Source organism: Equus caballus, chromosome 25, assembly GCF_041296265.1.
Source record: "Equus caballus isolate H_3958 breed thoroughbred chromosome 25, TB-T2T, whole genome shotgun sequence".
In the NCBI taxonomy this organism is placed as follows: Eukaryota; Metazoa; Chordata; class Mammalia; order Perissodactyla; family Equidae; genus Equus; species Equus caballus.
The window spans coordinates 46055816-46124228 of NC_091708.1; the positions used below are offsets into that span (position 1 = coordinate 46055816).

At 58.5% G+C, this 68413-nt stretch overlaps 2 protein-coding genes across 6 annotated transcripts; both read left to right on the top strand.

Annotated features, from left to right (window-relative positions):
• The first annotated feature begins 2489 nt into the window (after positions 1 to 2489).
• Positions 2490 to 37896, top strand: QSOX2 (quiescin sulfhydryl oxidase 2). Its single transcript, XM_023629348.2, has 12 exons — positions 2490 to 2846; positions 16558 to 16658; positions 18784 to 18832; positions 19521 to 19626; positions 19777 to 19867; positions 21401 to 21546; positions 23052 to 23186; positions 23445 to 23574; positions 26348 to 26470; positions 27902 to 28052; positions 32034 to 32222; positions 35018 to 37896. Exons 1-12 carry the CDS (start codon positions 2513 to 2515, stop codon positions 35563 to 35565), a joined length of 2103 nt encoding a protein of 700 aa, XP_023485116.1. The 5' UTR covers positions 2490 to 2512; the 3' UTR covers positions 35566 to 37896.
• A 1121-nt stretch (positions 37897 to 39017) lies between these two features.
• Positions 39018 to 47600, top strand: LHX3 (LIM homeobox 3). 5 transcript variants are annotated; one of them, XM_001917984.5, is made up of 6 exons: positions 39018 to 39475; positions 43773 to 43944; positions 44588 to 44790; positions 45469 to 45620; positions 45696 to 45867; positions 46701 to 47600. In XM_001917984.5, exons 1-6 carry the CDS (start codon positions 39388 to 39390, stop codon positions 47117 to 47119), a joined length of 1206 nt encoding a protein of 401 aa, XP_001918019.1. In that variant the 5' UTR covers positions 39018 to 39387; the 3' UTR covers positions 47120 to 47600. The 5 variants fall into 5 exon arrangements, with proteins under 5 accessions (XP_001918019.1, XP_070108125.1, XP_023485121.1 ...); XM_070252024.1 differs by having other exon boundaries at positions 39161 to 39475; positions 45267 to 45620; XM_023629353.2 differs by lacking the exon at positions 39018 to 39475 and adding an exon at positions 41322 to 41561.
• Positions 47601 to 68413: the final 20813 nt, after the last annotated feature.

The following is a 68413-nucleotide window of genomic DNA, read 5'->3' on the forward strand; positions in this document are numbered from 1 at the left end:
ACATTCTCCCTGGACTCCCCTCTCCACACTCTGTTCCCCTCTCACCTCACTACTGCTCCTTCTGGTCCTCTCGTCTGCCTCAGCCCTGTGGCTGCAGGCCCGGGGCTCAGTGTATGGCTGGCCTTCTCCTGTCCTCGCTGCCTCCCATGGGGAGCTCGACCAGCCCCAACTTACCCTCTGAGCCCCAGACTCACACAGCCAACCAGTGGCCTGACACGTCCCGCAGATGTTGAAAAGCTCTCCGGACATCATCAGGTCCAAAACATACTCTCAGTTTCCACCCTCAGCCCTAAAATTGCTCTCTTGCCCTCCCTGCAGCCTTGCGTCTCCGCCCAGGGCAGCTTCAGTGTCCAGCGGATCTGGCCACAACCCGCAGGCAGCTCTGACCCCTTTGTCTCACATCCTGGATTTGATCCACCACATGTCCTACCTTCAAAACGTACCTGGAGTCTGATCCTCCTCACCTGCACTGCCATCCGCCCCTCACCTGAGTCCCACCATCTCTTGGAGGGTCTCCTGCTTCCCCTCTGCCCCTTCTACACGGCAGCCAGCTGGGCATAACCATATCCCTGCTCAGAATCCTCCCGTGGCCACCATCCCATTCAGAGTCAAGGCCCTAGTCTGCAGCCTGGCTGGTGAGGCCCTCCATGGGCTGAGCTTGCTCTTGGCTGCTTCTCTACCTTGTTCTCTTGCCTTGGCTCGTTCTGTTCCAGCTGTTCTTCCAATGTGCTCACCCCTTTCTACCTCAGGACCTTTGCACCTGCAGTTCCTCAGCCTGGTCTGCTTGCCTTTTTTCTCACCTCCTTCTCCACCCATGGTCACCTTCTCAGAGAGGCCTCCCTACCCGCCCGGGGTACAACAGCCCCTCCCCCTGCCCTGCTTTACTGCTTTTTCTAGCATTTATCTCCGTCTCACTTATTTACTTATTTTGGGGTCTCTCTCCTGGAATGCAGACCCAGTGGCACCAGGACTTGGTTTTGCTCCTGCTTAGTCTCCAGGGCTTGGCACGGAGCAGAGGTCCAGTGAATGTTAGTGAAGGAAGGCAGGAACAGTGAATGGGGGGAGGCGGGACACAGGGAGGGCACAAGGCCTCAGCCAGGGGCGCTTCGGTTTGGATCCTCTGATCCAGGGTTTTCTAACTTTTATCAGCAACAAAACCCTCTTCTCAAACAATCTTAGCAGATCTAAGATTTCGAGAGAAGAGTGCATTGGTATACAGCAGGCCCCCTTATCCTCACCTTCACTTTCCGCCGTTTCTGTTATCTGTGTTCAACCTCAGTTAGAAAACGAGAGTCATTCTCTCACTTCATCTCCTCGCACGAGCACTGTGTCTTCTCACATCATCACAGGAAGAAGAAAGGTGAGCACAGCACAGTAAGCTACTTAGAGAGACCACATTTACAGAACTTTTATGACAGTACATTGTTATAATTGCTATTTTACTATTATTGCTGTTAATCTCTACCCGTGCCTAGTTATAAGTTAAACTTTATCGTAGGTATATATGTACAGGAAAAAACAGTATACATGGAGTTAGGTACTATCCGCGGTTTCACGTATCCACTGGGGGTCTTGGAAGGCGTCCTCTGCGGATATGGGGGAACTACTGTAAATTAGTTTAAGTTTAAATCATATCATCTACTTATTTAAAAGTTAATCCTCCACAGGAGCGAGGGGGCTCCCCATGCCCTGGAATGTAAGAATTTGAACTTCCAGAACTTCCAGGGTGACCCTTGCTGACTCATATCGCTCTGGAATCCACTTCCTTCCTTTTTTGTTTTGGCCACACAGTTCAGAGAAAATCTTGATATGCCTAACGATTAGGAAGAGTAATTTAAGAACCAAGTTTCCTGTTGACTTAGCAAAAAAGTCCTGTGAACCTTTATTTCCTAGGTTTGCAGAGAAATCAGCTCTGGTCAACTTAAAAGTCCTAAAATTTAGCACCTAACACATCTGAGTTTGCACGCATGTTTTGCTACATTTTCCAAGAGTTAAAATCTCCAATTAAAAAGTCAAGGTCAGGTGGCAGATCCTCTGAAGCTCCAGGTGGGGTTGCCAGATGAAACACAGGACGCCCAGTTCAATGTGAATTTCCCAGAAGCGGCGAATTGTCTCTAAATCTAAGTGTGTCCCGTATCTGAAATGCAAATTTAGCAGGATACACTTAGACTTAAAAAGGATTGGCTGCTTATCTGAAATTCATATTTAACTGGGCGTCCTATATTTTCATTTGCTGAATCTGGCGACTCTACCCCGGGGTCGGGCAGGGGGTCTGCCGAGAGGGTGGAGCGGGGGCGGGGTTTGGGGTGGGCGGGTCCGGGGGCGGGGCCTGGAGGGGCTCCTGCGCACCAGGCTGGAGGCGTGAGCAGGTTTTCGCAGGCGGGGGCGGAGCTCGGCGCTCGGGGGCGGGGAAGGAGGCGTGGCCAGGCGCTCGGGGCGGGGCCGGGCGCGCGCGGCGCAAGTGACGGCGGTTGCCAGGGTGAAAGGTCAGGCGCGCCGCGGCACTCCCAACATGGCGGCTGCCGGGGCGGCGGCGGAGGTGGCGGCGCGCAGCCCGGGAGCCCCGGCGGGGACGGCGGCCCGAGCGCGGCGCCCGCCGCCGGCGCGGCCCGCACGGCTGCCCCCTCTACTCGTGCTGCTGGCGGCGGCGGCGGGGCCGGGCGCGGGCGGCGCGGCGCGGCTGTACCGCGCGGGCGAGGACGCCGTGTGGGTGCTGGACAGCGGCAGCGTGCGCGGGGCCACGGCCAACAGCTCGACCGCGTGGCTCGTGCAGTTCTATTCCTCGTGGTGCGGCCACTGCATCGGCTACGCGCCCACCTGGCGGGCCCTGGCCGGGGACGTGCGAGGTGAGGCGCGCCCCTGCGCGGGACCCCGACCCTCGCCGGCCGGGCCTGGTCCTGCGGCTCCCGGACTCGCCCCTCCGGCTCCGCCTCCCGGGCCCCTTTCCCCCTGCCCTACAGAACCACCCCGCTTCGGCCCCCGCTGGCCGGCGCCCCGGATGACCCCCATATGAACCCCGTGAGATCCCGGGAATCTGTCTTAAGTCAGAATGACAAGAACCCTTCTCCCCCAGCTCTCACTCCGCGCGGGGGACAGAGTAGCCCTCCCAATATCGCTCAGCTCTCCAGACGCCTAGTTTTGAGCCCCCAAGAGCTTCGTCTAACCCCCGGGACTTTATCCCAGCTGTTCCCTGCGTACACCCCATCCTCAGTATTCCGTTTCAGTGCCTGGAGGATCTCCATTTTTATCCCAGGCCCCTTTCCCTTTAAATCCTTCTTCCTCATCCTCTTCTGTTTTGTATGGCTGACCATATGGTGGATACTCCAAGTGAGCCCCCAACTTAGACAAGCCCACACTCTGCGGACTTCTCCATAGAAGCTGAAAAAGAACCCTCAGAGCGTCCATTGGGAGGTTCCTTGTTCATAGACGGACAGCCTTTGATAAGTCTGTCGTCCACCAAACTGCTGGTCGTTTTCCCACGCTTCGTCGTTGTTTGGCACTTCATTCATGCTGCAGACTCTTGAGCAGTCACTAAGTCATTCAGCTGCTCTGGGCAGAGTTGTAGTGGGAGTGGGCATTTGCAGCATCTTCCTGCAAGCTGGCCGTGCTGTAAATGGGAGGTCAGTTGTTCTGAAGTAGGAGCCAGTCCCCAGCGAGAGCAAGGTTTGGCAGGACTCTTGCCTATGTTGAGCAAACCTCTAATTATATGTTTCAGTTGGTGACAGGGTAACAGATTCCCGCGCACTCTTCCTCCCCCTTGGTTTTTAAGTCTCATATCCAACTGTGTTGTGATTGTCTCACATCTAAACAGGTTCGTGAACTTGTTAAAAGTCTAAATAGGGTTTGGTGGGTAGTTGTAAGTGATTGTCTTTAAGATGCCTTCTCATCTTACCTCGGAGTGTTGGGAACTTTTGATTCCTAAAGGGTTTGTTCTTTCATCTGATGTTTCCTTGAGTGCCCAGTGTTGGGCCCTGCTCAGACCTGAGATCAGAGTCTAAGACATGGACAGACCCCACCTTAGTAGGTTTTTATTTTTAAGCCGTTGCTTTGAGAACAAGCAAGCACTTTAATAATACAGAGAACGTTTCAGTTCTTGTTTGTTACTTGGTGGCAGAAACACAGATATGTAAATTAAAATACAGGTAGCTCTGGCAAGACACTTGTCACCTGTTTTGTGTGCATTTTGATTCTTTTCTGAAGTCTAAAAATCGTAAACCAGATTCAAATATTGCAAACTATTCCCTCGTTGGACCAGCACGTAAAGCGCCTTGGCAGTTGGCCCTGGAACTTGGAAGGAGGTTACTTCTGAAAGGGAAGCTAGTGAAATCCTTGCCTAATGGTGTGATTAGCTTAACTATTAGCTAAATAAGGTTATCTTAAAAGGGTTGGACGTAATCCAAGTCAAGGCAGGAAGAACAGGCCTGAGACTGAGGGAGATATGGCAGAAAGTGAAAGACAGGTGTGGCCCGGAAGACAGTGGGGCCAGGAGCAGGGGAGAGAGGAGGAGGGGCTGTGGGCGCCCAGGCAGAGGGCCCCCAGAGCCAAACTGCCAGCGGGGCTGTCCGAGCACCGGCTGTGCCTGGAGGCAGAGCCCTCTGCACTGGGGGGAGTGTCCCGCTTGGGGCCCCCAAAGTGAAGTCACCTGGGGACTTGTTATACATGTATGTTGTCGGCCCCAGCCTAGCCTGCTGGGTCCAAAACCCCGGGCATGAGGCCCTGGGTCCTGTCAGCACAAGGCCCAAAGTTGGAGCTTGGTTGTTCTCAGGGACAGTAAGTCTGCAAGACACCTGCAAGAAGGGGAAGTGTGGCGGGTGACCCCCCTTGCACTTGTCTACCACACACAGGGCTCCTTGGTTAACCCTTTGCCCCCCACCTGGTGACCACAGGACCCTTTCTGTGCCTAATTTCAGCAAACTCCCCGTGGAATATGTTGGAAAGAACTGCCCTCGCCCTCGCCATGGAAGTCGGTGGCAGCTCCCGCCATGCTCCCCACCATGGGCCGTCCCACAGGGGAAAGGGTGCCGCTCGCCCATGGGAGTTAGTCTAAGTGCAGTCGTTGCTCACATGGTCACCACTTTGGTCTCCATCAGTCACCTGTGAATTGGGCTGTCCTGTCAGTCCCCCAGGGCACGCAGACCTCGGACTGGGATGGGACCGCTTAGGTGCTTCTCCCCACCCGTCTCAGAATGGAGAGTGTCCCACCAGCTTTCCCCTTTTCCCGCCCCATCCCAGTCCCTGCACCACTGTGGCTTCTAGAAGGTGCGTGGTTGTGGTATGGACTCTGCTCCCTGACTTGAGATTGCCTCAGGCGGGGGAGCACTGAGCTAGCTGAGCAGCTGCTTCCTTGCTCGCCCCCCACCATCACCTCCTAACTGGCGTCTTCCATCTGCTTGGAATGAGCAGAAAGCTGGAGGGGGTGGTCTGCAGAGGCTGGGGCTCCTGGTCCCCAGCTCGGCAAGGCCTCTGTGTTCCAGCTTAGGGGGACCTTTGTTTCCTAAAAGATTTGCATGGAACTCTAGCTCTTCGTTGACATTTTCAAGATTTTGAAAATGAATGCTTTTCCTTATAAGAAGCTGGCTTAACAAACAAAAGGTCTGCGGTTGGGTGTGGCCAGATGTCGTTCCAGTGTGTATGTAGACCTGGCTTAGGCCTGTCGCTTCTACGTCCTGGACAAAGCAGAGCCTGCTGTGTTCCTGAAATCGAAGCCTGGGCTGGGTGTTAGCTCAGTTTGTGGTGCCGCCGCCTCCTGCGGTGGGAGCTGGGATGCCTGTGGCCCAGGGCAACCCCGCACCACTGAGGCCTCCGTGCGGAGACTGTCCTCAACGCAAGGAGGGTCCCTCTCAGCGCCACCGGGGCCTTGGTATCTGTCCTTGCTTGGCTCTCGGAAGCAGAGCACCAGGGGAAGCAGGAGCAGACTTTCTGTAATTGGCCCCACAATTCTAGATGAGAGACTCAAAGGGGAACTCGAGACTTGGCGGCTGTTACGTACAACACGTGCCTTATTTCCCCACCCTGCCGTCCTGCAGCCTGAAAGGGGGCATTGGCGCATTTGGGTCACAGTGGTAACACCTGAGGCTGAGTGAGACTGAGTCATCCACTCATGGTCACACAGCTGAGTGACAGGCTGGATGACTCCAGAGCCCCAGTGGCTCACTCCGTGTGTCTCTGGAGGCCATGGCTGGGGGCACGGCCTGCAGGCAAAGATGGCCGCTCCGTGCCTGCCACTGCATCCTGTCGGCTCCGTCTTGCCTCCCACTGAGCTCTTCATTCACCACCTGGTCGGCCTTCCGTCCATGTGGCTACACCGCGGCTTCCTGGAGATGCACTAGACCACTTGGTATTCCCCGCAAGAAGAAGGAAGAGGGCACTGAGGGGGAGGGGGTGCTGCTGGCAGCAGGGGTGACTGCTGAGCATGCCTGCAGGTGTGTGGCAGAACAGAGAGCCACAGGAGGGCTGCTGGGAGCTCACCAGGGCTCGGAGAGGGCGAAAAGAGAAGGCAAGAGGCAGGCTGCTGGTGTCCTCCCAGTGCGGGCGCAGGAAGCCTGTGGTGCCCCCTCCCAGGTGGCCGTGGTCAGCCCCACTGAGATGCCCTGTGAGACGCAGGCTTCCTGACGACCGAGTCCGGAGGGAGGAGCACCACCGCTGCCTGAAGCTTGGGACCCTGAGCGACGAAGCCCCGAACCCCCGTCGGTAATGTGGCCGGCGCCCCCTCTGCTCTCGAGCCGAGCTGGGACTGAGGTTCTCACAAGCACCTCCTTTCTCGTGCCACACCGCTGCGACGCTCCGGTGTTTATCTCCAAGAGATGATGCGCGCCCAGGAGTTGCTGTTTACCGTCAGCACTCTGGAATGCCTGCCGGCCGAATCCAGCGTTACTTTAACAACCCCCTGGCCAACACCCAGGATGAAAGGACCCTTGAGACTCTGGCCCGGCCCTTGACTCCCATATGCAGCTGAGACAGAGCAGTGGACTCTCAGGCCAACTCTGGGTCACTTCTGAGTCACTGGTGCCAGCTCTACTTGTTAGCATGTGGCTTAATCTCTGCCCAGGCCTATACATCCTACACTGCGGCTTGAACTTGGAGCTTATCTAAAAAGACCTCTGCTCGGCCAGGAAGGGGCCTGCCCCAGGGGAGGGAATGTGGGGCCGGAAAACCGGCATGGCCCTGAGTTCTCATGAGGGTGGAGAAGCCACGATGGAGCTCTGGGCCTTAAACACTGCACTCCAGCTGCGTTCTTTAAAACCTAGGAGGTTAACTAATCTGTACTGTAATCATTTTTTAGTGCTAATTGATGCTTGACCATAAATCAGACTTTGATAGACTTTTTCATTAGAACCTGACCACTAAGGGTAAAAGGTTTAATCCTGTTAGGTTAAGTAATATAGTTACTTAACAGGGAAACTTGAAATGATTTTTACTTTACTGCATTATGAAAGCTGAATTATTTCACAAGTGTTTTTAAGCCTGTGGTACTAAAAATAGGCAGGCTCGGGAGCGCGTGGCCTGACTTCCCCGTGGGTGCCCTGGTGGGCGCAGGCTTGCGCGCCTCCCAGCTGGCACTCTGCACCCTGGCTGGGGCGGATGGCGGGAAAGCAGGCGGTCTGCATTCAGTTTTGAGCGTTTCTCTCCTTTGTCTGGTGGGATCCAGACAGGTGGGCAAGGCGGGTGGAGGGGAGGGGACAAGCTGAATGAGGCACATACCCTCAAGCTAGACTTTGAATTGGTGCACATTTTACTTGATAAAATAGACTGTCTCTCTATTGTATTGCTGTGAATGCCGTCCATCTGCCAGATACTTACAGTGACTTCTGGCGCCGAAATTCTCCTTCTTCTGCTTCCCTCGGGAGCCCCCCGCCCCGCACAGGCACGCCTTCTGCCAGAGAGACAGAGGCCCTGTGAAGTGTCGGCATGCCCTCCACCAGGATGGCCAACAGGCTTCAAGTGAGCTGCGTCGTGTCTGGAGCAGGTCTGCAGACTGACTTGCTGCTTCTCAGGGATCCTGGGAAGCCAGGGCGGGTCGCGGCCTCTGCGCCCTGGCACACGGCACTGTCCGTCAGTGCTCCCTGTGGAAGCGGCTCTGATGTCTGCTGTGCGTCCGTACCCGCACGCTGTGGACCGCGCACTGAGTGCTCCCCTGCCCAAGTGCTGTGCTCAGTGCCCTCCTGAGTGGAGCCTGGACTTCACGGGGAGGAACAGATGGTGAGCAGAAAGAGAAACCAAACGGATAGGTAGACTGCAGGTGACAGGTCCCAGGAAGATAAACAGGATGACTGGGCTGGCTGGCACAGGGCCGTGGAGGAAGACCTCAGAGGGGCGGCGTTTGAGACTCGGAAGACTAGGCAGGCGGGGCAGCCGAGGGAGGGGCACGCCACATGGAGGTGACAACCGGTGCAAAGGCCTGAGACAGGCGGGGCTGTGCCAAATCCAGAGCACTGTGAAGGGTCATTGTGTCCTAGGGTGGCGAACCGAGGTGGTTCCGATGGCCTGGGCAGCAGGAGAAGCAGGCGGGCGCAGGCTTGTGGGCTGGGTGCACACACGCCTCCTGGACAGCGGGAAGGAGGAGTGGTTCCAGCAGGGAGCCCTGTGACCTAGTTCCCGTGTGGAAAACGTCTGTGCTCCCTGGAGAACTGAGGGCCAGACACCAACTGCGGCGGGGATCGGGATGCTGTGCCGGAGGTGAGGCGGCTCCCCCACTCCACCAGGTCAGGGCCAGCGGCCTGTGAGGGGAAGAGGAGGATCGTGGGGGTAGAAGACTTGTCTTTCTAAAGCCAGTTCAGGTGTTTTGGGGTTGATCTGCAGGTTTGTGCAGAGAAGGAAAGACTGCTTTCCAGGTAGAATTGTGTTTTTGGATAGATGGTCTTTGGCCAAAGCTTGCCGAGTGAAGCATCTCGCGCCCCGGGAGCCGAGCGCGGGGTTGCAGCGTTGCCGTCGTGTCTGTATCCAGGGCACAGCTGACATTCCTGCCCTGAGCCAGTCACTGCCTGGTGCTGGCTAGTTTTCTTCTACATCCTGCTGTAAGAAACCTTATTGGAAAAAGGACCAAAAGGGGGTCGCATGTCCTCTCAGTGTCATGTTGGGGTGTCATTTCACAGGCTCCCCCAGGGCCGATTTTCCAGGGGAAGTGCCTGTGTTGGACTGTACTTAGCCGTTAACTCAGGACGCAGAGTCTGACACTGCGCGTGAACCCCCAGACCTTGTCTGGTGGACAGCTTCTGTCCGGGAAAACGGGGAGCCCCAAAAGTGAGGGTCTTCCTGCCCTGTGGGTGCTGGCCAGCATTGTCTCCTGGTCGGGCTGTTCCTGCTGGCCGTGGGCTCAATCCCTGCGCACCTGCCACATCCTTTGGTCGGCAGTCCAGTGATGCCTGTGCATTCTGTGTTTGTCCGAGTTGCCTTTAGCTTTTTGGAAATTATGCCCTGAGGCTGGCTTAGGATGGACTCAGTGTGGAGCCCTCACACTGGTAAATTTGCCGAGAGTTTTCTTTATCAGAGATGTCGAAGTGCACACGAGCTGGGATCGGTTTTCCTGAAACGCCCCGCCGTCAGACTTGCGGAGGCCTGCTGCTTTTTCAGGTCACATGGCAACTGTGGCTCTTTTCACCACTGTGATGGGAATAGGCAGTTGGTTAAAACCTGGGGAAAACCAAGGTTTTTCTTTTCCTTTTTCATTTTTAAGCTGCCAGCAGTCATGCCCTATTTCAGAGGGCAGGGTCCACCCGCCGGACACCTGGGAGGTCAAAGGAGCTTCGAAAAACCGGAGTTGGTGACAACAGTTTGCACTGTCTTCACTTCCTCTGCTTAGGGGCACCTGAGCTAAAACCGTGCACTTCCCTGGAGCCCAGGCTGCACCTCCTCTCCCTGCCCCCAGGCTGGGGCCTCAGGGAGGAGAGCTGGCTCCCTGCTTCTGGGGGGCAGGAGTGGGCACAGGGCAGGAGGCGGAGGATCAAGAGGGCTCTTTCCGTTGAGTTTCGAGAAGGATGCCTGGGACAGCCAAGTGGACATGGCAAGTAGCTGAGTGATGCATACAGTGTGGGCTAGAGTGTGGGGAGAGAGGTCAGGGGGTTGACATGTGATGGGTCAGCCGCCCTCCACCCTGCCCTGACCCCCAGGGACTTGGGACAAGGGAGAAGGTTCCTGCTCTGCTGGTGATCTGTGCCCATTTCCTGCAAAATATCCATGGTCAGAGAGTGGTGGTTGAAATGTTAGTTTCAGGGAAGGACTGTGGGGCGCGGGTGTGTGAGGGCCTTCCTGTCCGCCCAGGATCTGCGTGTTGGGCAGGGGACTGACCTGGAGAGAAGCTGTCTCGGCCGTCCTCTCTGTAGCTGCCAGAGCCCCGCAGGAGGCTGCCTGGGTGTCACTGGGCACTGAGATGAGAAGGAGGGTGGCAGCCACTCTGCACTTGCTCTGGCTGCCATGACCCTGCGCTGTTTGTCAGAGCAGTGCTGTCGTTCACTCATCACCCCGTGATGTTTCTGAGTTCTCCGTGCAGATCAGTGGCTGCTGTGGCTCTCAGGACAAAGCTCAGAATCCCTCCTGAGGTCTGCAGCCTCGAGGGGACTGGCACAGCCCACAAACTCTGGAGGTGCTCACACGGCCGCCCTCCCTCCCACCTTGCTGGGCTCCACCTGGACTTGTCTTCCCTTTCTCGTTCCTCTGGGCTCTGGTAGTAGTCACTGTCCAGTAGGACAGCAGTTCCCAGGGTCACATGAGTTTGCCGTTGGTCTGCATGAGCATGTTCCCACTGCTCTGCCAGCCAGAGCTGGCTGTGGTGAGCGCTCAGGACATGTTCTAGCAGCACATGCTTGCCCACCTTGCCACGAGCCCCTCTGTGCTCACAGCACCCTTAGGAGAAAGACATTATCTGGCATCTCTGTTTTACAGGTGGGGCAACCGAGGTGCAGAGAGACTGATAAGTTGCCCAGCTTCTCAAAACCTGTAAGCGGCAGAGCAGGGTGTGGGATGGACACTGCCTGCAGATAGATGTCCTCGCGTTGTCTGGCGCTGCCTGCTGTCCATCTACAAGGATGGGCCTGCCGGTGCTGGGCCAGGTCAGCTTGCTCGGTGGGGACCAAGCTAGACTAGTGCTTGGGAAAGATGCGCAGAGGAGGTGGCGTTTAGACAGAGACCCTGGGGGGCAAATGGGAACGAGTTCAGTAAAGAGGTCGGGATGGGGTCCAGGCAGAAGCCAGAAGATGTCAGGCTGTGACCTAATAAGAGTCTGGAAGGACGCGCAGTGGCCATCAGGGGCGGGCGCGGGCGGGACACAGTGAGGCTGCAGGACCACGGGGCGGGGGCTCGTCCACACTGTGTTGAGACTGGCCTTGCTTCTGAGACTGTGGAGAGCCATCAGGGTCCATTCAGGATGGTGGCCTGGTCCCAGCTTGCTGCTGCCTGTCCACACAAAGGAATGGCGGTTGCTCACTGACTCCCTCCCAGAAGGGCTCCCAAGGTGCTGGTGTGTGCTGGTGACCACCCGTAGCAAAGCCCCTCCTCGCCTGACTCAGCCTGCCTCTTTTTTTTTTCCTTTTTTTTTTTTGAGGACAATTAGCCCTGAGCTAACATCTGCTGCCAATCCTTCTCTTTTTGCTGAGGAAGACTGTCTCCGAGCTAGCATCCTTGCCCATCTTCCTCCACTTTATATATGGGACACCTGCCACAGCATGGCTTGACAGGCAGTGCATAGGTCCCTACCCAGGATCCGAACCAGCGAACCCCTCGGCCTGCCTTTACTCCTCCTGTTTCTCCACCCAACCATCTCCTTTGTCAGACTGAAAAGAATTTCCCACCATTCCACTGGGTGTCGGTGAATTAGTGTATTGTCAACAGTGAGCTGGAAGAGAGTGATCTGCCGGTTATACATGGGCCGCCCAGTGTGGAGATTGGTGAGGAAAGCAGTGCTCAGCCTCGTGGATCAGGAGTGTAATGAGGAGTAGAGGGCATAGAAGGAGAGGAAGGCTGCCCATCCAGCAGTTTCCTCCACCTTCCTGCTCACTGTCTGGGAGTCAAAGGAAGGCACTGCTCAAGGACAGATGGCTCGTCATGGCTGGGGGAGCCGGGCGGGCAGGGCTAGGAGGCAGAGCATTGGGTCCCTCCCCACTTGTCCTGTAGGGACCTTGAGCTCAGTTTCCTCACCTGTAAGGTAGGGATGGTGACAGCCACGTCCCAGGCTTGGATGTGAAGCTGAAGTGGGACAGCGTGGTCAGAGTACTTTTAAAACATTGAGTCCTGAACAAGATGCAAGGAGGCGAAGACAGGGTCGTGTTGGCCGGGGAGTCAGAAATGGTGCCACGAATAGGAAGTGACTGCTCTTCTGCTGTCTTGTTGCATTCTGTGCCATGAACGCTGGCTGCCTCAGGAGGGGACACATGCTGACTGCTACGTTCCTGCCCCTTGGGGCAGGGCTCCTGGTCTAGAGGAGAGAAGGTGTAGAATACGGTGGGAATACAAGGATAATTTGTTTTCCCAAAGAATTGATTTCCCATATATTTAAGAAGGCTAAATGTCGTGCAAAGGCCTTTTGAAGACGTTGTCGGGTGACATGTTGGTTTAGTCCACGCGTGGCTCTAAGGGTTTAGAGGAGTGGACATTTGGCTGCGGCCTTGGCAGCAGATGGAATTGGAGGAGGGGTGAGTCTGCATTTGAGGTAGTAGGGTGAAGGGAGGAGAATATTCTGGTGAGACATGCACAACACTGACAAAAGTGCAAGGCGGGCGTGCTGCTATTACTGATGTTTGCTCTGTGCCTGTGATGGTGGCGGCAGGCTCTGGAACCACCGAGCTGACGCGGAACCTGGGGCAGATTCCTCAGGCTCTCCGAGCTTCAGCCTCCTCATCCGTGCCATCCTGCCTCTGTCACCAGGCAGATCCCCACGGTGCCTCACTTGGTAAGAAAACTTTGTAAACTTGCTTTGTTTGGGAGGCAAGGCGGGTGGGAGCTTTTCTTGCTGTTGTAACTGTGCCTGGTAGGGCTTGAGGGAAGTCTCTCTAAGGAGGTGACATTTGTGTTGAAATTGATTTTAAAAAAAAGCAGCCAAGTACAGGTCACAGAAAGCAGTGTTCTGCCCAAGGACGAGCAGTTGCGAAGGTCTCAGGGTAGCAGTGTGTGTGGACCTGTCGGTGGCTTGAGGGTGAGGAAGGGGGAGAGTGGAGGGTATGAGGAGGGGAGTGATGTGGCTGACGACAGGGCCCGAGGACGCACTTCCAGACGTGCAGGCCTCACTGAGGGCTCGGCACCCTCCAAGGCCCCTGCCAGCTAAAGCTAGGATTTTAAGAATCGCATAGTTAAATCTTGATTTGAATGTTTACTTACTTTCTTATTGTGGAAGGACAGTAGATGGGAACAACTTGCAAATCTCTGGGCCTTGGGGAATTTGAAGTCCAGCGGGAAAGACAGAACAGCACAAAGAGTCGGTAACACGGTGAATTTGGTGGGGCTGCTGGCTGCTGCCCCAGGAGACGCAGACTTTACCCGCGTGCTGGGAGCTGGGCCCGTGTGCGTGGGGTGCTGTCCTCAAAGCCGACTATTAAGTCACCGTTGGGGTGGTGGGGTGGCTGAGCTGGGGCATAGGAGCCACGTGGCAGCATCGAGGCCTTGCTCCCATCTGGAGCTGCAGGGCCAGGCCTGGCACGGAGGTGTGGGCGAGCCCGCCAGAGCCTCCGGTTCCTCTGGGATGGGTTCACAGCGCTTGGGATGCTGCAGCCAGGGTGACGAGGCCGTTAACACAGTACTGACAGCCTTTCCTACCAGCCACGTTTGCAACTGGCGTGTCCACCTTTCTCCAGGGCTGTGTTAGACTCAGGAGGGTGATTAAAAAGTGGTTGTTCCTGCCCTGGCCAGGTCGGATTTTCATCCGGCGTCGTTGCACCTACAGCGTCGTGGACATCAGCATCTTTCGCTGGGTCCTGTGTGGAGCCTCCTTGCACCCTCACCTCAGGGAGGGTGGAGACTGAGAGCAACAGAACACGCAGGCGGCAGTGCACAATGTGTCGTACACGGTCTGCACAAGTACCCTGGGGATTAGAATGTTTTCCGTTTATTTTTATAAATAACACATACTTGTTAAGAAAAATCTGAAAAACAGAGAAGTAAGACTGAGTGAGTTCCTCCCGCAAAACCAATCGTGAGGAATGTCTCTGAGTGTTTCCTCTGTCTCGGGCTTGCTGGGTCCTTTCCCTGTGGTCGTGGTGCATGCTCAGTGTGGCGCTTGGAGCTTGGAGCGGTGTCTCACTGTCTTACTCTTTCTGGGCAGTAGGGTGCTTTTTTAAGCGTGAAATCAAAGTGTGTCCTGGAACTTCCTAGTAAACGATGAAGCTGTGTGTTTGTGAGCAGGGAAGAGCTGGAACCAATGACACACTTTGGCGAGATGAATGGAATGAGAAGCTAAGAGGACAGGCTCGGAAAGGCCACCAGCAGAGTGGCCGGCGCGGTCCGAGCGGAAGGTGCAAGTGCGAGGCACAGCGCTCGGCGTCCTGTGCCATCTGCTGCACACCTGGGTGGCGTATTAGCTGTTCTTCCTCAGTTCTGTGTCACGTGACCCCAGAAAGATGGGACCTGCGATTCAGGACGTTTCTGTGACTGTTTTTCAACCATTTACAGTGGCCTCCGGACATGAGTTGGTTTCACTGAGGCCATGTAAGCGGAACAATCTGTGGTCATTGATTGTAAAAGACATAGCTTTGGGGTTTTTTTACTTTATCTTTTGCGTTATATTAATACTGGTAAGTATTTTTTATAATTACAGAGGGAAAAGTCATGCATTTTAAAGCAAAAGTGGTATATGTATATTCAGACCTTCATATCTGTACAGTATCTAGTGATGGTCAATATTTTCTCTCTCCTTCCAGACGTGTTTTTAATATAACCTCTGAAGTTTTAGATCATAGCCAGTACTCAGAGAAAACTCGTTTTACATGATTTTTAGCCACATTCCTGGTTTAGACCAGTGTCGTATGGGGACACAAGGCATTGTCACAAGGAGACGGTGACAGACAGTTGTGAGTCCCACGCAGAGGTCACTGAGCTGCAGGAGACGGTGAGTGGGACTTGCCTGGTCCCTGGAGTGCTCCCTCCCCCAGGCTGCTTTCTCACGCTGTGTGCTCTGCTGTTCGTGTCTCTCCAAGGCCACCATGATGCTTGGCTGTCCTGCCTCCTTAGGCTGTTCCCCTGTGGGCGAGGAGCCAGGAAAAGAGAAAAGCTCAGTAGTCATCTTTGGAGGATGTTAGGGAAACACTTCCTTTGAAACCGGTGACTAAAGGGACAAGGTAAGGTTTCACTTACCTCCCGTGTGTGAACCGGCCCGCAAGGTCCCCGTGAGCGAAGGTTCCTCTGTACGGAGGCGTCCCCATCTGTTAGAGAGGTGGGAATGAGAGGAGACGCCCCCACCTGCCTGCAGCCTCCAGGAGTTAATGCGTTGGGGGGTGTCAGTAAGAACGGAGGCAGAAGCACGCCGCACCACCTGAGAAGCAATCTGCCCAGAAGAAGCGGACGCAGGTGTAGATCTAAGTATGAACATTTACAGGAAATCCAGGCAGTGAGGGCCCACAGGACACAGCATCCGAGTTCTTCACTAAGTAAGTGCGCACGTGTCCACCTGTGGCCACAAACGGGCCCTCTTTGGACCCAATTCAAACAAACCGTTTAAGCAAAAAGGAGACCATTAGGGAGATTTGAATCCTGTTAGCTGTTGGTTGCTGTTAGCGTGTTGGTCTGATAACGGTAGTGTGCCTACGCTGGGAAAGGGGCCTCGTCTTTTAGAGGCACAAGATCGTAGACGACGACGCAGTGACCGGCTGGCTGAGGGCTACTTCAGGCCAGTTCTGGAAGTGAGTGGGGATTTGGATGAAACCAGATTTGCTGTGGGCTGGTCAATGTTGATACTGAGATGAGGGACACATGGGGGTTGTTATATGATTGTCTCTTTTTTTAACATGTTGGAAATTTTCCATAATAAAAACTTTAAAGATGGGGAAAAAATATATATTTGAAACTGCTCCTTTTCTATCCCAAGAATGGCAACAGCATTCGAGGGTTTGTGGGAGGCATCTTGGGAAAGTGTTGGAAACCACTTCCTAGTGTTTTTACACACCAGTGTCTTTGACTTGAAAGACCAGTGGTCAGACGCTGCCGGTTCTTAGTCTCATGAGAGTGAGTGTGTGGGAACGTCCCAGCTAAACAGCCAGACCACGTCGGATTAATCTGCACATGCTCCCCTGGTGCCCCTGCCGAGGGGCCGGCCAGCGCTGACAGCCCTCTTGTTACCAGTGCCTTCATCCATCACCAGGTCCTTCATTAAGAGACCGCGGCTTCGGAAGCTGCGGAGCGATTTGCAAGTTCAGCAGAAATCAGTTTGCTGTGTTTTCATCAGTGTTGGAGACGCATCCATGCTGTTGGCTGAAGCTGTGTTTTCTTCCCCACCTTGACTCAGGAATGTTCTGTGCCCGGAAGGGCTCAATTGATGACCTGAAGGGAGGCATGGGCTGATGGCTCACGTGGATGCGGGCCTGGGGTGGGACCAGCCAGCCCAGTGCCCGCTGCCCTGAAGGCCGTGCTTCTGCTTTTCAGACTGGGCCGCTGCCGTCCGCGTCGCTGCCCTGGACTGTGCAGAAGAAAAGAACCACGAGGTGTGCCGAGCCTATGACATCCACTTCTACCCCACCTTCCGGGTGAGCGCCATCCTGCCCTCTCTGGGCAGGCTCCTTCCTCTGTCCCTTTTGCCATCTGTGCCCACCTTTCTTCACGAGGGGCTTCTTTTAAGTTGAAATTCACCACATAATGTAATTTCTACATTTTTAGCATTTTGCGCATGCTTCTTGAAACTTAATAGGAATTTCTGTTTGCGAAGGGTCACCTCCTTCATTCCACCTGTTGGGTGTGTCAGTCGCTATGGGACTGTCCACACACGCAGCCCCGCTCACACCCAGCGAGGTGACAGTCGGCATGGCCAGTGAGTGTGGGAGTGATGGGGAGCCGCTGCTGGAGCCCTGGTCTAAGGCCTCCCCACCCCGTGCGTCCACCACGTGTGTGGCCTGTGTGAGGCTGCCCCCTGGGTGCTCTACACGTGCACTGATCCGCCAGCGCCGCTCTGACGCCCGGCCTGCGTGCTGGGTCTGCCCCCAGACAGGTTTATACCTGTTTCTTCCGCCAGGGGGCAGAGAGTAAAGTGGGATCTGTGGCAAGTCAGAACCACATATGCGTCTGTGTGTGCACGTGTGTGCGGTCACATGCCTGCACAGAGCGCATCATGGTGACATGGACATCTCAGGAAAAATGCACCTCTCAGCCCCCATGCCCTGTCAGCCCCAGAGTCCTGTGCTCTGTGGCGCAGTGTCCCTGTTCCCCACTCTGCTTGCTGAGCTGGGGTTTTGTTTGTTTTTTTTTCTTCTTCTCTGCAAAGCTCCCCAGTACATTGTATATTGTAGTTGTATGTTGTATATTGTATATTGTAGTTGTATATTGTAGTTGTGAGTTTCTCTGGTTGTGCTATGTGGAGCACCACCTCAGCGTGGCCTGACGGGCGGTGCCATGTCCACACCCAGGGTCTGAACCAGTGAAACCCTGGGCCACCAAAGCAGAGCACGTGAACCTAACCACTGGCCACGGGGCCAGCCCCCTGAGCTGGGTATTGACTGCTGTCACGGCAGCTGTGCATCTGTCACCCACACAGACCACGTGCACTGGCCTGCCTGGTGCCCCAGTCCCACCAGAGGGACCCTTCTCCTGAGTCCGGCGTCACTTGTCCGAGAGTTTTATCACATTGAATGTGCTCCTGTCTTGCTTTTTCCACTTTGGGCACCGGATGCGGTGCTGTGTGTATGCTTGGGCCTTCACTTTCACTTACGAGGGCGTTGCTAGGGGCCACCCACATTGTTGTGTGGCTGTGGCTCATTGGTTTTAGTTGCTGAGTGATATCCCCTTATGTCATGGTAGCACAGGTTCCCATCCCCTGTCCTGACTGGGCACTTGTGCTGCTCCTGGCTTGGCTGCCGTGAGCGTTCTCGCGCGTGTCCTGTTGTCCGTGGCTGGAGTTCCATGTGGGCACGGGCCTGGAGTGCAGCTGCTGGGCCGCAGGGCACACGAACCATCCCTGCCGACCGTGATAGTGATCACATCTTCTGTGTTTGTTGCCTGTGTGTCACCCCATCTGTGAAATGTCTCTTCGTGTCGTTTGCCTGTTTTCCTCTGGGGCTGTTTGTATTTTCTTTGATTTATTGAAGACTGCGTGTTCTCGACGCTTCCCTTCTTTCAGTTGTGAGGCTTGGGAGTGTCTTCACCCCGTTTGTAGCCGTCTTTAATGTGTGTTTTGATGAAGAAGGTTTTAAGCGTAAATCAGCATAAATCCTGCTCCCGTGCTCAGAGGGCCTCGGCAGAGTCTGCGTCCCCCCTGGAGCCGTTTGTGTTCTGCGAGCTGGCTGTCGGGACACAGTTAACCCAGAGTCAGGGAGGGCGCCCTCTTTTGTGGTTTGTGTTATGCGAGCTGGCCGTCTGGACACAGTTAACGCCAGGGTCGGCGGGGGAGGGGGGCGCCCTCTTTTGTGGTTCTAACCCTCTCGGGTCAGAAAATGTAAACAGTATTCTGACGGGTATTAACCACCACTCGTAAATCTGGTAGGAAACACGAATATCCACAGAGACACATAGAAACAGCGTTCGTCATCAGTTAAGGTGACCTTTCTGGAGGAAGTGGACCAAGACTGTCTTTAAGATGATGGTCATTTGTTGCTTAAAGATTAACCACTTACACAGACACCAGGCAAGGCTGTTTCTTATTTGTTCTGTGTTTTCTCTTAGTATTTTAAGGCATTTACAAAGGACTTCACAACTGGAGAAAATTTTAAAGGTAAGGACATAAGCATTGTATTTTACGCTCTTAGATTCACCTCATAAGCCAATTAAAGTAAAATTGGTTTCAGGAGCCTAGAAGGCTCACCTGATGGGGTCTGTGCCCCCACAGCATGTTCGCGTCAGCGCCATCCTACCTGTCTTTCCTTTAAGAGTTCAAACAGTCATAGTTTCATAAAATTTTTATTTTGTCTTTGCCTTCTTTGGCAAATACGGTGGTGAGTTTTCTTTTTTTAAGTAAACCTGTTTTTATTGAAAAATGACATTTGGAGACGTGCACACATGACACGTGCACACCTGGTGAGTTTTCATGCGTGAACCCACGGGTAGCCAGTGTCCAGACGTCAGCCGCGGGTGACAGCTGTTCTACGTACATCAGAGGTCGTTTGCACGTTTCTGAACTTAGTGTAGATGGACTCGCAGCATGTCTGGCCCCTTTGTCTCCATGCTGGGTGTGAGATTCATCCTTATTGCCATGTGTCCCCAAATCCCAATTGTTCCCACCCTCGTGGCTGTCGTCTCCTGTTGTGTGAAGCCACCGCTGTCTGCCGCGCACTCCCTGGCCTTGGTGCACCCTGCTGGGGTTCCCTGAGTGACGCGTGCCCGCGCCATGCCCTCTGGGGCCCTGGGTGGGTGGGCGCTCCATGCGGCGGATGCGGCCGTGATCGTGGCGTGCTTCCCTGCAGGGCCCGACCGAGAGCTGCAGACGGTGCGGCACACCATGATCGATTTCCTGCAGAACCACACGGACAGACGCAGGCCTCCCGCCTGCCCGTCTTTGGACCCTATTCGGTGCGTAGTTCTGCAAAGACAGTGACACTTTACCAGTTGAATTTAATTTTGTAAAATATAGATTTTCATTAAGTGCTATGGGCACTGGTCTATGATGGCCAGCTCACTGTTCTTGAAAGCACTAAAAGCCTCTTTTTTTTCTGTTAAAAGGCCCAGTGACGTTCTTTCCCTCATTGATAACCATGATGGGCGTTATGTGGCGATTTTGTTTGAAAGCAACAGCTCCTACGTTGGCCGTGAGGTACCGTGTGGCTTCTTTCCCGTCTGCCCACGTGGTGGGAGTCGCGTGTTGGGTCTGCAGTTAGACCCCCACATAGCAGCTGCTTCTCCTTGCCTCGTGCGCTTGGGTTTCGTTCCTTCTCATTAATTCGCGGCATCGTGGTGCATGCTGTTCAGCGAATTTGCTGGTATAGAGGGAAGACTGAGAGTGGGGGCGTGCCTCCGAGGGGAGGCAGGAAAGGCCCCAGAGTGATGCCTCCGTCCCTGGCGTGGGGCTGGGAGGGAGGCTCTGGGTGGGCGGGGGGCCCTGGTTTTTCGTGACAAGCTGTGTCTTTCCTTGAGGGCATGCTTGCTTGCTTCTGCGTTATTAGCAAGATTTTTTCTCTGCTGTATTCTGAACTCTCAACTTTTTTGCCAAGTCCAAGATTCTGTAATACATTGTTTCTGTCATCGAACTTTGTTCTGTCATTTCACATGTGGGTCTGAAACCTTTGCCTTTGGCGAACTCTCAGTAAAATCCAGGGATGGGATCTGGGGATGGGTGAGAGGAGTTCCCTGACACGCGGCTGGCTGGCTGAGAGGAGAGGAGGCGCCTCCCTCTGGGAACTGCTTCCTCCGCGCCGAGCCCCCGGCTCCCTCCCTTTTGCCATGAGCTCAGGAGGCAGTGTGCTCCCCTGGGCGCTTTGCTGACACGCGTGAGCAAGCTTTGATGTGGATGCATGTGTGAGCACCATCCAGGTTTGCTGGTGACAACAGGCTGCTTTCTCTGGCTGACCACGCTCGAGCCTGGCTCATAAGAGTCCTGGTGGCTGCTGTGCCTGGTCTGCACTGTGAGCAAACGCCCTTCTTCAGGACACGGCTGGCTCTGTTGCTGTCTAAGAGAAGTCAGGAGGGGCAGGTTCTGTGCTTGATTTCTTGGTGGTGTGCGGGGATTGCGGGTCATCTTTCATACTGGTCCAGCTCCTGAGATGCCACTCCTATGGGCCCTCTGCTACCAAGACCTTGTCACTCTGCCTTCAGCCTAAGCAGGACCAGACAGGGGCAGGTCCCGAGGGAAGGAACGGCCAGCCCGGAGCCTGCTGGCACTTCGCTTGGCTGACCAGGGCTGTGTTGCTCTCGGGGGCTGCTGTTAGCTTCCCAAATTCAGGGTACATGCTGCCTGGTGCATGGCCATGTGTGTCAAGGGAAAGCTCAGGGCTAGGGGTGTGGCCCCACAGAGACATGGTGGTGAATGCATTCGCTTGATGAGTGTGAATTTTGTGGAGGATGTGCTGACTTAAAAGTGTAGTCAAGTTCATTGACACACGTTTTCTCTGCTAGTCTGTACGATTGCTGAGATTATAGTTTCTGCCTGCGGCATGTGTCTCAGCATTGCCTTAAAGTGCAGTAAAGATTAAGATGTAAATGATGGTCTGGCTTATAGAGGAGACGATTGCAGGTTTGTTCCAGATGACGGTGTTCTAATTTCTGTAGGCATGCTCCTTTTGTCCTTTTGTGACTGCTATTCCTGAGAACATTGCCATCCATGGAGCGGGTGATGTTACTTCTCGTCCAGGTGATTTTGGACCTGATTCCTTACGAGAACATCGTGGTGAAGAGGGCGCTGAGTGCGGATAAAGCCTTTCTCGACAAACTTGGTGTTCCTTCCGTCCCTTCCTGCTACTTGATTTACCCAAACGGGTCGCACGGATTAGCTAACGTGTAAGTGTAGTTGGGCTCACAGAGCATTTGCGACCCCTGGTGGGATCCGGGAAACCCTTCAGCGTGTAGGGCCTCACCTGGGCTGGACGCTGGCCTAGTCTGTTCTTCGGAGCAGCCTGGCGCGCTCCTTCCCTTTCTCCAGAATGAGAGGCGAGGCCGAGTGGGCTCTGGCTCTAGGCCCCTTGCGGTCTGCTCTCCTTGCTAAGGCCAGCGGACACCGTTTGCCTCTGCACTGGATGCGGACTGAAAAGTACACAGCTTGGGTAAAGGTTGGGAAAAGCGAACAGATGAGAAGGTCAGGGCCCGTCCTGAAGCCCATGGTGTCCGCCCTGGGCCCACCTGTTTGCCCGGGTGGTCCCACTGCCTGGAGGCCCCGTGTGAACTCAGACTGTTTGCTCAGCAGTTCTTGATGAGTCACCATCTGCTGGGAACACAGCAGTGAGAAGACAGACCAGTTTCCTCCCTCCCTGGGCTTCTATTTCAGCTTCTGGAAAGTTTAACTGGGGCACCAAGGGCACCCTGCCCCAAAGCCTCAAACATGTCCCCATTTCTTAGGCACTGTTCTTAAAAGACAGACAGAACTTGAGGGCAGGCCAGGAGGCCTCTGTGGAGCTGGGTCACCTGTGTCGCACTCTGCGGCAGAGTTCGTTAGGGCTCTCAAGGCACCTGGGCCAGCACACCACGCCCCCGGGCCTGCAGCAGAGGCAGCCCATGCCAGGCCCACAGCACGGATGGTCCTTGACAGGGCTTCCCTGAGCACGTTGCTGTTTTGTTTTGAAGAAAAATTCTTGTTTTATGTTAAAGGTGTCATCTGTACAACTTCTTAGCACACGATGTTGGTGTCTCCCCAACACCACTGCTGCTTCCTCTCTGGGAGTGAGAATGAGCTCTGGACACTTTCACCGACCCGCGAGCTACACTGGGAGTGTGCAGGAAGGGCCCTTACGTGTCCTCAGAGCGCGCCCCTGCCTCGTTAAGGGGCCATACGGCAGCGCTCTGGGGACCTGACCAAGGCCGTCAGGGTGCCCCCGCCTCTTCCCCCAGCCCCGACTTCCAGATGTCCCACTCAGAGCTGGCAGACTGTGGACGAAGGCTCTTAGGCATGTTCAAATCCACAGTTTGAATAAAGCTGATACTGGCAGAGGCTCAAACCAGCTTTACAAACCATCCTAATGTCCCCTGAGCAAAAATGAATCCTAGTACTTCTTACAGCTGTAACTCAGTGGTTCCTTGTGGGTTTGTCTCACCTTCTCAGGTGGAAGGCCAGCTCCCTGAGCCCTGGGCTTTGCTCCTGTCCCGTCCCCCTGCCCACGATACCTGTCATAAATGTCGCAGAATGAATGGGGGACAGTCTGGGTAACTTCCCTAAATCCTGGAGGGAGGGCTCTTCTCAGCCTGGTGACGCAGGTGCCAGGGTGACTTCGTGCCTCGTCCGGACCCCTGCAGAGGTGGCCCGGGACCCTGGAGTGGCTCTGAGCCCCCCCTTGCCCTCCCCTTTCTCGTAGCGCGAAGCCTCTCCGGTCATTTTTTTCCTCTTATTTGAAGTCGTTGCCAGATGTGAGGAAAAAATCACTTTCGTTGCCTGAAAAGCCAAGCGAGGAAGAAAATTCTGAAATTGTGGTTTGGAGAGAATTTGACAGGCAAGTATTCCTCTTGGACTGAGCTGCCCCGGGAGAGACGGGGGCCGGCATCGGGGCACGGATGCAGAGGGCTGCGGGCACGGCTCATGGGCAGGGGCAGATTCTTTTGGAAGCCACCACCCAACTCTTGGCCATTCAGGAGTCCTCGATGTTGCCTCGCTGTGGGGAGTGGGGTCCCGCGGGGGTAGAGGCAAAAAGGAGGGTATTTACACGAAGAGAAAGGGGGTTTTCAGCTGACTCCATAACGTTTCATCTTAGGTCGAAACTGTACACGGCAGACCTCGAGTCGGGGCTGCACTACCTGCTGCGAGTGGAGCTGGCCGCGCACAAGGCCCTGGCCGGGGCCGAGCTGAACACGCTCAAGGACTTCGTCACCGTCGCCGCCAAGGTGCGTGGGCTCTGAGCGGGCTGTGGTGCTCTGCTCTGCGGAGCGGCGGCCAGGGAGGTTTGCCCGCCCGCCTGCTGGGAGCTAGCCGACTCGGTCAGGGGATGCGCTCCTCCCCTTGGCTGGGTTGGCCTGTGGGCTCATTCGGCTCAGTTACAAACGCATGCTGGCCGCCTGACCCTGCTCTGAGCCCTGGGATGTGGGGGCACAAAGGTCCCTGCTCGGTGGGGGTAGAGTGGAGCAGAGGCCCGGCATCTGGCACCTGTTGGGAAGGCAGGAGGCGCTGCCGTCCTCAGGGGAGGGCAGGACTGTCCGGGGACAGCACGGGGTTGGAAGCAGTTTGACTCGGCGCGGTGTGACGGGCATGTGCCGATGGCCTGGGTGAGTGTGGGTGGAAGAGAGGCTGCACAGACAGCTCCCTCGGGGTGTGGCGGGTTAGGGAGGGAGGCAGCTGTGGCAGCTGTCGTTGTCACCTGGAGTCTGTTGTGTTGGCCAGGAGCTCGTGAGTGGGCTGGGCTGGCACTTCCACCTTTACGAGCAGAGGGAGCAGGTGGATGGCTCGTGTGCTGGCTAAAGCTTAGAGATGGGTGGCTGTTGGGGTCACATTCCCGCCACGAACTCTTAGCTCTGGGGCTAAAATCCAGGGCTTGTCTTTTTCTTGGCCCAGAATTCTTACGTTGTACAGAGCAGCAGGAAGCAGGAGGCCATCCCTCTTCCCTGGGGACAGACCTGAGCCTTTGTCCTCTTGGCCCCAGTAGGCCCTTCTGCTCTCTGACTTCTGGGATAGCCCAGCCCCTAGGCCTGCCCCGTGCCTGTCGGTCGCAGTAGCCTGGGAACTGGGCCCTTTGCTCCTGCTGCTGGCCACAGGAGAAATATTTCCTTCAGTTGCCTCGCTTATAATGCTGAGACCTGAATGACTTGTTATTTAAAAGATAGGGAAGCTTAATTAAAAGATTTCTCTTGGGGCCGACCCCATGGCTGAGTGGTTGGGTTTGCGCACTCTACTTTAGCGGCCTGGGGTTTCACCGGTTCAGATCCTGGGCGTGGACCTGGCACCACTCATCAGGCCGTGCTGAGGCGGCGTCCCACATGGCAGAACTAGCAGGACCTACATCTAGAATATACAACTGTGTACTGCGGGGCTTTGGGGAGAAGAAGGAAAAAGAAGATTGGCAACAGGTGTTAGCTCAGGCGCCAATCTTTAAAAAGAAAAAAAGAAAAAAGATTTCTCTTGCCAAAACTAAGGTGCCTGATACAGTAATTCATTTTCAGCATTTTGGATAGTCAGAGTTTACTTCTATAGTATGATTTCTGAAGAAAATGAGGGAGATAGGATTTATGTTTAAAGGAATAATGAGTCGCATAATATATTTCAAATGAAGAGATGAAAATCGTCTAGACAGGTTTTCACCCCTTGTGCCGTCGGAGTTCAGAAATCTCCAGCTGCCCTCATTCCTTTAAGAAAGTGCCCTGCTCATCTGTCCCCAGGCTGCACACGTCGCCAGCTGGGAGTAATTGGGAGCCGTGTGCTCCACGCATGCTCTCTCTGCTCTACCGTCATCTCAGCTGGGGACGCCGCGGGTTTACACATGTGCCACAGGGCTCTGTGAGTCTGGATGACTTAGTGATTTTTCCAAAGTTTACCTAAACTTTGAATTAAATGCTGGTAAAAATAAAGTGCTGGGAGGTTGATAAAGGTACTTTGTAGCCTGTGTAGGAAAGAAAAGATGTTACAGGGTTGAAAATGTGATGTTTCTGCTGTTTGTTTTAGCATTCTCATTAGTAAGGTTTTAGCTCAGGTTTTTTTGTTGTTTTTTTAAAGATTGGCGCCTGAGCTAAAATCTGTTGCCAGTCGTTGTCTCTTTTTTTTTTCTCCTTTCTTCTTATCCCCAAAGCAGCCCGGCACACTGTTGTATACTCTAGTTGTAGGCCCTTTGGGTTGTGCTGTGTGGGACGTCCCCTTAGTGTGGCTTGATGAGCGGTGCTGTGTCTGCGCCCAGCATCCGAACCAGTGAAACCCTGGGCTGCCCAAGTGGAGCGCGCAAACTGAACCTCTCAGCCATGGAGCCAGCCCCAGCTCAGGTTTTTAAGAGCTTTCAGCAGCCTTCATTTTGCACACTTAATAGGCAACACCTAATCGAAGTTCCTTCCAGAAAGTCCACGGTAGCACGGGATCATTGAGCTCGATGCTTGTCCAGGCCTCTGCGGTGCGGCCAGCTGCATGGCTAGCAGAGCATGGCATTCAGCAAGCCAGCAGATTGCACATTTGTGCATAAAGACCTCAGGGGCGTGCACATCTTTTCCAAGTAGTTTCACAGTCAGAGATGGCACAGGCAGGAGGTGGAGGGCATGAGTCTGTGCAGCCGGCGGGTTAGCATAAATGACCAGGAGGAACATGGAACAATAGGCTGTGAGTTCAGAAAGGACTATAAAGCCCTTGAGAGCATGAGAAAGAGGGCATGCTGTGGCACGTCCTGTCGTTGTGAAGTGGCTGCCTGGCGTGAGGAAGAGTGGCTGTCGGCACGGTGCTGGACGGGTGGGCAAGACGCCGAAGAAAGGCTGGAGGAAGGGGGCTCTGGCTCAGCTTCCTGGAAGGTGTCGGCCGGAAGCCTGGTTCCCCTCTGCGTTCCCCCTACCCCAGTTCTAGGTGAAGGCCCTGGACTGGTGGAGACATTTCCCCCACCAGCCCCACTTGTCGGTGTCAGGGCAGGCCTGGCCTCTACCCCGGGGACCGCCGTGCCCTGAGCGTCTTTAAGTGTGGTCCTTCCTCCCTCAGCTGTTCCCCGGCCGGCCGCCCGTCAGAAGGCTGTTGGAGACACTGCAGGAATGGCTGGCCAATCTTCCCCTGGACAGGATCCCCTACAATGCCGTCCTCGACCTGGTCAACAACAAAATGCGGGTGAGCCCAGCCCCTCCCAGAGCTCGGGGCATGTTGTTCTCCTGTAACTGACCAGCTGGGGCCCCGATGCCGTGTGTGGGGAGGGGACGCTGTGCGTGCATGTGGACCTGCCAGTGCGGCAGGTACCTTCATGCCTGCAGCCTCGAGGGCCCCCGTTTCCCTCCGTGTGACGCCCCAACGATTTTCACTGTCCCCATTTCCATGACGACTTCATATCCACTCCCTCATCCATCTGTGGTGCTGTCACCATCATGCTGAAGTCTTCAGTTTAAGGACAGGTCACCAGAAACATGCTGTGAGCGCTGTCCTATAGAGAAAATGAGAGAAAGACAAGGTTTTCTCAAGCAGTGTAGCACTAGGTCTTTTTTTATTATTTAAATTTTTAGTGAACTCATCTGAATTTTACACCTGAAGTTTTTATTTCACTAAAAAGTGAATAAAAACGACGTGCTCAATACGAAGTGTGGCAGTCCTGCTGGAGCTGCCACAAGGCCGGGTGCTGGGAGGCGAGGGCCTCAGAGCTCCCTTCCTTGGGCCGCCTTGGTGGCCTCTGCGGCCACAGGAGAGCTTAACACCCTTAAGTAAACCCAGGGTCATGCTGTCAGCATGCTGCACGGTTGGCATTCGCTGCGCAGGGGCACGTGGGGCCATTGTCCAGGCTCTCGCCAGCTTTGGTTGCTGTCTGCAGCTGAGGAACAAATGGCGGGGTTTCCTGCCTGGACCTTCCTCCACTGCTCCTCCGAGCTTGAGGTTATCGTGGCATCTTCCCACACAGGACCTGGGACGTGTGACATCTCCCACGTGCGAGCGTGTGGCCTGGGCTCCGAGCGGGGGAAGGGGGCTGGGACAGAGCACTTCAGACTCAACTGCCAATAACCCTGTGCCGGTCAGCCTGCCAGGGGCCCGGGGCGGCCGGGACAGCCTGTCACTGTGCTCGGGACCCGCTTGGTTGGGGCGTGTGTCTCCTGAGCCCTTAGGACCCTGTCAGGCCCTCAGTTTGCTGACAATACGGTGAATATCCTTGCTCGTTCTGGCCAACAACTGTTGGGGAATTGAACTTTTTACATTTTTATTTCTATTTTATTAATCTTCTCCTATGAATTTCATTATAACTGATTCTAATTTAAGAGAAAAGGTGGATGTTCTTCTGCTTCCTAGTGCTAATTTATCAAGACACAGATAAACTCTTCCTTTCTCCCCAAAGGCTGGAAAGAACAGGCCACATCCCACATTCTGAGAACGTCTATAGTGAAGTAAACCTTTTCTTCTCGTTGGTTTGGTATTGAGTTTAAATTTACATGTGGTCAGTTGTACGGTTAGGAATTTTGATAAATGTATGCCCTGTGTAACCGCCACCCAATCGAGAGAGGACCTTCACCAACTGTTTTTAATTTTAACAATTACCTCTTATTTTCTCTTCTTTTTTTTCAGATTTCTGGAATATTTCTTACCAGTCACATCAAGTGGGTTGGATGTCAGGGGAGCCGACCAGAGTTGCGGGGTTACACGTGTTCACTCTGGAAGCTGTTCCACACGCTGACTGTGGAGGCTGCGGCCCACCCGGAGGCACTGGACGACACAGGTACCGTCCTGCGCGGCCGGGCGCCGTTAGTCCGATGACCTATTCCACGCGGAGCTGCTGGGGGCTGTCGGGAGCACACGTGCAGACTTGGTTTGCTGTGTGTAAGGCAGCACGTCACAAGGGACGCCCCTGGGGTCCCATGCTGAGGAGGCTGGAGGGGAGCATCTTTTCAGGACTCGGCCTGTCCCTGCACGGGCTCTGGATGCTGGGGCGTGAGCGCCCGCCTCTTTAACTCGCAAGCCTGTGCTCAACTGGTCTGCAGGAAATGAATCATAGAGAAGAATGAGGGGACACGGCTAAGAATTTCTCTGTGGTGTAGACATCTCTTTTTTTGCTTTAAAAAATATGGGAAGGGCCAGCCCTGCTGGCCTAGTGGTTAAGTTTGGCATGCTCTGCTTCAGTGGCCCAGCTTTGGTTCCTGGGCATGGACCTAGCACCACTCATCTGTCAGTAGCAGTACTGTGGCGGCGGCTCACATACAAAAAGAGGAAGACTGGCAACAGATGTTAGCTCAGGGCAAATCTTCCTCAGCAGAAAAAAAAATAACTGAAACGTATTTGGAGAGGTGTATTAGTTATCTGTTGTTGTATAACAAATTACCCTAAAACTTAGCAGCTTAAAGCAATGCACATTTATTATCTCACAGTGTCTGTGGGTCAGGAACTCAGATGTGGCTTAACCAGGATCTTCTGCTTCAGGTCTCTGACCACCTCAGGCAAGGTGTTGGCCAGGGCTGGGGCCTCCTCTGAAGACCCGCCCATGCTCACTCTCGAGGCAGTGACTGGATTCAGGTCCTTGCTGGGGGGCAGGCACTCTCAGTGCCTCACCCTGTGGCCTCTCCGTAGGCAGCTCACACCACAGCAGCTGGCTCCACCCGAGCAAGCCAATGAGAGGGCATGCTTCTTGGGGTGATAACCAATGTCAGAAGTGAGCCAAGCCTGCTCACAGAGGGAGGGGGACCACGGGGCCATCTCAGGCTGCCTGCCACAAGAGGTGAGAAACTGTAGAACTTCAAGTTGGGTTTAATAATTTCAGGTATCAGGCCAGTCCTGTGGCCTAGTGGTTAAGTTTGGTCCACTCCGTTTCAGCAGCCCAGGTTCAGATCCCAGGTGCAGACCTATACCACTAGGTGGCCATGCTGTGGCAGTAACCCACATACAAAATCAAGGAAGATTGGCAGAGATGTTAGCTCAGGGCGAATCTTCCTCACCAAAAAAATAAACAGAGAAAAGTAATGTCAATTATCAGACCATAGCGCGGTCAGAATTATCTCATTTTATATCCTACATGAGACGTAAAACTGTGTTGGGTTTGTATCTACTTTGGCCTTGTTGGATCTGTGCTCCAGTGGGAGCAGGCCCCTGGCAGCCTCGGGAAGAACAGCTTATCTTTTACTTGTTTTTTACTCATTCGGCTTCACTAATGTTTGTATTAAATTGAAATTAGAGTCTCTTGACTCATACATTCCAATATTCTTTCCAGTACAATTGTACAATTCCAGTACAATATTCTTTCCAGTAAAATTCTCTTATACTTCTCTTTTGCGGCATAACAAACTACCCCAAATGCTGTGGCTTAGAACACCCCCTCTGACCTGCTCGTGGGCCTGAGACTCAGCGGCTGGGCCGGCTCGGCGGGGCGGATCTGCTGTCTGCCCCATGAGGCTTGCTTAGGTGGCAGCAGCTGATCAGTCTAGACTCCACGGGCCGGCCTGCTCCCCCAGGGTGACACTGTGTTCAGGAAGGACCTCTTGAGCCCCTGGCAAGGGGCACGTGGCATCACTCCCGCTGCTCCTGCTGGCCCTGTAGTCTCGTCCAGCCCACGGTCTCAGTGGGGAACTAGAGTGCCCCGTCCCTGGGAGAAGCAGCAAAGCCACACGCGAAAGAGGTGTGTGGCTGTCTTGGGACATCTTCCCCCACGCCGGCGCTGCTCAGGGTGACCTTGGCTTTCTACTCAGGGGTCCTGTAGGGGAGGGGGCCTTTGACCCAAAGGTTGTTTTTGAATCACAGAAAAAAGGGCAGCGTGTTTTTCAGGAGAAACCTCCCAAACAGAGAGCAAAACCAGGACATCGACACTGCCCGATCTGATGATCTGACAGAAACCCGACCGTTGGGACGCGCTTCTGAAACACGAGTGGGTGAGGGAACCTCAGCTCCAGGAGGAGTTCTGCTGAGGAGCGGGCCAGCGCTTGGAGGGCAGCGTGGTGGCAGCTGGGGAAGGAGGTCGTCCCCAGGGTGTTCTGTGACATGTGACAGAGCTGAGGCCAGCCCGTGAGGTCGTAGTGGCAGCAGGATGACAGAGCACGCGGTCCGATCTTCGGCCTTCTCTCCCTGTGTCGGCGGAAACTGAAGCCGTGTGCGAGGAGGCCGTCTAATGCCGAAGAACTGGGTCAGGCCGAGGCTGCGGATTATGTCTTGGAAGGGTTTTCCTCTCCTTACTGCATGTTAAACCCCATCGACTAAAAAGCTTGCCGCGTCCCCTAATCCCCCCCAGGTAGACGTTTATGGTTCTTGTCCACTTTAAAGATTAGGCGGCCCTGAGTGTGAGCGGTTTGGTGGGGAGAGAGAAAAGGAGGATTACCAGTGACGCGCGGCAGCTGTCGGCCGAAGATCTACCGGCTGGCGAGGGAGCAGACGAGCCGGGCGAGGGGCCGGGGCGGCCCGCAGCGTGTGCTTAGGCCGTGCGTGCCGGCTCACCCTGGGTGCCCCTGGCTGCCGTTGGACACACTCAGAGCCAAGGAGACGTTGGAGGGGCGCTCAGTCTGGGCCTTCCTTGCGGGAGGTGGACGAGGACGCCAAGGTTAATGACGGACGCGGGAAGTGCCCCCGGGCCCTGGCTCTGGGCCTGCGGAGGGGTGTTGCCCTCACCCGGAGAACCCCGAGATGCTGGGGGCCGCGCCGTGTGTGAGGCAAGATCACTCCAGGAGGCTCGCTGTTGGTCAAGGCGTATTCAGTCTCAAAAGCGCGTCTCCTTTTTTCCAGTTATCTTGCTGTGTTTCTTTCAATGCCAACATTTAGTTTGTTTCCATCTCACGTCTCTCATCTGCACGCTGGTCCTCATATTAGTCGTCTGAGAGGGGCACTGGGTCCTCCTGTTAGTGTGACACTGGTGCTTCCCTCTGCTGTCAGGGGTGGCTTTCCTGAAACACTGGTGCGATTCCATCAGAGCATCTTTTCTCCAGCTCCCACGGCCCCTTAGCACTTGTCTACGTGCAGGGGTGGACACTGTCTGGCTGGTGGATGCTGGAGGTTTCCTCACACAGAGAGCTTTAGCCTTTTTATAGAAGCGCACAGGCTGCACCTGGCAGCTGGCCAGTCCGTGACTGTCGCTGCCCCCCTGCCGCCCCCTCTCATAGACGACCATCCGAAGTGTGGGGCAAGCCCAGAGGCACTTCCTAAGGCCAAGTTCCCACTTAGGCTTGTGTTTTGCAAGGATTTCAGAGCAAAACAGCTACAAATTTAGAATGAGTAGCTGCCATTGCCCCACACCAGCCTTTGGGGGTTGCTTGTAAGGCCAGAGGAACTGCATACAGGAGGCAGACCCCAAGGCCAAACCATGGCTTTGGTGGTGAGGCCGAAGATGAGAGGCGGAAGGCCGGCAAGGGTGCCACGCATCCCTCCGAGGGCCCCTCGGAGTCATGGCGTCTCAGCGCCCGTGACTCGTTTCCTGGGTATCAGTGCACATCGTGGGGTGTGTCCCACAGCAAGACACAGACGACGGGCCCACATTCCAGGGTGTGCACATTCAGTGTGGCGTTGCGAGAGTGAGTGGGCGGGCACCTTCTGCCCGCAGTAGGCGCTGGGGAGGTGCTGGTTCCGTCCTGCATCCCTGTGCAGACACGCAGGGCTGTTCCGTGTCTGGCCGCTCACCCCCTTCCTGGCTCCCCATGCTTACCCAAGCCCTGTGCTTCTAGTGGAAACAGCCTCACCCCTTCTGGTGACTGTCATTCCGAGGCACCACAGCCGTCTGTTCCCTCGGCAGGTTTTGAAGGCGACCCCCAGGCAGTGCTGCAGACCATCCGGAGGTACGTCCACACCTTCTTTGGCTGTAAGGAGTGTGGTGAGCATTTTGAGGAAATGGCTAAAGAATCCATGGATTCCGTGAAAACACCCGACCAAGCAGTTCTCTGGCTTTGGAAGAAACACAACCAAGTGAACAATCGCCTGGCAGGTGAGAAGCCACGCCGCAGTGGCCTGAGCCTGGGCGAGAGGGGCCAGTGTGGGCGGGGGAGGTAGCATGGGCCCATGGCCCGCCAGCCCATCAGCGTGTCCTGGGGGCAGTGGGGACAGCGCGAATGCACGCACGGCGGTGGCGCCTGAGCTTCGGAGCCCTGCGGCCTGCCCGCCGTGTGCCAGCCTTCCCGACCATGCCCAGCACACAGCCAGATGTCTGCCCGGTCAGACTCTGTTTCATGGGGACCTTGGCCAGGGAGCTGCTGTAGATGACAGCCGTTCCTGGGCTGCAGTGTCCCTGGATTTCCAGATTGTTCCCTCACCTCAGGGCTCCTGGGCTGCGTGGAAATTTGTGTGCATCCTTTGCTCCCTCATACCCTCTGGTGGCCCCCTAGGCCTGAGTAAATTGGATACTGGAAAACTAAAATATAATTAATTTTCAGTAAGGAACTTTAGTGTCATTAAAATCTGCTCTCAGATGATAAACCAAACCCCTCAAAGTGGTTTTGTTTAAAAAACTAAATAGGGCGCATATATTTTCTCAGGGTTAAGTAATTCAAACTGTTCCTAAATCAGTGGCAGATTAAAATTAGGCTTAAAATAATTCCACTGAGAAATAAATCTTAATAGAGCTGAATAGAAAATGCCACTAAACTATTGGTTTTTATTTAATCTACTGTATTATAAAAACACATCACCGCTGTGGCACTAAAGGAGATTGGTTTTTCTTCGCATGAGAGCCGGCTGCTGCCTTGGGTCACGTGCCAGCGGCACCTTTTCTGTTTGCCTGCACTTGTCCATCACCATGGCTTGGCTTAAGGTGATTGTGTGAGCGACCCAGACGCTTCCCCACCTCCCAGCATCCGGCCTCTCCCCTCCGCCCCACCTCCCTCACTCCTGACACAGTCCATCCGGCTGTCCCCGTGGCGCTCGGCTCCAAAGCAGCCGGATGAGACTCCTGCCATGCTGGTCCCTGTCCGGTGCCCCTGGGTGCCCCTGGCCCTGGCCTGCACTGGCCCTGCCTGGTAATGCTGCAGCCCGTGGAATTGTGTCACTCCTTAGATTTTGTCTGTCCCCCAGTCCCACCCCTAGCCTCTGGATTGAGACCCAGCTCCTTAGAGGCCCCCGAGACCTGACCTGGACCCCTGTCCAGTGTTAGCTCCTGATTCTGTGCCCCTCATCCGTCCTAGTATGAGAATATCTGAATCTCCCACTGGACGCACACCCAGAGGGCAGCACCAGGCCGTGGTAGTCTGCATCGCCCTCCCGGCTCCATGCGCAGCACGTGGCCTGTACTAAGCAGAGCGGGATAGATACTCAGTCATGAACGGGCCACAGCAGAGTGTCTCCGCTGCTTTCAGGCACATCGGGAGGCCCACAGATAAAGGACTTCATTTTTGCTTACTTCCAGAAGCACTTTAAGGGTGGCAAGGTGTCCCCAATCAGATCGGGGAGCTCTGGGAGCTGAGAAGCACCATATGCTGCTCTACAGCTGGGCCTGTGTGGTCCTTGTGTCCTTGGCAGACGCACTGAGCTGGGTGGTCAAGGGGCTTGTCACTGCATCACTGGGGAAAAGCTGGAACGCAAAAACGCAAGCCGTGGGTGCAAAGTGGCATTAGGGCCCTGCCCCCTGAAGCCCTGCACATGGATGGGGGCCGGTTGCAATTGCCCCGACTGAGCTGGGCGCCCCGGGGCAGCGCTCCATCAACACGGCTGGCTCCAGGGAGTGAGCGATTGCGTGGGGCGAGGAGAGGGTGCACCATGGCCTCGTGTGGCCGAGGGCAGTGGTAAGTGAACTGCCTTTGTGAAGGGTCGCTGAGCAGCAGGTATCAAAAACCTTGAAGATGTGGAAACTTTTTGAATCAAATTCCACTTCTAGAAGTCATCAGGCTAGTGGGCAAAGGTGATGTCCATTGCAGAGCTGTGCGCCTGGCCGTCCAGGGGACTGATCGCACAGACAGCAGGAACCGTGGAGGGTGCCGTACAGTTGTCAGAAATACTGAGGCAGGTCTGTGTTATTACTGGCTGAAGAGCAAGTCCAGTTAAACCTGCATGTGGGCTGTGGTTCCGTTTTGTTAAAAGAGATGCGCTCACATTTGCACACTCAGGAGGGGTTGGGGAGGTGCCGCCTCTGGGAGAGCGTGGGAAGCCGGCTGTCCCATACTTTTTTGTCCTCTTTGCCATTCCTAAAGGGACAGGTCTCACTCCCAGAATATTCCTTAGAGATCCTTAAAGGATATTTAAGGTCTAGAAGGGGCCAACAATAGCCACGTGTACCTGAAGTGCTGTGGCAACAGCTGGACAGCGAGTGTCCAAGGGCAGGTGCTCCTGGGGTCTGTGTGTGGGCTGTGGGCCTCAGGTGCACCTTAATGGGGGGCTCACTAAGCAGGGGCCTCAGGGGAAAGGCGCAGAGGTGAGAACCTGGCTCGGCCCATTTTGGGAGCAAAGTAACTGGGCGGATTGGAGCAGGCTTTGGCCAGGTGAGTGGCGGTGTCCGAGTGTGCACACTTCCTTTGCTGTGGCACAGGAACCCGCCACAGGTGGAAGGGAAGACACGACGTTTATGTGGTGGGCTGTAGGGAAAAGGGCTGGCAGCTGTGTAGGAAAGGTGGGAGTGAGGGGAGCAGGGCGTCGTCTGGACCCCGTGAGAGGTCACATTGGGGGGTGGAGGGGACAGGTGGTAGGCAGGCAGGAAACTGGTAGGAGCCATGCGGGCGCTGCAGTGCGTCCACCCTGGGTGGGCTGTGGGGTCACTGAAAGGCCTCTTCGTGTTGCTCTCCCTCTTCCTCCCAGGCCATCTGAGTGAGGATCCCAAGTTTCCTAAGGTTCCTTGGCCCACTCCGGACCTCTGCCCGGCCTGCCACGAGGAGATTAAGGGCCTGGACAGCTGGAACGAAGGCCAGGTGCTCCTGTTCTTGAAGGGGCACTATGGCAGCAGCAACCTGGTAGACACCTACTCCGCGGACCTGGGAGACGCCAGCGAAGGAGGCGCCCCCGCCGAGGGCCAGGATGGGGAGAGGGGCCGCAATCCCCCAGAGAAGCCTCGTGGAGCCCAAGGTGCCGAGAGTCTCCGTCCGCCCAGCGTGCTGCCTCCCAGACCTCGCCGGTTAGAGGGCTCGCACCGAGCGCTCAGCCTGAAACTCGAGAGTCTGAGAGGGGCCGTGGGCCGCAGGGAGGCGGGGGCGGCCGCACCCTTTCTCGGGATGGGCTTCTCCAGCCTGGACATGAGCCTCTGCGTCGTGCTCTACGTGGCCTCGTCCCTGTTTCTGATGGTGATGTACTTTTTCTTCCGAGTGCGGTCCAAGCGGTGGAAAGTCAGGCATCGCCACCCGTCCGTGTAGAGCTGGCAAGACCACAGAAGCGCCTCCGGGAAACAGCCCCCACCCTGCCGCCCGTGGCTTTACTCCTCAAGGCCAGGGGTTCTATAAACATGGTGGACCTGGCTGGGTCACAGCATGTGGCACCTTCAGCTTCAAGTCCTCCTTTTACAAACACTCTCCCCGCACGGGGCGAGCCGGTGTGTGTGCTGGGGCTGTTGCATTCCTGGTGCACCCAGTGGACGCTTTTCACAGATCTTATAGCAGAAAGACTTCTATATTTTTATTCTTCTAGGTTTAAAAGCAGGAGTGGGGAGTCCAGGCCAAATGAACAGAATTCTTTCCCACCCGCTTTCATCTCGAGTTTACTAGACTGCACGTCTTGCGTTGCAAGGCCTTGTTCTGGGATTTGGAGAAGAACCAAGCCCTTCCCCCCGGGAGGCCACTGGGCGATTCACACGGCTGCAGACCCAGCGCAGGGCTGGAGCAGAAACCGGAGCAGACGCCACTGCCCCCGCCCCCTCCCCCCCCCCCCCCAGCTGCTCCTCCAGCCAGTCTGGTCCTCAGTGGGTCGCGTGTGCTGCTCGGCTGCTTGGTTGTTTCTGCTGAAGCTCGAGGCCGTCGGAGCTGAGCAGGGGAGGCACTCGGGGTCCCCGTGCCTTGCAGGCCTCTCTCTCCAGACGCGGAGGTAGAGTGTGAAGGGGAAGGAGGAGCCGATGCATTTGTGGCTTTGCTGCATTTCGAGAATAACTCCAGAGGCCTTGTGGAGTAGACGTGGTGCTTGGAAGGGACGGGCAGTGGCACCCTTTGTTTGTAGGTCTGGTGACAAGAGAGAGAAGTGAACAAGGGCCACCGCCATCTTCCTGTCCTCAGAGGCCTGCTGTGCACCTGAGATCGGAGCTCATCCTGCGAGGGGTGGAGGGTGGTCTCTTCTTTTGGAGGCGGAGTCCCCAGGGGGCTCTCTACAGGACCCCTTCGTCCAGCACCTGCAGGTCCTGACCTCTAGTGGAACAGAGTGAAGAACCAGGGCTCTGAGCCGGTAAAGCCTGGAGGGGTGCCCGGTGGTCTCACTGGCGCCTTTAAGGCCAAACTTCATTTGCCTAAAGCTGTTTTACGGAGGCTCCTGGCACAGGGCCCCGGACCTCCAGGCTTTGGTGATGAAGTTTTTACCATTTAATGATTTCAACACATTATTTCTAAAACCCAAAACATTCAGAGGTACGTTTGCCTCTGAAGATGTAAGCAAAACAAAACAAGGGGTGCCTGGGACCCTTTCCGTGAGCTCCTTCACGGCCGTCGTTTGTCGCACAGGCTCAGGTGTGCATGTGTCGCGTGTGTCACTGTGATGGTTGTAAGTGGTCTCTTCCGCTTTGCCCATCTTACACTTGTGTGTTTACTAACCGAGTTGATCATGTGGGGTATTTCTAAGACCACTGTGATATTATTGCAGCTGGGGAAACGCACAGCTGATCTCCTGAACAGCTGGCACCGGCACCTTCTTGGGGAGCAGGTGGGAGCCTGCTGGGCGGCGTGGTCTGCGGCCTCCAGCCAGGAAACCACCCCAGCTGCTGCCTCACTGCTCTGCCCCAAGAGGGGACGTTTCTTCCTGTTTGACACTTTTTTTAACTCCCAGGAGCCTCTGTGTTTTAAAACCCATGAGCCTGTCCTCATAGCTAGCTGCAGGCCTAGGTTATTGAAGACACGATATCGTTTCCTTTCAACTTGAAAACTGAGCAGATTTACACACAGAATCCAAAGGGAAATACGGAGAACCGTTAACTAAACTGCTGTCTGCTTTGCATCAAATGTCTTTTCTCCCCTAAAGTAAGTTTCTCTCAGTGGTGTGAACCGGACGGTGTGTCGGACGCCATTGTGAGTGGTGACCCTTCCCGGGCCCCTGGGGAAGGCAGTGTCGGCTTGCAGGGTTCCTCGCGGTGCTGCCAAGGGAGGGTCACCACTGTTTGAGGGACCAGTTTACCCCTCCGGAGGGGCAGGCTTCTCAGCAGACCACGAGCCGTCAGGGAGGGGTGTGCCAAGGTGGCCGCAGGAGGTGTGTCTCATGTGCAGGTGTGAGCAGTTTTGCACACCTCCCGTGGCCTGCTCAGGAGTGGACTCTCCCTTTAGGCGAGGTTTAAGATCTGTTTTCTAAAGTTGTAAGTAGTGAGACTAATGAATAAATAGTTCGGTAATTTAAATGTGTATTTATTTTTAACGGAAGGATTTTGATTAAAAAGAAGCTAATTGACATGGTAACGTCAGTGAAATTTCTTACCTGCAAGGAAAGTGAACATTTTGTATTTAAGTAAACTATAATGTACACATTTTAAAAATAAAGAAATCTGACATTTGAAAAAATTGTGGTGCTCTTGATGTGGGAACTAGCTCCCCAGCGGTGGTCCGGGCATCGGGGTGGGGCTGCAGACGGGGGCTTCTTTCCCTTGTAGAGTTTATGGACTGGACACCTGAAGTTTTAGAATTTCTTATATTAAACCGAGGCTTTCTGGAGATGACCCAGGGCTCAGATGGAAGGTGAAAGATGGGAAATGGATTACAGATTAGCTTCTGGGGGCTGATGTGGATGAGAGCCGGTGCCAGGACAGCACCCTTCATTTCCGAGAGCGCTTAATGGACCGAGAGTGGTGACGGGTGCACAGGAACTGCACTGGAGGTGCCCTGTGAAAGGGGACCTCTGAGGACCCCCAGGTGAAGAGAGCGCCGGCCCACCCAGTTCCGGACAGCCGCTTTCCTAGGCTGCCCGGCTGCCCCGGCCTGAGCGCCCCGGCGTCGCTGTCCGCCTTTGCCCTGACACCTGTTTGCGGCTCACATTCTGAACTCTTTGGATTTCTTCTCCTGCCGCCCCCTCCCCCACACACACCTTTTGTTCTGTGGTGGGAAGGTCTCTAGTAGTTGGGTATGTGGTTTCTGTGGATTCACCTTCGCAGCTGGGCTGTGCCAAGGCTGATAGGTTACCCCTTCCCTGGCTTTGCCCGGGCCCCTCCCTCAGGGCAGCCCCTGGTCTGCCACCCCAGCAGGGCACTGAGTGACCAATGGGTAACCCGCCCACCAGCCCGGGTCTGTGTGTAGTAGTGGTATTCGTGTAGACCCCCCATCCCGTAACCCATTACAGGCTCAGGGTCTTGGAGCTCACGGCCCTTGAGTCCTTCTGAGTAGTTTCTGTTGGGGATGCCCCAGGTGCCCTTCCTCCTGGCTGCCCTGGGGGCTGGGGGTGGGGCTGTGGCCTGAGATCTGGGGGAGGTTGAGTGTTGGGGAGGTTGAGTGCAGAAAGTTCCCCTGGCCAGCAGCAACAGTTGAATGCCTCGGAACTGCACCTGAAGCCAAGGCCTCGGTGGGGACCTGGGTTGAAGGCCAGTGGGGCCAGAGGGGCTGCCCTGGGCCCGTGGCCTGGACTCCCTTTGAGAATACTGGGAGCAGGAGCGGCAGGGTGGAGCACCCGCTTGCAGCGAATCCCCACACCTTCCAACGGCCTGGAGCTCAGGGAGGAGCTGCGCCGGACTCGCCGGCCCTGGCAAGGGGGCGGGGGTGGGGGGGAGAGGTGAGGAGGCGGGCGGAGGGACGCGGAACCTGGGGAGGTGGGCGGGCAAGCTGAGGGAACAGAGGGCGGCGGTTAGGGTCGGAGGAGGTGGGGAGCCGCGCCTCTTTCAGCACCGCGGACAGCGCCGGGCCCAGCCGCTCCGAGTCTGGCGGCGCGGTGCACAGGGACGCGGCGGCTCCAGCGCCCCCGGGCCTCGAGGAGCTGCGAGCTCTCCCCCGGGGTCGCAGAGAAGGGAGGAGCGCCCTGCGAAACTCAGTCCGAGCCCTGGCCCCGGCCCCGGCCCGACGGCCGCGATGCTGCTGGAAATGGAGCTGCAGCGCGACCGAGATGGGCCCGGGGCCCCGGCGGCAGCGGCCGTCTGCACCTTCCGGGGAACTCGGGGTAAGAGTTCTGGTACCCTGTGGCCCCCAGCCCGGGAAGGTGGGCCCTGCGGGGAGGAACGGCAAGGTGGCAGAGTGGGCAGGGGAAGGAAGGGGAACAGCGCACGCACGCCAGAGAGGGGAACAGTGCAGAGAGACTGCGGGCAGGAGGACGTAGGAGCTGGAAACAGGGGCGAGGGAAGCGAGTCCGGCAGATCCCCACGGAGGGCGGAGGGCCCTGGATGGTTCGGGAGGCCGAGTTGCTGGAGTGCCCAAGAACAGAAGGGGTCTTGCAGACACTGCTGAGGGGAATGGGATGGAGCAGAGCAAATTGCACTAAGTTCCTCCAGAGGCCCCACGCCCCTCAGCTCCCAAACACAGCCCAGCCCAGACCTGCCCCAGCAGCACAGCAGCACAGCACCGGGACCCCTGCGCCAGGTCTCCCGCCTGAACTGCCCTCCCCAAGGGCCTCTCGATCGCCACCGACGTTGGGAAATAATGGAGGCATTGTTGGCGGACCTGCCAGATGCCCAGCGCGTGGGGCCGCCACCTCCTTGACTGGCTGCCCGCCCGCCCCTTCCCCAGTCCAGCCATACATGGCCCCTCTCAGGCAGGCCTCTGCAGCAGCTGACACTCAACGGCTGACAGCCCAGCACACCCAGCACCACTCGGCTGCCTGGCTCGTGTGCCCTTCCCTGTGCTTCTGGGTAGAAGTGTGGGGCCAAGGGAAAGGGCATGGAGGCTCATGGGCCTTTGCTCACAACTATGAGACCCCAGTTCTGCTGGGAGCTGGGAGGCAGCTGTGCCCTTCCTGCTCGGGTCCTTCCAGGCAGGCCTCCATGTTAAAGCATGCTGACCAGGCCACTGGAGGCCAGGAGAAGGAGGCAGGGTGAATGGGGACACTGCTGTGGGCTCCCAGGTGGAGAGACCTGGAGGATGGCATCAACTTGCTGGACTCCCAACACTTGCTGGGGCCCCTGCCCTCGTCATACTGCTCCCTGCAAGGGGCATACTGCTGTGTCCTGATTGTGGGTGGCAGCGGGGGGTCTGGTGCCGGCCTCTGGGCAGGAGCAGCTGCCCTGGATAGGTGCATCTCTACAGGTAAGGATGAGTGCGTTCCTGCAGGCTCACCTGTTTGGATTGGGGGCAGGATGTTGGAAAATCAGGCATAGGGCCTGCGTTCTGTGCAAGGCAGGGTGCTGAGGGGTGGAGGGAAGTGAAGGTGGATCCCTGGCTTTCCCAGCTCTGGCGTCCCTCCTGACCTGGAGTCTCAGCCGCGTGTCCAGGCCCGGGACACTGGGTTTCCCTCCTGAGAATCGCCCTTCTTCCCTGCTCCCACTCGGGGCTGCAATTCCAAGAGGTGCCCAGAAGCTGGCCAGAGCCGGGAGGTCTGAGGTCTCATCCGGCGCCTGGTGGCTTCACTGTGAGCCCTTGGGCGCCACACTCACCCTCTCGGGGTTTCGGGTCGCGTTCGTGCCGACTAGACGTTGTCACCAAGCTTCCCAGCTCAGGCTCTCTCGAGTCGGAGCCTCAGCGGCGGTAGGACCCGGCTCCCTCCCGGACCCTCCTCCCAGGACCATCAGCCTCGCCGCGCGTGCACGCCCGAGCCCAGGCCTCAGCCCGCGGCCGGCGCGGGGGCAGGAAGCTGCAGGCCCCAGGCCAGCACCCACGAGCAGCCCTGGCCCGGCTCCTCCCCTGCCGGTCCCCGCCCTCGGGCCAGCACTCGGGGTGGCGTCTGGGCGCCGCAGGTCCCGGCGCAAAGGCGCGCAGAGCCGGCGGACGCCCCCGGCGCGTCTCAGCGACCCCCGGCCCCGCCCCGCGCCGCGGCCCCGCCCCCAGGCCGCTCCGCCCTCCGCGCGGCCGGAGGCTCCGGGCCCCAGGGCGGCCCGTGGGCTCAGCGCCCAGCAGCTCCGGGAGTCGCTCGGACGCCGGCCTGGGGCCACTGCGGCCGTGGCCTCGTCGGGCCCCGGGAAAATTTGGGGTCGGAGAGCGGCGGCGCCGGGCGGCGGGACCCATGGAGGCGCGCGGGGAGCTGGGCCCGGGCCGGGAGTCGGCGGGCGGCGACCTCCTGCTGGCGCTGCTGGCGCGGAGGGAGGACCTGCGCCGAGGTGGGTGCCCGCGCCGAGCGGCTGCCCTAGGGAGGGCGGACCACGGGGAGACCCCGAGGTCCTCGCTCCTTTCCGGGCCTGGCCACGGAGGCGTCAGGAGCGAGGGGACCCGGGCGGGAGTGGGTGCGGGGGCCCCAGCACGTCCCCGCCTGGGCGCCCTAGCAGCGAGTTTGCGTCGGGGCCCCTGGAGCTGAGCTGTCGGCTGTGTGGTCCTGGCGCTGCACGGCTCAGGCCGGGGAGCCCTCGGGGCCCCAGGACCAGTGTAGGAAGTCCTCTCCCTGATCGGGAGAATGTGCAGAGAGCAACCATGGGGCCCAGTGACCACTGGGCAGGAGGGACCCCCAAGAGGGCAGCCCCCACCCAGACCCACCGCACTTTCCAGAGGAAGAGAGTGTGATGCAAGGGCCAGGGTGGAGCCGGACCCTGGCTGTAGATCGCCCCCAGTTGCAGCCTTGGTGTCTGCGCCCTCACGCACCTGCTCTATTGGCCTGCTCCGGGGCGATCCTCAGCACTCTTCTACAGGAAAGCCCCCAACTTCCTGGTGGCACCAGTCTCGCCCCTAGCGCTTTGGCTCCCGGAGAACTGGGACCTTTTTCCCCGGGCTTCCGGGCTGGCAGGATGGATACAGAGGCGGCCCTGGAGGGATGGGGAGGAGTAGGGAGGGAGCAGGTGGGAAAGGGGTTACCTCCAGGCTGTGGGGTCTCATCGGTCCCCTATTTATTTATTTATTTTCCGACGGCTCCTGGGAGGAAAGGGTGGGAGGGCGGAGGGAGAGTGTGGGAGGGAGGCGGGCTCGGAGCGCCACGGCTCAGGAGAGCTGGCCCGGACGGGCGGGCGGGCGGGCGCGAGGCTCTGCGGGCCCCGCCGGCGCCGAGGGCAGGAGACCCGCCGAGGCCGGAGTCGCCATGCAGCGTAAGGCCCGCGTCGCCAGGGCTGCGCGGGGAACGCGAGGGGCGCGGCGGGAGCGGCTTTTGCCCGACGCGGGCTCCGCGGGCAGCACGGCCGGGGCGCTGTCCGGGCCTCGGTGCTGAATCCGCGCGCGGGGGCCTGTCCAGCCACCAGCTCTGTGCCCGGTGTCCTCGCCAACCTGCCGTCGCGCCCGCGATGGGGGCCCAGGGCGCGCGGCGGATCCCCACGCTCCGAACCCGGGGCCGCGGTTTTGCCTGATGCGGGACCGCGCGTCCTTCGCGGGTTTCCCGCTTCTGCGAGAGGGAAGTCAATCCCGTTCTCTCTGTCTGGGGCCGAAGGAGGTCCTTCTCCTGTCCTCCCGCCCACTGCGGGGCCGGCCTGGCGCCGGAGGGGTCCCGCGCCAGTGAGGTGCGCACGCTGGGGTGGGAGGAATGTTTGCGTAGGTTCCAGCTCCCACTGCAGGTCTCTCCTCCCCCGGAGACCTTTTCTAAATTAACAGGGAGTCCTCACCCAAGAGCACCCCACAAAGCCCATGGACCCCGTAGGCCATCCTTGTACTTCCCCCGCCTGGTCCCCAAAAGACGTGCAGTCCCAGGGGAGCAGAGCCCGCATGTTGGAGAAACTATGACATTGTGGGGAGGGCAAACACCTACTGTGTGTTTGGGCACCCACGCTTGAGTGTGAGGACAGCGGATCCATTTGTCCGGTCCCTCACAAGTGCCCCGAGGCCACCCAAAGATGGACAGGGCATCGGTTTTTACCTCGGTGGCCTGCAGACAGGGCCACGAGGCTGGGCAGCCACTCACAAGGAGTCTTTAGCCGCTGTGATGCTTAATTGTGCAAAGTAACAAAGGCGATTGGCTGGTGGGTGCCCCAGGACACCTGTGCCCGGCCTCCAGGTAATGGTAAGGACCCCGTTTTCCAGCCCAGTCTCTGAGAGAGCCCCTGGGGAGGAGTTTCCGTCTGAGCTCGATGTGCGCCTTTCATGCATGCTGGAAACATTTTGCGGTTGACGGTATCTGGCCTAATGGAATGGCCTGGGCACCTTCCTGCTCGCAGGAACATTTCTAGATCTGTTTTCAGTTTTCCTGAATTTTAGCTGCGGGCTGGGCTGCGGACTTCGGCGCCAAGCACTCCCAGCCCTGGGAGCCAGGCAGCCGCTCAAACCCGCTGGGGAAGAGGGTGTGCAGGGAAGGGGTCTCCCTCGGCAGCCCTGGGTCCTGGCGGCTGAGGTGGGAAGGTGACTTCGATGCCTCCCACTCTGCGCGGTGCCTGTGACCGCAGCGACTCCTCTGCCTACAGAGATCCCACTGTGTGCCGGCTGCGACCAGCACATCCTGGACCGCTTCATCCTCAAGGCTCTGGACCGCCACTGGCACAGCAAGTGTCTCAAATGCAGCGACTGTCACACACCGCTGGCCGAGCGCTGCTTCAGCCGCGGGGAGAGCGTCTACTGCAAGGACGACTTCTTCAAGTGAGCCGGCTGCGCCTCTCTGGGAGGGCGGGCAGGCGGGCGGGCAGCGGCACAGGCTGCCCTGTGGACAGGAGGCCGGGAGTGGGCCACCCCACAGAACTTCCCCGACCCCCCACAATAATCAAGTCCAGAGCCCTGAAGCCTGCATCTCCAGATCCCCTGCTGTCACCTGGCCGAGCACCCTAGGGCTTTTCCGTGGGCAGCTGAGCCGGGCTGGCACATCAGCAAATTTTTTTAAGTAATTAATTTTGTAAACTACGGAAGCAATCGTTAAAAAAGACAACCCTAAGTTTGTAGAACTCTATTGGACTTACTCCCTCTTAATTTCGGTCTTGTTTTTCTCCTTAAATCTGGGGAAGGGGCGCCTTCTGAGTACAGGCCTCCGGGGTCTAAAAAAATCACCTTCCAGACCGAGCACCGTGGGCGGCTGTGCTCTCCAGGGCCTCTGGGCACCCCCTCCGTAGTCTGTGCGGCTCTGCCGGGGCTGCGGGGGGGGGGGGGGGGTGGTGCCAGGGGCAGGGCCGGGGCGAGCCTCCTCCCGGAACGGCCCTGCGCCGCGCCGCGCCGTGCTGCCGCTCTCCGACCCGCTCGGGGCGAAGGAGCAGCCCGAGCCGCTCTGAGCCGCGCCCTGTGCGTCCCGCAGGCGCTTCGGGACCAAGTGCGCCGCGTGCCAGCTGGGCATCCCGCCCACGCAGGTGGTGCGGCGCGCCCAGGACTTCGTGTACCACCTGCACTGCTTCGCCTGCGTCGTGTGCAAGCGGCAGCTGGCCACGGGCGACGAGTTCTACCTCATGGAGGACAGCCGGCTAGTGTGCAAGGCGGACTACGAGACGGCCAAGCAGCGAGGTCAGCGGGAGCGGGCGACGGTCTCGGCAGGCCCCCCTCCTCCTCTGCAAGACAGGGCTGAGGCCAGGCCCAGTCGGGGCGCGGCGGGATCTCACCCCCAGCGCCCGCCTCGAAGCGCTCCCTGAGGGCCGCGAATTTAAGCGCCTTCCCTCCAGGCTGGGGCGGTGGGGGTACCGCCACCCCCAGGCCCGCACTGGAGCCGGGTGGGGTCAATTAACAGACCGGCCCTGGGTTAGCCCGGGTCTGGGGTCTTAGCGGCCGCCTCACTCAGGAGCGCACAGAGATTGGTCGAATTGTGTGGATTGTCACCCCCGGTTTGAATTATCACCCTAAATCCTTACCGTGGAGATCTGGCCCTATCTACCCCCTTAGAACAAAGAGGAACCCACCCAGGGGGAGGGGGCGGAGGGGGAGCGGCGAAGATGGGCCGCGCGCGGGTCTCTAATGAAGGCCGCAGCCGAGCCGCCCCTCCGCAGGCCCCGACGCCCGCACCCGGCTTTCTCCATTGATCCCAGCGCCCGCGCGGCCCGCGAGGCCCCCTGACCCCCGCGGCGCGGTCGGTAATTGGGCGGGGCGGTATTTGGGGCCCCCGAGGTCTCTGGGCCCAGGGCTGGGCGGGGCGGGGACCTCTGGGCGGTCAGAGGAGCAGGCCCAGCCTCACCCTCCCCCGCGGTGCAGAGGCCGAGGCCACGGCCAAGCGGCCGCGCACGACCATCACGGCCAAGCAGCTGGAGACGCTCAAGAGCGCCTACAACACGTCGCCGAAGCCGGCGCGCCACGTGCGCGAGCAGCTCTCCTCCGAGACCGGCCTGGACATGCGCGTCGTGCAGGTCAGCGCCCCGCGCCCGCGGCCACCCTGCCCGCCCCCGCGCGCCCTGCGGCCACTCACCCGCCCCCGCCCCCAGGTGTGGTTCCAGAACCGCCGCGCCAAGGAAAAGAGGCTCAAGAAGGACGCGGGCCGGCAGCGCTGGGGCCAGTATTTCCGCAGCATGAAGCGCGCCCGCGGCGGCTCCAAGTCAGACAAGGACAGCATTCAGGAGGAGGGGCAGGACAGCGACGCCGAGGTCTCCTTCACGGGTACGGCGCCTGGCACACCTCGCTGCACTCCCGCGTGGCCCCGGGGTCAGGAAGGACGTTGGACTGGTTGCTTGCAGGGAGCCTGAAATCTAAATTTCCTAGTCAGTGTCCTCTTTAGGCTTATTTTTAAAAAACTCGTTTATGGATCCTGGTCCCCCATCCCAAGCCCAGTGGGTCAGCCACTTAGGACCACTGCTCTTCCCCTGTGTGGGCTGGATTCCCCTGTGACCCAGCCTGTCCCTCGGCAGGCTTTCTCATGGTTGGGGGTCCAGACCATCTCTCTGGCTTCCCGCCCTAGCCATGATTTTTAGGAAAGTGGGCAGCACGATTTTGGACTAAGTGATTAAAAATTCCTGGCTGCTTGCAGTTGGGGGGGGGGGGTCCATCCTCCTCTGAGGATCCGTTACCTCATTCTCCATGTTGGGGAGACCTCACCCCCACCCCTTAATGCCCATCCTCAGAGAGTTTGTACGAGAGGTTCCTTCTGGCTGCATTGTGATCTTAGACTATTCACCCAGCCTCCCTGAGCCTCAGTTCACTCCTCTGCAGAATGGGGGTGGGGCATCTGCACCACCCCTCCCAGGGCAGCCTTGGAGGGGGTCCTGGAACCATCACCCTGACTGGACTACACCCATCATGCCTTAGACACCCAGCAGGACTGAGCTGAACACCAGGTGGAGGGTAGGGACAGAAGGCAGCTGTCCATTCTAAGAGCAGAAGCGACTGGGCTGACCTGTTGTGTGATGTGGGGCAGGTCACCCCTGCAGGAGGGGCCCGGGGGGCCCAGGTGGAGGGGGGCAGGCACTGAGCAGCACCCTCTGCTTCCATTGCAGAAGAACCCTCCATGGCCGAAATGGGCCCTGCCAACGGCCTCTACGGCAGCCTGGGGGAGCCCACCCCCGCCTTGGGCCGTCCCACGGGAGCCCCAGGCAGCTTCCCGCTGGAGCACGGGGGCTTGGCCGGCCCGGAGCAGTATCGGGAGCTGCGCCCCGGCAGCCCCTACGGCGTCCCCCCCTCCCCGGCTGCCCTGCAGAGCCTTCCTGGCCCCCAGCCCCTCCTCTCCAGCTTGGTGTACCCAGATGCCAGCTTGGGCCTTGTGCCCACGGGAGCCCCGAGTGGGCCCCCGCCCATGAGGGTGCTGGCAGGGAACGGACCCAGCTCTGACCTGTCCACAGGGAGCAGCGGGGGCTACCCCGACTTCCCTGCCAGCCCCGCCTCCTGGCTGGACGAGGTGGACCACGCTCAGTTCTGACCAAGGCCCCAGCTCCACCGAGCACCGGACATGAGGGGCGTAGGCAGCGATGCTGCCCCTGGCTGGGCGGCCGGGAGCTGTGCTCTCTTCCTTTCCCGAAGCCCCGGACCTCAGCGGGAAGCAGGTGCCACTGGCGGGGGACAGCATGAGGACGTCAAGGGAGGGCTCCTTTCTGTGGAGCACCCAGCCCCGCGGCCCCCTCCCTTGGGGCAGATGGACTCTCTTGGCTCCTGTCTGCGACCGCTGGTCTGGGGACACAGGCGGCCCGCTGGTGGCTGCCCAGCAAGCCTTGTTTTGTAAGCAGATTGCTCCCTTTGTCGACCGGTTAACTGAGCGCTTGCTGCTGTTTCTAGACGTGAAATGTCACCCTGCCTAGGCCAGACCTCTGCCCGGGGCCTCTCGCCAGCCCAGATCCGTACAGCCTCCAGGCTGGAAGACGCTTTAATTTCTAAAATTAAAAAATACGCTCATTGTGCTTTCATTTCCCAGGTTCCGTATGTCTGAGTTGTGTAGCCCCTTCGCCCCCTACTTTGGGTCACAGACGGGCCTTGTCTGTCCAGGAGGGAGGTGGCAGTGCGGGAGCCATGCCTGTGTCCTTCCTGGTTCCTCTGGGGCCTCCCTGCCACCACCCCAAGCTTCCCCAGGAGCCTCCTCACCCCTCTTTCCTGGGGCAGCTGGCTCTGGACCTTTCTGTTCCTCTGAACTGAACTACCTGGTGCGGGAGACCGGACTTCCTGGGGCCCTTCCTCCCCACCATCAACTCTTTCAGCCCATCGGGAGCTCCTCTCAACCCAGACTAAGTTTTCATCCCCTCCCCCCAGTCGCAGCCTCCCCCCGGCCCTCCGGCGTCCAGGCTACGCCCAGCCCACCGATTTCCCATTTCCGTTGCCAAACAGCCTTGGGCCCTCCCGCTCCGAGCTGGCTCTAACCGCCTGAGGACTGGAGGTCCCGCTGGAGGGGGCTGGGCCGGGCTCCTCTGAGCCGCCAGGCCTCCTCGCCCAGATGCTTCCCTGCTGCCTCCCCAGACGCGAAGGCCGGCCGCCCATGATTCCAGGTGGTCTCCGCAAACCTGCACCCCAAGCTACCTGTTGGTTCTGTGAACGTCCCGTGTCTTTTATTTATTCTCTGACCATCAGCTCTTTCCAAGATTTCAATAAATTTGTCAGTTACAGTCATTGGAAGGCCCATGTCTTTAGTGAGGCTGGGGGGTGCAGGCAGAGGGGGGCGTTGGGGTGGGGGACAGTTCTTTGAAAGCCGGGGTCTGTTGGAGTGGCTGCTGGCTCCTGGCCAGGGATGACACCTGTGCATTGGGGCTTCTTTGTCCCTGGGTCTCAGCCAAACTTCTGAGCACTCGAAGGAGACTTGGGAGAACAGACCGTCCATTTGTGACGGAGGGGAGGGGCAGGGCGGCCAGGGAACAGGACCACAACTGCTCACAGCTGGGAGCTGGCACCAGCAAGGGGAGGGGTGCTGACGTCAGCTGGTCAGGAGAGTCATGGCACTTGGTCATGGGGTCCCTCCAGCTTGGATTCCAGTCTCAGCCATCTGCTAACTTGTGTGACCCTGGGCAAATGACCCTTCCCCTCTGAGCCCCACTGTCCGCCTGTGGAGGAGAGACAGTGGTGATGGTCCCCTCGAAAGGGAGCTGTAGGAAGAGTCAATGCACGTGGGGCCCCCTACCCGGCAGTGCGTGCTTTTAGAGAGCAGCAGCCTGGCTGTTGGTATGCCCCCCACTGGACAGAGGGGTGCCAAGGTGGTGGGAAAGAGGCCCCAGTCCAGAGGACACAGGAGCTGGCGCCAGATCAGAGCAGGGGATAGGGGATAGGGCAGAGAAGGAGGAGGGGGCACTCCCCAGATGCCCCCTCAGCCAGGCAGCCCACGGGACTTGGTCAAGTCGCCCCCAGCATCTCCTGCCCTGCGGGGACAGCCCAGGCCCCCCACAGACCCCTCCCCAGGACGGGGCCCTCCCAGGAGGATTGTCGCCAGCAGCCCCCAGGCCCGCGTGTCCTCTTGGCGTCTAGCGGTCAGGGGTGCTTGGGGCAGGCCCTGGGCGTGGGACGCCAGCCACAGGCCTCCTCCCCGATGTGGAGGCCCTGGGAGAAGATGCCAGGCTGGGAGAAGGGACTGCCCTTGAGCAGAGTGGACGTGGGGATGGCATACTGGGGACAGCGACTGTTGTGAGCAAAGCTGTGGCAGCAAAGTGTCCTAGGCTGGCGGGGTAGGGGGTGGTGGTGATGCTCTCAGGTCTGGGACAGGCAGCTGCAGGTGGGGTGGGTTCCCGGGGGGACGACTTTGGACTCTTTCTCCCAGGCAAAGGGAGCCCCCGGCGCGCAGAGCGGTGGCCGCCGCCGGGCAGGCGCTATCTGGGCCAGCAGCCCTCGGTAGGGCGTATAAATCCTCAAGTCGCGCCCCCAGCCTCCAGCCCCTCCCCCAGGCCGCCCGGGACCTTTTAGGCGCTGACAGGTTAATAAAGTGCTAAGTGTCCCCGCGGGGCCCTCCGCCTGTTTGCAGTCCCCCCGCTCCCTCCCCGCGCTCGCTCCAGCTGGCGGCGCTTCCATCACCCGAGTCGCGGCCGCGAGAGGCCGGAGGGGCGGGCAGTGTCCGAGCCGCGCGAGTCCCGGGCCCAACCTCCCGCCTGGCGAGCGGCGTGACCGGCCGGGCCTGGTGGATGGAGGCTCAGCTGGGTCAGACCCCCGGTTACTCTGACTGCTGGCCTCAGTTTCCCATATGGGCGGAGCGCTCCGCTCTGCATTATCCAGATCCGCGCGCACCCGGGCGGACCCCCGGCTCCGCCTCCTGGGGTCCCGCTCAGCCGGCGCACGTGCACCAGGGAACTCGGAGCCCGCCGGGGAGGAGGTGGGCGGGCAGACCTCAGGCGGGGACGACCTCGGGCTGCCGGCGTCTGCAGGCGAAGGGAAGGAGGAGGCCGCTGCCTCATCATTCCGGCCCCGTCTGCCGGGGTCACCGGGAGACAACGACTGCCTTCCCACGGTGAACCCCGTTAGCGGGCGGAGCGTGAGGCGCGTGTGGGTTTCAGCCCAGAATGCGCGTCCCCGGAGCCCCGTCTCCCCACGGAACCAGGCGGGAGGGCTCCCAGCTCCAAGTCTGAGGTCCGGCACACGGCCTGGGATCTGGGGGCCTCGGACCGGGCACAGTGGGAGAGGGTCGTCTCTGTGGATCCCGCCCGACGCCCGAGCCCGGGGCCGAGTCCTGAGCGCCTGGCAATGCCCGCGATGAAACCAAGAGGGGAAGAGCGCAGGGAAGCCGGTGGGCGCGGAGAACCGGGGCGGGAGCTCGTGCCTTCTCCTGTTGGGGCAGGAAGCCGGCAGCACCGCCTCCTGCCCAGGACCCCGGCCCGCACTTGGGACGCCCTGGGGGTGAGCAGGAGGGGCGCCCGGCTCCGGCGGGGGGGAGCATTGGCGCGATGTGGAAGACACTTGGGCTTGTTAACATTTGGGGACAGTAGAGCTTGTTAACTTTTAAACTCAGAGGTTATATTATATTATCAAATGTAAATACCTGAATAGTACAAATAATTCCAACCAATACAATAAAGGAGCTCTTTGCTTTTAAATGTAAAATTTGAATGAGTACACAGGAGCCTCCTCTTTGGGACACACCCACTCCCCTCCCCTCGGCCCCCTTGTCCCCATCTGATGGCAGAACCTGTGGTTTCTCTTGGGCGCTGGCCCCCCAGACGTGCTGGGAGGGGCCGGGGTGCAGACCCCAGGGGCTGGCCTGGCTGAGCAGCTCTGCGATAAATCAGTGGGTTTTCAAAGGAGTCCGTCTGGAGCGCTGAATCCCAGGGGCTGTAATGATCAATTCTTTAAGCCCATAATTGTTCAAATTACTCTGAGCAACATAAAACATTAATTTTAAGAAATTTAATAGAAAAAAGCTCTTTAAATCCGCAACGAGATAAATGACACCCAGCATGGCGACCTTTTTCCATACCTTGGTGACATTGAATAATCTGAAAGTTATTTACATTTTCATTCTTCGTGGGAAATGTTGACAAGCTTTTGGCCGTGGGCGAGGTGCGCTGCACTTCGGAGCGCCCCCCTCCCCCCTAATTAATGGGGGAGCAGCGACTTCATAAGCAGAATTTTCATCAGTCTGCCCAGGCAACCCGCGGTGACGGCTCCCACCCCTCCTGGAGCTGATGCAAAGAGGCTCATTTTTTACCATAAAAATACTCCCTCCTGACCAGGGAGCCCCCTCTTGGCATTCAAAAATAGATATGAGGCTAAGAAGCAGCTGTCATAGGGGCATCGCAGGGATGGGGTCCAAGGCCGGACCTGGGAGGAAACCACAGATTCTGCAGAGTCCCGAGTCAGTGATGCACGTGTGTGACGGGGGGCACGAGTGTGCGTGAGCGTGTTACAGGGGGTGTGGAGGTCATCCCTGGAGCGGTGTCTGCAGGCCCCCGGGCACACACAGCCCGCACACCCTCAGTTCCACCTGCTCCCGAGAGACACCCAGGCGAGTGGTCTCAGCCAGTTCAGGATGGGACGTGTCGGGCGGTCCACGTGGCTGACATCTACAGAGCTGGAGCTGAGCTAGGTCCTGGGAACGCGGGGTGGGGATGCCCTGGGGTCCCTGGTGAGTCCCACACATCTGTCATTATGGATCTGGTAGAGCCAGGGACTGGAGCCCAGGCTCACGGGCAAATTGACCATGGTACCCTCCCATCCGTGCTACTCGATCGCTGCAGCTGTGTGACCTTGGGCGGGTGGCTCTACCTCTCTGAGCCTGCAAAGAGCAGCACCACACTTCATTTCCAGGGTTACTGTGATGCTCACCAAGGCAAAGCAGGAGAACAGACTCAAATGAAGTGCTCGGCCAACCTGGGGCAGCACCACAGCCGCCGGCCTCAGGTTCTGAGGGCAAATCCCACTGATGGGAGGCTCCCGTGCATCCTCCAGTCTCAGAATCCAGTGCTCTGTGCCAGCGTGTGTGCACACACACGCACCCTCACACTTGTCACCCACTCTCTATGCAGTGACACATGCACATGCAGCTCACACTCACACACACACTACCCCCAGACTCTCTGAGGGAACAGATATGTGAACCGTGGTGGCTGGAGGGTCCTTGTTGGGGCGATGTCCTGTCCATTGTAACAGAGACCAAAATGCCCTTGGGCCTCCTGTCCCCGTCAGGCTAGATCAGACTTGCCCCGAGGCAGAGGAGGGACCCACTGTCGCTGGGACTTCCTCCCTAAGTTGTAGGTCTCCAGTCGTGTGAGGGGAACACAGCCTGCGCCCTGCGATTCTGGGCGCGCTGGGGTTCCCGGTGCTTCTTTCTTTCTTTCTTTCTTTTTGAGGAAGATTAGCCCTGAGCTAACATCTGCTGCCAATCCTCCTCTTTTTGCTGGGGAAGCCTGGCCCTGAGCTAACATCCGTGCCCATCTTCCTCTCCTTTATATGTGGGACGCCTACCACAGCATGGCATGCCAAGCGGTGCCATGTCCACACTCGGGATCTGAACTGGTGAACCCCGGGCCACCGAAGCGGAACGTGCGCACTTAACTGCTGCGCCACCGGGCCAGCCCCATGGGGTTCTCGGTGCTTCCAAATGGGGCGTTTCCAAATCTTGGCCTTCTCTGACCCAGGGGCCGGGGGTGGGCAACCCAGACAGATCCGAGCTGGCTCATGTCCATCTGCCCCGCTCCAGCCAGTGTTTGGCCCACTGGCCAGCAGGCAGAGGAAGGTAAGGAGCACAGGAGGGGCTCCAGGGCTCAAGGGGCGTTGTCCTGGCAGACCCCACCTCGGAACTGCAAGGCCGGGAGGAAAACCGTCACCCTGCCCTCACACTTGTAATCTGCCAGCCGCAGGCCGGGGCAGTCAGCAGCTCAGCACCTCTATGAGCCTGGATTTCTTCGTCTGTGAAAGGGGCCGACCCTGGTCAGCTGGCGCAGGAGGCCACCAGGGAGAAGGAGGCACAGCAAGATGGAGGGTGCAGGGCGGCCACAGTGACAATAAAACAACAGAATCCACAAATGGGGTCCATCCGCATCGTGGGATCTCATTCAGCCGCGAGAAGGTGTGCATCCCGGCAGGCTGCGTCACGGGTGGACCTTGAAAACAGAACGCTCAGTGAAAGAAGCCGGACACGGAAGCCCACACGGTGTGTAACTCAGTTTCCACAAAACGTCCGGGATGGGCAGATCCCCAGAGGCGGAAAGTAGATCGGTGGTCCTGGCGGGGAGGGGGAGCGACGGCTAACGGGCCTGGGGTTTCTTTTGGGGGATGGGAATGTTTGGGGACCAGACTGAGGTGTTGGTGACGCACCATAGGTTTTAAAATGGCTCATTTTATGTGATGTGAATTTTACCTCAATTTTAGAAAGGGGACACCGCTCGCCCCTCCCCAGCAGGCAGGCCCGGCTTATAGCAAACAGGAGGTCCTGTGATTAATGACAGCGGCCTGGGGCCCGGCCCCGTGGGAGGACCCCCCACCGCCGGGTCATGGAGTCAGCGTCCACGTTCCACCCACTCCACATGCTGCCCCTCCTGGGAGACCCCGGCCTTCTCTCGCCTCCCCCACCGAGCACACGGACCGGGGGGCAGTGCGTCTGTGCTCGGCGTCCGTGGTCCAGACCTGCCAGGCGGGCAGGCAGCCAGCAGAGTCCAGCCGGCCTGGTGTCGTCAGCTGTGGGGGAGGGACAGGAGTGGACGTGAACAGCTCGCCCCCTCCCCAGGAAAGCGCTGGTGTTTGGATGGGAAATTCTGCGTGGGAGACCCTCACCCGTGGGCAGAGACCCCGGGGCACAGCGGGAAATGCGTGTCCAGTCCCCCGACCCAGCGGCCCTCCAGGTCTGGTGGTCATTTATAAAGTGGCTCTGTCCTGTCTCCCTGTCAACAGCTCTACAAGAGACCCCTGGCCATTGTCCCTGAGCTGGCCTGCCCTGACCACCAGCCTCGTCTGACCTCCAGAAAGTTCGGAGGTCGAGACCTGTGATGTTCCAGGCTGACTCAGAGACACACCCCTCCTCACGCACCCCTCTCCATTTCTTTCTTTGCTGAGGGAACAATGCTGGCGGCAGACAGGGCGGGTGGCCAGCGTTGGGGGCCGCTGCTGCGGCATCCACACTCCGAGGGGCTCACTGTGGCCTCCCTGGAGGACGGGGAGGTGGGCCAGCCAGCCGCCACCAGCTCTGAGTGAGGGGGCTGTCCCCAAGCCATGGCAGGCGGGGTGAAAAGAAGGATGATGGGGAGATGGACCCCTGTGCCCCCACCGGACAGTGATACCTCACGTGGCGCTTATTCCTCCTGAAAACCTGCGGCCAGTGTGGTCCGGCTCCTCAGAAGGGGGCTGCCACCCGCCCCAGGTCCCCGGCATGCAGGGGTAGGGTGTGTGATACCACCCCTCACTGTTCCTCAGGGCAGTGGCCCCAGGAGCCGCCTTCCAGAAGATTCCTCTTTGGCTCGTCAGCCAGGGGCCTCTGTGTAGTTTGTACCCAGGACCACTAGCCTTTCCTTGGGGAGGGGCTGGCGGCTCCTGCCTCCCTGACGGATGCTTTGTTCGGAGCTCCGGCTAATCTTCAGAATGACAAGGTTTAAAATTTAATTAGCAAGTCCCTCTTATGCAAACTCTCCTCATTAAACTAAGTGTCCTATTAGTTCAAATGAAGCCGCCGGGGCGGGGTGGGGATATATGGCCGGTCTGGCAGAGACGGATAACGAGGCAGGGAATTTTACAGCGGCCTTGGCGGCTGCAAGGCAAGCGACTGTAACTTTGGTGGGCGAATCCTCCTCCAGTCCTTCAGGTGACACCGGCGTCAGAACCGGGGGGAGGAGCTGGGCTGGCTAGTGGCAAGGCTGTCAGGGGGTGAAATACGCTGGTGCGGGACACACCACAGCCCGGGGGGATGATGATGATGTCACCTGTGGGGACCACTGAGCCCGGACCCCACCATGTGTCTGAAAGATGGACCCGTGGCTGGCAGGTCTGCCTGTGTCACTGCTGGGCCACTGCGTCCTTGTGCCCTGGGGCCCTCTCTGGGGGTCGTGCCCCTCCTGTCCCACCTCCCAGGTCTGGGGCTGGCCTGGTCACCGCCGCCAGAATGGGGGAGGCTACTCTTAGTGTTTATAAACTAACATGCATAGCTTATTTTTTTTGTCACAAAAGTGCTATATGATCATTGTGAAAATTTGGAAAACAGAAAAACAAGCCGTCAGTGCCAGTTCACTTAATTCCTCTCACCAAAGACGCCATCTGGGGCTGCTCATCCCAGACTTCATAGGCTGCGCGTGCGTGCCTTGCACGGGCTGTGTTTGTTTATACCCAACTGCTTTGTAGCCCGCTTCCTCTTAGCTTCAGCGTCACACCATGATCATCTCCTGGGCCACCAAATGTCCCTCCTGAGATGCATTCTGCTGGTGTCCTCATCTGAGTTCCAGTGGCTGTTCCGTCCCCTCCCGTTGTTTTGATGGGGCTCCTGGGCACGTCAGCTCCTGGCAGCGTGGACCAAGTCGAGCCTGGGTGGGAGGGGGCAGCTCCCAGGGCTTATGGGGCCACGGCGCACACCTGCCACTCCCCCGTGCCCTAGAGTCTGGAGGGTTAGGCCCAGGACCCTCCCAGGGAGGGTCAGCATTTCCCTCTCCAGGGGCATCTGACCAAAGGGAGCAACCCTGTACAGGCTTCCTCTTCCTTTCTAGAATGTTCCCATGCCACGCCACTCCCCACCCCCCATCCACAATCCTCTTTGTCTCTGATGGGGCTCTGAGCACAGTTTTGGGGAACCTATGGTCACTTTCATGGCTGCCACCCCACCCCTAGCTCTCCCCTCCTCTCTCCGGCTCGTGGGTTTGGTAACGTGGAACTTCTCAAACTTCAGCCAAAGGCCGCGGCTCTCAGAGCTCCCGGGTGCGTGGTCACGTCTCTGACCCAGTGTGTTATGCCATTGTGGGGGCTCGGACCTGGCGGTGGATGGAGGAGTGTGGTTATGGACTTGGGAAGGATTTAGGGGGCAACTGAGAGAAAGCGAGGGGTCTCGGGGGCAGCTGAGTGGAGGCATGTCTCCCCATCCTAGGAGGGTTTGCGGCTGGGGTCAGATGTCGTCAGCCTGGCATCTCTGGAGCACGGGGATGATGATGATGGTGATGACAGAAGCTGGAGGAGAAGGTACCTGGGGGGCAGCTGGTGCGGGGGAGCCACAGGAGGAGGGCGCATGGGGAGGTGGAGAAGAACCCCGAGGCGTCCCGGCCGCCCCGTGAAAACATTGGACAGGCTGAGCCCACAGAGCCGCCCACAGTAACGGCAGCTGCTGTTTCTCCTTATCTGCTCCTGTAACAGAGTCATCGTCATTGTCGCCCCCACTCAGAGATGGCGCGCACCTTGCCTCTGCTGTCCATCTCACCTTCAGGCTTTGGGGGCCCTTGGGCGGGGTCCCCCACCTCCGTACCATCCTTGTCTGAGAACCCCTGGATGCTGCTTTCCATCCCTGGTCCCCGGTTCCTCCTATGGCCCAGGGATGCAGGTGTATGGCTGCCCCACTGTCCCCATGAGCTGGAGGGCACCCAGTGGGTCTGGGGGGCTGACTCTGGAGGGTGGGCCCCTGGGAAGAGGCCTGTCCAACCCCACACCCATCTTGGTGGCCCACATCCCCCACCCCTGCATCTGGCCATCCATCTTGTCCATCTGGCCCTTTGTGCGTGGGCTGCAGGCTGGCGGGCGGGTGGGCAGGCGCTCCCAAGGGTCTAGGAGGGCCTGAGCGCCCCCCCAAGAGGCCTGGCTGGCCCGCCTCCTGTCACCGTCTTTCACAAATCCTCTGAGGAATTTTTCAATGGAGCTGTCTCTTCTGACTTCCCCCACTCACGGGATGATGAGAGGGGTTAATGGGCCTGGGGTCGAGGGGGCAGCTGGGGGGACGGAGGAGCTGCGGCACCCAGAGGGGGCCCTGCTGCCCCTTCCTCCTGGGCCCGGCGAGGTCGTGGTAAGATTTGGACTGTTCATGCCTGCACCTGGCATTGTTGCCACCTGTCCACCTGTTGGAGGGCCGCCCAGCGGTGAGGCGGGGCCTGGGGATGGAGCAGTGGGGACGGTGACACGGCAGTGGCCTGAGTGAGGAGACCACTGGCAGCCCATGCCCCACCCCCAGCCCGAGACACTCTGGAAAGTAGCCCAGACAGCTCCTGCGGTGTCCGGGGCAGAAGGCACTCTAACTCAGGGACGTGTGGGGTTCAGCCCGGGGGGGCTCCGTGTTTGCGGTTTAAGGAGTCTGTGTGTTTGCTGTTTTCTGGTTTTGTCTTTGTTAAAATAATTTGGCCCGTTAGTAATCGGCCAGCTTGTGACTCCAGCTAAAACGTTTAATTAAACAACCGATTTAAACTTTTAGGCCCATCTCTTATCAACTGTAAAAACATCACAGGAAATATAAGAGGACCTAAGAGTCTCCGCATCTGTGAGTTCAGACGGACAATGGATGGCTTACACGTGTGGGCCTTTGTTGGGCCCCAAAACTGAAGTGACCAACGAGGAAACAAAATACTACGTTCGGAAGTGGAGTTTAAATGTTTAAGGGAATTTAACTGAGTTGTAAAAAGTTACTTAACATCGTTCTTAGAATTTGCCAGTCTTCATAATAGAATCATGTTTGTAAACTAAACTTAAAAACTTAGCAAACAACTAGAGTTTTGAGTTAACTGAATATTTGAAAAACCAAAGAAATTACACTGAATGCTCTTTTCTCTACAAAACAAACAGAGAGGAACGTTCAGGAGCGCAGGATGTTGATATCGAGCACATTAAATTTCGCTGCCCAGCCTCTCACTCGGGAGGGCCGTTGCATCCTCTGAGCTTCTCCGAGTATGAATGACAGGCTCCTCACTTCTGTCTATTGCGGGTTGAATAATGTCCCCCAAAAAGAGAAGTTCAAGTCCTCACCTCCAGTGCCTGTGAATGGAGCCTTGTTAGGAAATGGGGCCTTTGCAGATGTCATTGAGTTAAGATGAGGACACACAGGATTGGGCTGGCCCTGCTCCAAGACCGGTGTCCTTCTGAGAAGGGGGAAATCTGGACTCGGAGACTCATGGGAAGACGGCCGTGTGATGACAGAGGCCGAGTTCGGGGTGATGCTTCCACGAGCCGAGGGACACCAAGGCTGGCGGCACCGCCAGAAGCTGGAGGGAGGCCTGGACCACATCCTGCCTCAGAGCCTGCAGGGGAAGCCAGCTCTGCCCGTGCCTCGGTTTCCACCGTGGCCTCCAGAACTGGGGCAGAGCATGTGTCTGTCGTGTGAGCCGCCCAGTGTTGGAACTTTGTCCGGGCGGCCCTGGGCACTCACACCCCTCCTGGGTGTCACACCAGTCCGTCACACTGGCCCCCAGCAGGTCCTCCCAGGACCACGGTTCAGGGCGCTCGGGTCTCTGCTTTGTGCCGGGCACAGGGTGAGCAGGGCCAAGAGGGTCCTGAGCGAGTCAGCTGACTGCCAGTGGGCCCGGCGCACCTGTAGGGGTCCTACATGCTCCAGGGGCCTGGCACTTCCTTCCCCACCAGGGCCGCGGCTGCGACGCCCAGCTCCCTGCCCGCACCAGCTGGGCCTGTCCCTCCTTCCTCGGACTGTCCCCTTAGCCACGCAGCCTGTGCTGCCACTGCAGCTTCAACCCACTGACCAGCGGAGCCTGGACTCTTCCACCGGCTTGTTATAGGCTGACGGGGTGGGGAGCAGGCACACCAGCCGCCCCCCTTCCTCCCCAGAGGCCCTGGCGACCCTGCCCCAGCTCTCCCAAATCCGCCAATATTAGAGAGGATTTGTGTCCCCGATAAATAATGCAAAGTTAAATTACATCCGCTCCGGCTTAAATTTTCATATTCCTATTTCTCATCTCCATAAAGAAATTCTGTTCGAGGGCCTCACTGGGCGGCCCCTGCCAGCTGCCAGGACGCTCCTAATGAAATGACTCCTCCAGGCGGCGGGGCGGGCTGTGGGGGCGGCCACCCGCGGGGGGAAAAGGTAAAAGGCCGGAGTTCAAATTATTTATCTCCCTAATAACTTAACAGACCGCATGCATTATGTGGAGCAGGGTGGGTGGGGCTGTGGGAGGAGGTAGGCGGTGGAGGGTGGGTCATTACCAGAGTGACCCCATCGCAAGGGCACCACAAGGGCTTGCCTTAGAAGCATCTGCAGAGCCAGGGTCCTCCCCCCATCTGGGGCGAGGGGGGTCAACATGACCCTCCTGGGGAGCTCTGACCCCACTCGCCCTTGGTGAAGTGCAGGCACTGGGACGGCGCTCCCTCAGGCTCCTCGCCCCTCTGCCCTGGGTGAGGTCAGGAGCTGGCTTTGCAGACTTGAGTGGCTTTCCCGGGCCCGGGACATAGTAGGTGCTTAGAAATGTTGAGGGCACAATGTTGCCCAGCGCAGGGGCCGTGCAGGGAGGAGGGGAGACCCTGGGCCTGCCTCGAGCGCACTGGGGTCCAGACAGAATGAACTGGAACCCCAGGCGGGATCAGGAGAGGCCCCTCGTGGCTGGCGTCCCAGGGGGAGAGCAGAGCAGGGGGCTGCCACGGGCCACGAAGGGTGAGCAGGAGGAGGCGGCCCCCACGCAGGGAGCGACCTGGGAGGAAGGGCCGTGGCAGAGGAGGGGAGGACGTGGCCAGACAGACCTCGGGGCAGCCTCAGAGGCCCTGAAACCAAGACAAAGAGCTGCGGCCGGAATTTGAATCCTTTGTTATGATTAAAAAGAAGGGTGCGCAGACCCCCTGCGAGTCCTTCTCAATGGCAGGGTCTTCGGGGGGGAGTTCGCTGGGTCTCCCTGGCTCTGCAGATGGTGTCTCTGGACCAGGACCAGGGGCTCTAGCTCTTTTCTAGGCTCTCAGGCCCTGGGGGCCGTTCCCTGGGCCTCCCCCGCTCCTGAGGTGTCAAGGTGGGCCCAGCGGCCCCTCATTGAGCTGTCTTGGCCCCACACCCCACTTTCCCTCCCCCTCGGGCCCAGCCCCTCTACCTACTTCCTGCCATCAGGGTGCCCGGGGGAGCCCCAGACCCTGCTTGGCCAGGCAGCCTGCCCGGTCTGCTGCCTCCCCCTGTGCCGGCTGCCCCCTCACCTCGTATTTATGGCCACTTAATCTGTGTGAGCAGCCAGCCCCCAATATATCTCCAAGTATTGATCAACTTTAGGCTGATAGAAGTTCAAGCTCACGGGGCCTCGCTCTTTGACCCCCAAATAGGGTATGAATCTCCATTGAATAGAGTGATATTCGCACACGGCTCCTACCCAGGGCTGGAGGCTGCGGGAAAATCAATGAAGGGCGCTAATGACTCACGATTTATAGAACACCTGCCATTTTAATATTAGAATAAATGTCCTATTGCGGAGGGAGGGGGACACAGGGGGTCTCCAGGAAAATATTTCTTAGACAGCCTTTTCTGCTGGAAAATGATGTGCGTGGAATTTTATGAAGTCAAATTTATAGACCTCATTTAGGCTTATAATTTAAAACTCCTTATGAGAAAGACATTAAGTAGAGTGCTTGGGGGGGGGCGGCAGGGGCTGGACAAGTGGGTGGTCCCAGAGCTGGAGCGAGAGAGGCCTGTGGTGAGGGCCCGGAGGGCACAGGAGAGGAGGGCCCGGCCGTCGGGGGCCAGCGGGCAGCTCTGCCAGGGCCTGGGCAGCTGGGCAGCTGAGGGAGGCGGCAGGCCCTAGGGCACTAGCCCAGGCCGGGCTCCAGCAGGAGAGCCCAGGGGCAGGCGGCGTGAATGTGCTCCATCCAGGGTCTCAGGACCCCATCCCAGAGCCTCAGGCCTGACAAGGAAGGAACGTCCCATGAAGGTGAGCCTGCCATAGATGTCCACACACAGCCCAGGCGAGGCCGGCGTGTGCACGCATGTACACACTCACTCACACGTGGTGCTGTCCACCCCATGCAGGCACACGTGCACTTGGCTATATTGTATGTACCCATTCGTGCACATGCTGTACACATGTGCGTGCACACATGTACACACACGCGCGCATGTGCACAGACCCACATGCATGTGCTTGCACACACACATGCACACTCCAGCTTCTCGACAGCCTGTCCTTGACGTCTGACTTCAAAGCCCCTTCGATTTCCCCGCTGAAGAGAGTTCTTGGCTCCCAGTGTCCCATCCTAGAGGGGCTCAGAGTCCAGCATCCTGGGCTGAGCGGAGGTCAAGGGGACTCCCCAAATACTGTTGTTTGGATAAACCTGTGAGAACGCACCACAGAGGGACTGGGGGCTGGGGGAGGGGACTCCCTTTGGTCTGGATGGCCTCAGGCCAGGGCCAGAGCCTCACCCACCACAGGTCCGACACCAGGCAAGAAGCAAACCTGCCACCTGGACGGCAGACGGCCGGACGCCCTCTCCCTCAGCCCGACCCCCTGCAGCGGCAGGCCCTGTGCACATGGAGATCAGGAGGCCAGGGCCAGGGCTCGGAGGATCTCTGGGTGACACTTGGCCCATCCAAGCCAACAAGTCTGTTGGAAACAGCTGGGGCCTCTTGCAGGCCCTCACCTTCCCCTTGGGCTGAGTGAATCCCTTCCCCTCTGGGCCTCAGTTTCCCCAGCTGTAACTGGAGAAGTTTCTTGCCTGACAGTCTGAGAGGCCTCAGTTCCAGGCCGCAGTCTCTGATTCTGGAGCCCTCCTCGAGGGGTCAGGTCATGACCCCGGTCTGATCCCACGCACTCCCTGCCAGAAACACACCCGAGAGGCCGTGGCTGGCCCTGGGAACCGGCGGGGACATGCAGGCTCTCCGGGAGACCCAGCCTTGGGGAGCCGGCATTTCCTGAGGATTAAGGCCGGACGGGCAGGCATTAGCTCTTCTGCTAAGGGGTATCATCTTTCCCAGACGGGAGAGCAGAAGAAGGGGACGGGCGGCCGAGGAGGCCCCTTCAGGGCTGGGGCTCCTCACTGAGGACCGGGCGGGTCACTCTCAGGGACAGAGCAGAGGCAGCCCGCAGCGAGGGCAGAGCATGCAAGAGGCCGGGGAAACCGGCGCCGTGCCAAGCACCTCCCCCAGCCCAATCCAGGACTGCCCCGGCCCACCCGAGCACAGGCTTCACCACTTAAATCTTCAGCGCCGGCAGGGCCCAGGAGGTCCCCTGCATCTTCCTCGGGAATGAGATGACAAGCAGTCACACGTCCCCCCACAAACTCATTGCATGCCCCGGCGCCCGGTGCGGGACGGGCACATTTACATTTTCCACTTTATTAAGGGAGGGAGCCGAGCTGGGGAACGCTGCCTTCCCTCTGTGGTCAATCCGGCTCCCGGAGGCGGTAAATCTCCAGGCCTGTGATTTGTGGCTCCGCACTCCCGATAAATTAAATCTTTCTTGATGAAAAGGTTGGTGCTCCCGGCTCTGCTTGAGGTCACTGTTTGTCCAAAGCAAGTGGCTGAGAAGAAGGCCGGGGCCAGGCTCCCCGCTGCCCGCCCCCGCTGCCCGCCTTCCCATACCCGGAGCCAGGGGGAGGGCGCAGCCAGGGCTGGGCGGCCGGGCCGGGAGGATGCCACTTCCTGGCAGAGCCGGGCCCTCTGCACTGACTTCCTCCCAGATATGTGGCCGTTCCGCACGGATCCCTCACCAACAATGCACGTTTTGGCTCTTGGTCTATTTCTAGAAATCCCTGTAGTAATAAAGAAGGAAGCCATTCTTGGACTCCTCAGAGGCAGGGTTGCAGGCGGACGGGGGCTGTGCTGGAGTGCTGCCCAGGCCCTGCACTGTGGGGTGGCTTCAGGACTGTGCCAGAATGTGACCTTCCGGGTGGCCTTTGCCGCTCGTGGGGCCGTCTGGGGCAGCGGGGCAGGCAGAGGCACTGAGGTCACACCGCTGAGCTGGGGCCAGCCTCCACTGTCCCACAGCCTCCCCACAGCTCCCTGAGCCTTGGGTCCGAATCTGTGGAATGAAGACTCGACCCCTGGAGAGAGCGGGCGTGGGGCACACAAGTGAGCGCTCGCTCTTGTTAACCCACCGTGGAGCTGGGACTTGAGGCCGCCCTAGCTTTCTCAGAACTGAAAAGGCTGGACCCTGAATGCGGAACTCGTGCACAGCAGCGTCTAGAACCAGCGGGGAGAGCAATGTTCCTGGCAGCCCACTCTGGGTCGCCGTGGGAGGTCTACACCAAGGACAGCCCGGGCCTGGGCAGAAGGTGGCCGACGGCCTCCTGGACTAAGAAGGAGAGACAGATGAGCCTCTGACCCCGGGAGGGTCATCTGGGGCGAAGTTGCCGCGAGAGCGACTCACACAATCATCTGGGACTTTCAACCCAGCCCGGGGCCCGCTCTTTTAATATACTGCAGATCCGTGTCAGAAACCACAAGGAACGAGGTCTGCATTTTGGAACAAAAAGATTTATGGCCTCGGTTAAGAGTTGACCCGAGGGAAAGTGCTGGAGAAGTTGCTCTGCCACGGAAGGAGATCTCGCAGAGCTCAGAAGAGCCTGCCATTGCCAAAGTCAACACGGCTCGAGGCTCGCTCGGGTTTCAGGAGGCGCGGTGGGCCGGCTGGGGTCCGGGCCGCATTCCTGCCAGGCAGGGGCTTAGGCGCTGGCCCCAAGACAGAAGCCCTGACCCCGCTTCCTGGGCCTCGGGTTGCAGGGCCATTACGCTGATGAATCCGGTCGTTGCCGAGCTCGCAGGGCTTTTTGGCTGATTGCTTTTGGGAGCCCCTCCTCCAACGCCCCCTCGGAATTCCCATCTATTTCTTTTATTTAGTTTTTGGTTGGGAGGGGTGGGGACCCTTTCCTGGCCACCTGGGGTGGTGAGGGGGTGACCGTGGGCTGGCAGAAGCCGAGGCCTGATTTGAATGCCGGCAATTCTCACAATAGCATCTATGTGGAGCCCAGAGAGGGAGGCAGGAAGTGGCCCAGGCAAGGGTCAGGTGACCCATTGGGGTCAAAGTCCTGCGGAACTCAGCCACCCACCCCGCGAGGGAGGGTCCGGCCTTGGGCCCTGGAACTCAAGCCCTGGGCACGGCTGCCCCCCTGGAGGGACTGTGGGTGAACCCCGGATGGGCTGAAGGCTGGACCGCGGCTACCAGGGCTAGCCTGCAGGGCCCTGTGACCCGGGCTTCCACAAGTGTCTGTTCACACCTGTTACCTCGCTGCCTGGCCCACAGGCCTGCCCGGGTCACAGGGCCCCTCCATTCCCTCCACCTCCCATCCCCCTCCATCCCCACTCTATCTCTCTCCACCCCTCAACCCCATCCATCCCCTTCCATCCTCCTCCACCCTCCTCCATCAGCCTCCATCCCTGGTTCTTCCCCACTCCATCCCCCTATTACTTGGCTCCTTTCTGAGTCTCTAGCCTCAGGACCTTTGCACCTGCTGTGTCCACTGCATGGCACACTCTTCTCCACCTGCTCCCTGGGACCCCCTCCCCAGCCTCCTGCGCTGAGCTCCCTGGACCCCTTCCAGGTGGCCGCTCCAGCTGGAATCACTGGAGCGCAGTCCAGGCCTGTGCTCGGGAGCCAGGTCCCATCGGGCCACAGTGGAAGAGTGTGGGGCCAGTGAAAGTGGGTGAGGGCCAGCCCAGGAGCTTGTGATGGGGTTCAGGACATGCACCCCAAAATATGGCACTGGGCATAATGACCATTTTATTTTATTGTTAGGGGTTTCTTTTGGTGAGGAAGATTGTTGCTGAGCTGACATCTGTGCCATTCTCCCTCTATTTTGTATGTGGGATGCTGCATGGCCTGACAAGCAGTGTGTAGGTCCATGCCTTGGATCTGAACCCAAGAACCTCGGGCTGCCAAAGCGGAGCACACAAAGAGCCACTATGCCACCGGGCCAGCCCCAATAATGACGATTTTAAGCTGAAGGAGTCCGAGAAAATTGCAGAAGCCGGGACACTGGTCTGACCTTCCCACCACCTCCCCTGAACGGTCACGAAGCCCCCAGAGGAGAGGCGCCCTCCGCACACCCGACACTTGGAGGACAGGAGCATCTCTGAAGACGGGGGACGCCGAGCAGAATCCTAGCACGCAGGCCCTGCTGAGGTCCCCCCAGGTCACTACAGTCACCTCGCCCTCCTTCCCAGGGCTGCCCGCCCCCGTCAACCCCGGCAGGGGACACAGCTCTGTTTCTCCAGGTCTTCATTTCTTTACGGAGGCTCCCATGTGACGTCACACACTGAGTAAACCTGTATGCTTTTCTCCTCTTCTGCCTTTCTCAGTTTACTTTTTAGAGCCAGCCAGGGGCCCGAAGACGGCCAAGGAATCTTCTGCACCCCCTGCACCTGGGACTGTGTGTCAGTGTCCTGGGGCAGCCGTAACAAATGACCACAAACGGGGTGGCTCGAAAACAGGAATTGATTCTCGCCCACTTCGGGAGACCAGAAATCTGAATCAAGGCGTTCCCGAGCCCAGCTCCCTCCGGAGGCTCCCCGGGCGGGTGCTTCCTGCCTCTCCCAGCTTCAGGGGCTCCAGGTGTCCCTGGCTTGTGGCCGCATCACTCCAGTCTCTGCTCGTGGCTTCTCCTCCCTGTCTGTGTTTCTCTCTGTGTCCCTCCACTTCTCATAAGGACACCAGTCCCTGGATGTGCCCACCGCCTCTGTGTGCCCCTCTGTAAAGGGACGTGGCTGTCCTCCCTCAGGGGATCGGCAGCCTCCAGGAGGCTCCCTGCCTGCCTGCTCCGGCTCTGGACTCAGAGCAATGCCCCTGGCAGCCTGGGGGCCCAGGACTCAGAGACCTCAGGGCCGAGCTGTAGCGGCGTCTTCCCCCTCCCCAGTGAAGCGTTTCCATCTCCAAGAGATGTCCCCAAACTTCCACCAAACGCCCCTACCCAGCGGGAGCGGGAGCCATGGATTGAGGTGAACTCCCAGCTGCTTTTGTACTGTCAGGGCCTCGGCCAGTGGGGAACGGACAACTTCGTGCTGTCGACAATTAACCCTGTGAGGTGTGCTCGCCGCCTCCCTGGGCCGTCAGAGTGAGCGCAGGCAGCCGCTGTCTGCTGGAGCCACGGGCCTCACATCAAGGGGTCCCTGCTCCGGCCATCCACCCGCCTCTCACGTGTTGGGTTTGGGTAGAGGACCAAGGACGTCCTCAGCACCCCTGCTCACCCCACCCCCTTCCACCAGTGCCAGTGTAGGGGGTCCCGTCCCCCACCCCTACCCCCGCATGCCTACGTGTGGGGGCTCCCCAACCCGACACTATTACCACCAACCACAGTCACCGCTCCTGGCCACATGGCCGGACTCTGCCAGGCACCAGGCAAAGCCTGTGACCCCGGACATCCTGACAGGTCCTCGTGGCAATCCACGCAGGGGACCATCAACCTCATTCACAGATGAGTAAACTGAGCCTCCCAGAAGTGATGTCACTCAGGTCACAATTAGCTTCAGGGGCTGAGCGGGGGCTGGATCCAAGGCCACATCCAGCCGATGTCCAAGGCTTGCTGTCTCCCCCTTGCCCCATCTCCCACACCCAACAGTTGAAGTTCTCCAGCAGAGCGGGAGCCCCCAGGGTGGCCAGCACCTCCCCAGAGCAGCCTCTGAGGCTGGGGGTGGGGGCGGACAGGCACCAGGACACAGACTGGGGAGCAGAGTCCAGGGGCCTCACGAGCACTGTGTGCGGAAGTAGGGGACCATCCCACAGCCCGGAGCCCACCCCTCAGTGTCCCAGCTCCCCCAGGCTCCCAGCACCTGGTGGGGGGACATGCAAGTACTGGGTGAGGATGCTGGCTGGGGGGTGGGGGTACTGGTGGGGGCAGGTGAGGGTGCTGGTGGGGGCAGGTGGGGGGCAGGAAGGCCATGTCCCAGCTGCAGGTGGTCCTGCCAAGGACCTTCGGTGCCAGCGCTGAGCCCAGAGCTCTCTCGCTGCCCGGGGAGGACAGTCTGCTGGCTCCTGGGTGGCATTAAGTTGCACAGGACGGAAATCCGACCCTGTGCAGCCGCCATCTGAGACGGGGGCATTCTTTGTTTGCTCTCGGGGGTAAATTCCGGCCTCCTGGGCTCCCCACTGCAATTCTGTTGACTTAATTTGGCTTTTGTCTGGGCGGCCCCCAGAGGGGATTACCGGGGGTCCTGTTACAATTCCCAGGACTGGGCCCCGAGGACGAGTTCAGGGGCAGGGGCGGCAGCAGAGGGGAGGGCCCTATTTTCCCGTCGTCCTGGTGACAACCTGTGCGTGGCCGCTCCAGGCTCTGGAGGCCTCCCGGCGGGCGGGGCGCCCGGAGCAGGGCGGGAGAGCCCACAGGCCCGTCCCTGTGCTCGTGAGGCTGACAGTCCAGTGGAGGGACAGGCGGGCAAGGCCAACACCAGGAAGGTGTTTCAAATGGTGCCGAGTGCTTTACACAAAACCAAGGAGGGGAGGAGAACGTGGCTGCGGTTTAGATACGGGCAGGGAGGCCCCAGGCTGGGCTGGGGACACGTCCACTGGGACTTTCATGACCCATCGGAACTACCTGGGTGGGAGTCAGGAGGGGCATTCCAGCCGGAAAACAGCAATTACAAAGGTCCTGAGGCAGGAAGACCTGGGCCTGTCCCAGGAATGGGTAGGAGGAAGGAGGCAAAGACAGGAGGAGCGCCACAGCCTTGGGGGGTCAGGAGGTCAGAGATTGAGGCAATAAGATGGGCTTTGCGGGGGGTGGGCAGGCTTGAGTGTGCTCCATCTTACAGAAGAGGAAACTGAGGTCCACAGAGGCTCCGAGGCAGGACCCTGGAGACAGAGCTGACAGGGGCTGAGCCAGGATCAAATCCCGGCCCAGGGATTTCAACCTGCTTTCGGGACCCCTGGGGCCAGCACCCACTTCCGGGGGTCCCTGACTGGAGCGGGAGCCCCCCCATCCCAGCTGGGCTCACAGCCTCCTACACACCCCTTCCCAAGGCAGTGAGTCCCCTGGGCGGGCGCAGAGAGGGCTCAGCCCTGGCACAGAGCCTCCCTGCCGCCCCCCCCACCCCGACCCTAGGGCTGCTGGCCTCTGCTGCCCCCTGGCTGCCACCCTGGCCAGGGTAGCATCGACCCCACCATGTGTTACCGCCAGGCTCCCTCTGGGGTCCAACCTGGGATTTTGCAAACAGGTTCACCAAATTGTCAATTAAGTGAAAATCAATCCTGAGTCATTCATCACAGGCTGCTCGGGCAGCGCAGGGGCCGCCATCGATTGGGGCCCCCGGGGAGCAATTGAGGCCAAGTGCAGCCCCACATCTGCTGCATCAGGGCAGCCTCTGCGATCCATCATCCGGAATGGCCGGGTGGGGGTTTGGGCCTCCAGGGAGGGCAGGTGGAAGCGGGCACAAGGCCCTCTGCCCAATGGAGGCTCCTCTCTCTCCCCCGGCCCCCACAGCCCCACCATCTCCTCTCCCGGTGCTGCCCCAGGGGCACTTGGGGGTCTCTTC

What these genes read in the sequence shown, in the direction of transcription:
- QSOX2 (XM_023629348.2), top strand. Translation starts at nt 2,513, where the DNA reads ATGGCGGCTGCCGGGGCGGCGGCGGAGGTGGCGGCGCGCAGCCCGGGA. An exon ending in GTTTGGAGAGAATTTGACAG is followed by an intron (nt 23,187 to 23,444) that starts GCAAGTATTCCT and finishes GTTTCATCTTAG; the next exon opens with GTCGAAACTGTACACGGCAG. An exon ending in GGAGGCACTGGACGACACAG is followed by an intron (nt 28,053 to 32,033) that starts GTACCGTCCTGC and finishes TTCCCTCGGCAG; the next exon opens with GTTTTGAAGGCGACCCCCAG.
- LHX3 (XM_070252024.1), top strand. Translation starts at nt 39,388, where the DNA reads ATGCTGCTGGAAATGGAGCTGCAGCGCGACCGAGATGGGCCCGGGGCC. An exon ending in TGCAAGGACGACTTCTTCAA is followed by an intron (nt 43,945 to 44,587) that starts GTGAGCCGGCTG and finishes TGCGTCCCGCAG; the next exon opens with GCGCTTCGGGACCAAGTGCG. An exon ending in TGGACATGCGCGTCGTGCAG is followed by an intron (nt 45,621 to 45,695) that starts GTCAGCGCCCCG and finishes CCCCGCCCCCAG; the next exon opens with GTGTGGTTCCAGAACCGCCG.